Raw genomic sequence first — 63,419 nt, forward strand, 5'->3', positions numbered from 1 at the left:
AACCTTTCTATTGAATGTATATTTTGATTGTTTAGTTTTTGTTGTCTTTGATCATTATCATATTGTAGATGGATGAGATTTTAGATATTACCATTGATATTTTGATGTTTAAAAAGTGCATGAACAATATTTTAAAATTTAAGAAGGGCATATATGATGTTTTGATGTTTAAAAAGGACATATATGATATTTTGAAATTTAATAAAGGGTAAATATGATATTTTGAAATTTTATGAAGGGTAAATATGATATTTAGAAATTACGTTGGGTAAATATGATATTTTGATGTTTAAAAATAGCATATATGAAATTCTTAATTTTTTTAATTCTCAATTTATTCTTTTTCTCAATGAACATAAGATAAATTCTTAAATTAGAAGCTATAGCCATGACATAATTCAAAGCATTCTCAAAACTTTGTTATCGGTAGTCTTTAAAAAAAACTTAATAAGTTCTCACATGCTACTTATTGCCTTATCAATACACATGATTTCATATTGTATTTTTATGCTTAGGTTATTTACTTTATGCAATATACGATATCATGACCATACTAGTGATAAAGTCACATTCGTCAAGTTCATACTCTTCTATACAAGTGGGTTCACTTTTTATCTTTATACATGCCTTTTCATCAACAAGTTTATGTGAAACTTATATAATTTCAAGAGCTTGAGTTACTTTTTCTTTCGCATATTCAATCCTGCTTTCACATTTGCAATCATACTTTCTTCCGAGAGAGACAAAAAATGATTTTCGATGATTCTCCTGACATGTTACCTGGACAATTAGATTTCTTAGGTTTTGATTTATTATTTTTGTTTTCTTTAATTTATGATGGGATTTATTTTAAATTGTTGATAAACCCAATCAGTGTAACACCTGTTTTCCAAGATGGATTTATTTACGGTTTCAAAGAGTCAAAAGGTTGATTTTTGGAGAAAATCGAGTGTTACAACGTGACCATTGGGTGTTCACACTATGACAAGAGTAAATATGAGAAACGCGTTTCAGGACCAATCTCATGACACGAGGCATAAGTTCTCACAACATGAGGCATAAGGTCTCACGACGTGAGAACTACTGTAGCCCAAGTCCATGATCTTTTAGGTTTTCCTTCGTATTTAAGCCCCTCTAAGTCATTTTTAGGGTTCATTACCAGCCTCAAACACCCTTTTTACCTTAGAAAAACCCTAGCCCTAATTCCCATGGTGATTCTTGGCCTTTTGGAGCATTTGTTGGCTTGAAGAAGGAGAGGAATGTGCTCTATTAGTGGAACTTGCAAGGAAACAACATCATCAACGTCTCATATTCTTTCTAGATCTTTGTAAGTGTCAAAGCCTCAAATTTTATTGCTTAAAGTGGTTAGATCTAAGTTGTTATCCCATGTTTTTTTCATGTTCAAGCAAGTTTGAATGGAAGGAACACATAAAGTTGGCAACTTTATGATTTCCAAGGGTCCCTTGAGTATGATAATCTTCAGATCTAGAAGTTGGTTGAGGATTGGATTCATATATATGAGTTTTGGTGCAATCTCTTCATGTTTAACCTAGAATGGATAGAGGAAATGCATAAGGCATGCATATCCATCAAGTAATCATTTTTGTGGACCTTTGGAGACCCCTTTAGCTTCTAGAAAAGTTAGAGTGAAAGGCTTAATGGATTAAGGACTTAAATATTTAGATTTATGCATCATACTATAGCCATGACGTGATACAAGGTGTGTCACTACATGACCATGAAAAGGCCCATAAATTGTTGAATCTTTGGGGCTCACAACGTGACTGAGTGATGCTCACATCGTGATGTCAGCCAAATGAGATATACGTGACTGAGTTGGCTGAATTGGAGTGAGTCGAGTTGGAACTAGGTCGAGTGAACTCTCACAACGTAACCAAGGGCTGATCACGACGTGAGGGCCTTTGGTTGACATTGTCGGCTGTTGACTTTGACTTTGACCATTGAGTTTTGGCATGGATTGACTTTTTGGTCGAAATTCCATTTTTAGAAGTTAGACTTAGGTTTTCCTTGTATTGTTTGTTAGGAGGTGTTTAGCACCCATTTTTTGGCAATAAGTGTTGTAGGATGTGGTTGACGTGGTATTGAGTTGAGTTATAGTCAACTTTGTGTAACATTCGGACTCCCATATATATTATATATTTATTTGTTTTTGAGATCTATTGAGAAACTCGACGAGTTGGTGCCTCAACTCGTCGAGTAGAGACTGATTTGACCACGTGGGTCTAAGAACCAACTTGGCGAGTTAGAGAGCCGACTCGCTGAGTTGGCGCTGTGAGATGAAACCCTAAATCCCTGGGGTTGGGGCCTATTTAAGAGCACTTATGACCTCATTTGCGCCTCACCAGGTGCCCAACTTCCATGTGTGAAACCTTAAACGTGTTTAGTGAGCTAAGAGAGTTCTAAGGCTAATCTTTGAGTAATTTAGTGCATCTTTTGAGGAGAAGAAGAAGGTTATCCATCAAGGATCGAGGAGGAACTGTTGGAATCAGTGATATATTCTCCAAAGCTTCTGTGGTTAGATCTCATGATTATGGAAGTTTAGGGTTCTTATCACCTTTTTATTGGGACACTGAGTGCATTGAGTCTATCATGAGGTCTAGACTTCAGATCTGGACCTTGTGAGGTCCATAGAGTCCAATGGTCCCAGCTTTATTCAGCCATATAAGAGTTATTGAGCATTAACATCTTTCTTAGAGTTGTATTGGCATTGTGGAGCAAAATATGCCATACATGAACATAAAGATCGAAGCTTTACGTGACATTCGAGCCTTGGGAGCCTATATCTAGAGTGTGGAGGGGTAGATCTGCCTTAAAACGTCTGAATGAGAATTCCAAATAAAGGGACTCATTGAGTCAACGAGCTGACTTGACGAGTCGGCTAGGGTTTTCCCCGATAAGTCTGGACACAGGTAACTCGGCGAGTTGATGGGACAACTCGACAAGTTGAGTTGGGTTTTCGCGATGTTCTGAAGAAACAAGGGGGACTCGGAGTCACATAGATGCACCCGGCGAGTCAGGTCAACATGACAGTTGACTCGAGTGTTGACTTCTGTTGACTTTAGGGTTTGGTCAAGGCAGGGAGAATAGGAACCATGGAGGGGTAAAATGGTCTTTTACCAATTCTAAGAGTTAAGAGAGATAATAACCTAGTTTATTTCGTTTCGTGATTTAAGTGTTAATTAGAGATTATTATCTTATGTGTTAGGCGAAGGCAAGTACGAGAGTCGTGTACGAGATTATTACTTGCTAGCTTACTAGGTGAGTCTTCTCACTATACTTTACCTAAAGTGGTAATTGTTTGACCTTGTATTGTGATATCCTGCATTATGTCTTTGTGATTTGTGTTGTGTATTATTCTGAGCTACTGAGTTAGGGCCGGAGGGTCCACTCGAGCTGTGGGACGAGAGGGCTCTGGTCCCATTGAGACAGATTGACCGGAGGGTCTTATTGATTTATAGCCCCGAGTGTCTAATAAGTTGTGTGTGGTATTATGTGTTATGTGTTTCATGTACCTCTCAGGATCACGTGAAGGCACAAGCTTGATTGTACATACACACCCGAGTTGGAGCTATGTTTTTGGAGGATCCTGGATTTGTGATATATTCAGTTTTGGAACATGTGTTTTGATAACTTGATACTTGTGGGATTTTTGTGATTTTGAAATGAGATAATTGTTGTTTTTTTTAAATGAAAATTTTGTTTGAAAACTTACGGTGTTACTCTTTGTAAGTCAGGCGAGTCTCCTCACTGTACTTGTGGGTCGAAGATACCAATATCGACCCATTGGATTATGTTATGTAGGAAGACCAGGCGGTGGCACCTAGCAACTGTACGAAAGACCTGGATATGGCTCCCAACAAATTGTATGCAAGACCAGGTTCTGGACCCTAGTAGCTATATATAGGAAGCTAGTTGTCATTGTGATGCTTGCATGGAAGACCAGGATGTGGCTCTTGACACTTGTTTGTAAGACCTGGGCTTTGACCCCGGCTTGGCAAGGAAAGATGATATAGCCCATGACATGATAGTAAATTGTAAGACTATGGTTGGCACATAACATTATCTATTCTATGTATAGTATTTGGTATTTTGGAGAACTTACTAAGCTTTGTGCTTATAGTTTTATGTTTATGGTTTTAATTAATTCTGGTTCCAAAGGGAAGGGCCCGATGGGACTGCATAACATCCCTTAGAGTTTTCCACATTGACTATTTATGATACTATGATGTTGAAATGATATATTCACTTTGATTGAGTTTTGAACAACTCGTCTGTATAGGTTTAATGTTTTAAAATGATATATTCACATTGTGCAAGACTAGTTGACATGACTATTTTTTAATAATAACGTATAAAAATATTTTTCTTGAAAAAAAATTATACCATAACTATAAATATATGACCTTGAATTTGGAGGCCCTTATGATTGGAGGCCTCGTACAATTGCACCACCCATACACCCCATGGTCGCGGATCGCCACTAGATCCTTTGAAAAATAACATAAATGCATGTACATGATAAAACAAATTACTAATATGATGGGTGAAGATTAGTCACTTAAGAAGCTGAATTTGGTTTTGTATTTGCTCCAAAATGATGGATAAGGAAGGACGGATACACAACTTATAATAGTGTTAAGTTATAGTACTAGTCTAGGACTTGAAAACTTATATGCATGTCATATTTAAGTATTCAAATGTGTTGATGGTTGAAATATCTAACATGTTGGTTCTTGAATATTTGGAATGTGTAATATACGACGTTGAAAATTCAATCGTTGTGAATTTTTTTTATTTATGTACATATTTTTGTTTGTTTGTTAATTTTGTGAATATCAGAGAATTACCAGGGAATGTTGGTGATTTTATTGTCATGAACATATTATGTGATTGTAAATTTACATGATTAATACAAAAAAATTTGAATTATGCGGTCCAAAATGTATACATGCGTAAACTTTAAACACATGCCCCCTTCAGAACGAGGGCAACATATTAGCATTTGATGTTTGTTGATAGTCATCCAAAATTGTTTTTAAACATAAAACTATATCATGATGCTTATGCTTTGTGATGAAACTAGTACTATGAATACTAAGTTTGATTCTTGATTTTACAAAAGACTAATAAACAATTTACATACTAATTGATTCTTGATTTTATGACAAACCGGATAAACCATATGAACACATTAAAAAAAAAGACTCTCTTCTCACATCTCGAATCTTGCACTTTTATCTCCCCAACTTTTATATTCCTTCCATTTAATTTTTATTTCGAATTTCGCTCAAACAAATAAGATAGTAAAAATATTATTTCACCCCATTTATAATTTGATCCGAACATGTCGCCACATGTTGGTCAAGGTCTATTATCGATTCTTAGTATAATACAAACACGACTAACTTCATACAAGTAGAGTTGGGTTTAAATTCAAATCATTCTCTCACATCCAATATTGGCTTTACAAGAAAAAAGGTGAAACTTTATACATTTTACAAAGCTAAACAAAAGTTGGTTGTAGATTTGAACACTCAATCAACTACATTAAACTTGATAATAACAAGACATACATATTCCCATGGCTGCACAAATTACTTGATTGAGCCAATCTTATTAAAAAAAACAACTACTTGATATATATATATATATATATATATATATATATATATATATATATATATATATATATATATATATATATATATATATATATATATATATATATCGGGTGAAAACACTGGTATTCTTTTCTGAAAATTTTCTTTACGTAAACCTAAAAGGAAATGTAGAAAAGATGAAGGAAGATTATGGATATGTTACCTTTATTAAGCCCTTATCAATGTCAACCCAATAGCTGTAACGATAATCGTGGAAGGAACACCAAATTTGAGATGAGCCCAAAACGTAAGATTATACCCAAAATTTTGTGCACGACGAGCTTGTTCACATACAATCAAATTCGCCGCCGATCCCAGTAGAGAAAGGTTTCCGGCAACCGTACTAACCCACGCCAATATTAGCCACGCTTTCTTCTCCTTCTCCGGCGATATACTAGCCGCCGCCGCCGCCACCCTTGCCCCCAGCAACAGCACTGCAAAATTAAGATCCGGTGTAAATTACAAGAATAGTCATTATCGTATCCCAAAGGTTAATGCTTCAATCCAACTTTTATCTTTGTTTTCGATTTGGTCTCGACTAGATTACATTTTTGGTCTTTGAGTAATTGCTATTTTATAAATTTGGTCCCTAATAGTTTTCTCTTGTGATTTTGGTCCGTTGTTAAGTTTTTTGGCCCCTTTTACAATTCAAATATCTATAATAAGTTACATTTTTTTTTGTCTGAATATAGCTGATTTTTGTTTTTAGTTTTGACCCCAAAGAGTTTTCTTTTGCAATTTTGGTCTTTATTTAAGCTTTTGTAATATTTTTTGGACCAAAACTGAATAAGTAAGCTATACTTTAGGACCATAAACAACCTCTTTATTTGTAACATGTACGAAAAAATGTTCTCAAATAAAGACCAAAATTGCAAGGGAAAAGTTGCAAAAATCAGTGACCCAAAATGTAATTTACTCAAATTAAATCATCGTTTGCTAAATTTGCAAAAATTAACCATACCCAGGGACCAAAAAAGTAAAGTCACTTATAATAAAGCTAAAAATGAGTTTTTAAATGTTAAAAGCAAATCCAAGGTAATGATAAAAAAAAAAGAAGACTAGATGGAAAGAGAGAGATAAATAGTGTACCTGTTGGCACATTTGAAGCTAGATTTGATAGAACAACTATCACAACAGCAAGAATTGCTACACCAGAAATATGATCAATTTGTGCATAAGGCTCCATCAAATCCCACATTGCACTTGGGATTCCTGTTCTATTAAACCCATCAACAGTCACAAACATCCCACAAAAGAATACCAAAAGCGAATAAGAAACCTTCTCCAAACATGGCCTTGCATCCTTAAAATCAACAACCACAAGAGCCAAAGCAGCTGTAATTGCAGTCCATGACATGTTTAACCCCACTAGAAACGAAACCAACATTCCGATCGTAATCACATAAACCCCTGTTTTCCATAACATTATCTTCCATTTCGCAGACTTTTCATCCTTTTCCTCCAAACCCAAACAGGAATCGCCATTCCCGATTCCGTTTCCGTTGTCTGTACCTGTAATGTCTTTTGAGGTGTGGATCTCATCACTTAAAGTTATACGGTTCCTGAGAGTGAGATTATCCAATGTTCCGTTGACACCTGGCGGATGACTCATCGCGTCCAAACTAGCACCAAGTTCGTGAGAATTTTGAGATGAAAGATGTGACATTGTAGCTGGTGAAAATCGATGGGAATTCACGTCTTCTTGAGGTGATACTTCAACAGGAGGTTCTTCTTCGTCTTTTTGAACAGATAACACCTTCCAAAACATACATAACAGAATCAGCGCATTTACGAAAACGCCCACCAACATCGCCATCACAATCCCAAACAAGAATTCCCCAAATGGTATCTTGCTTTGAACTGCTATCACAAGGTTTTGAGGGTTGCCTATTGGTGTAGCGGATGACCCGATATTTGCACTTGAAGCAAGTGCTAGTAGAAACGGATGTGGTGGAAGGTTTTGTTGTCTTGCTATTTTGAGTACGAATTCAGTTAACACAACACATGATGTGTCGTTAGTGAAAAAAGCACTGGAAACAGCGGATATTAAGCAGATTCTACAGAGTAAGTCTTTGGATCCTTGACTTTTCCATGCGAGTAACTTACCTAAATATTTGAACATATCTGCTCTTTCCAGATAAACACTTACAACCATTGTACCAAAGAGGAGGCCAAGGATTGGAAGATCAATGGAAGCGTAAGCTTCATCTGGAGTTATTACTTGAAAAAGAACCATGAGCATGGCACCAAGGAGAGACCCTGCTGTTCTTCCGATTGGCATAAAAGGGACAGCAGGAAAAACCGCTAATACCCAAAATACAGCGAACGCGAAAGAGCCTAGAAACACTTTGATGGGAGGAGCCATAGCCATTTTTTTGCAAGAAAGCTTAGATTCTCACCAATTAGTTAACACTCAAGTCTCTTACAAGTAAGCTCAAGCACTTCATGAATGATCCATATCAGTTGGTTTTTTACATGACAGAAGAATCACCCTGAAATAAACAAGAGAATCGTTATCAGATAGTTAGTAAACTGTTCAACTTATTAGATAATTAGAAATTTTTGAAAATGTAACAAACATCAATTAGTTCAAATGCACTAAATAGACGATTTTCATCAAACACCAGGAGTGGAAAGCGCAAGTACTAGAACAGAGTCGATCAATGCACAGAAAACTAGAGCATAAACTAGCACAGAAGACGATAATGATGATCCATGAAGGTTAGGGAGAAAATTTAATCAGCATGACATCATACCTAACTCAAATCTTCTCGCTCGATTCGTCGAAATTCAAAGAAAATACGACTGTGAGACGATATAGACTAAAAACCGGAAACTCGTATTCAAAATCGCGCTCGAATTTTATCAATTAAAAAAACAGCAACTAGATCACTCTAGTAAACTCGATTCACAGAAAGGACAGGCAATGAGATTGGATAAGCTTACGTGATGTAGTAAGAAGCTGAATCTCAATCAAACAAGGAAATCCGGGGTTGATGATTTTATAAAAGAGCCAAATCATGAATTGAACTTCTTCTGCGTCAGAAAAATATAAAAAAATGTTGGGATTTGAATAGGGTGAAATCGAGAAGGCTTGTCATTATGTGATTGTAGGTGAGGGAGAGAGAGACAGGAGATTGACAGCTTTTCATGACTTGACTACGTCATTGAAAAAAGATAAAAACGAACAAAATCTATGAACCACCTTACGACCATCATTAATGTTTTACACCTCTACAGTCAAAACCCGAACAAAAAATCAAATCACATTATTGATAAAGTTGCAATTTTCGTCCCTGTGGTTAGGCTGTTTTTATGGAAACGGTCTAGTTTTTTCATTAAAAAATGATTATCGTCCATGAAAGGTTTATTTATACCGTCTAATTTAACAGTTTAACGGTTAAATCTAAAAGAAAATGATAATTTTACACCTTCATCATCATTCATCAACGCCTATCTTTTTCATCTTCTCTTGTATCATGATATTAGAAAAAAAAAAAAAAAAAACTTGGAAGACTGCTTTAATTCATCTTTTCATTTTCTTCGGCAACAAAAACAACATTACTTAATTTTTTGTTTCTCCTTTTAGTCATTGAAATGAAGCAACATTGATGGATGATTCACCAAAGCTCTAGCATCAACCAAGTGAATTCTAGAATATAAATTTTTTAATTTCTAAACTTGATTAACAAAGAATTCGCCTGCAGAAGTGGAATTACCTGATAGACGATCTTGGTGGTAAAAACCAGTTACCTATCTCTTCCTTGGATCAAGATGAATCAAATATCAAAATTTGAGCATGTTTTTTGTTGGAATTGAATTTTGTTCACCTATCTATGAAATCACCAACATTAATGGGTCGTGGGTTAATTGATAAATACAAATGTAGATCACAAAAGAAATCAAGAAAGTGGAGTTAATGGGGACGAATAAAATATAATGGAGTAAACTTAGTTGTAGATTGGTGGAAGGAGGGGTGATTTGAAGTTTGATTCGTTTTTTTACTCGAGGAAGAAATTGGCAAGAAGGTGATTTGAAGTTTGATTTTATTTCTTTCTTTCTTTTTTTTTTTTTTTTTTTTTTTTTTTGGGTTAAAATTTATAATTTTGAATAAGGAGGGGAGGGGGATGACTCATGTGGATGAAGATGTAAAAAAGTGACTAAAAGGACGTAAGGGATTAGTTGTATTTTCGCATAGGTTTAACCGCCTCCATTGATGTCATTCATCATAAGGACTAAAAGCATTGCAAGTAAAATTCTCAAGGACGATAAAAGTTAAAATTCAAAAAACTGGACCAGATTCATAAAAAACTGGACTAGAAACTGTATTTTAGTAAAAATTATTATTTGATACATTTGTATAAGTGTTCAACTATTCAAAGCATGTAGTTCTCCTTTTTAAACAAACTAATACTTATAAGCGGAATTTTAACAACTGTATTAATAAAAATTAGTTATTGTGGTATTTATTGGTAGATAAATATATAAGGTTGATATCAGTAACTAACTTCAATGTGTACTCTTGTACAAAAAGGTATTCTATGTGATCAAAGACATGTAAACGTAAATAAAAATAAACATGAAAACGTACATAAAATTTATGTCGAAACGTAAAAAAACTTGAACTTGTACTGAAATATAGATAAAAATAAGGAAGCTTTTATTTTTAATCGGATGTTTTAGAATAATTTACATATATTTATATACTTATCATTTTATGTTATTTTTTAGCAGGGCAATACACACTAATCCTATTTCTAATTCTACATCTTTTGTTCACCACGGGATTCGAAATCCCAACCATTTAAAGTAGGGGCACCTTTTAAATACACCTGATACTGCTGAATTACAAGGTTTTTATATTTTCGTACTCATGAGTGATACTGAAACCAAACAATACAATAAGGATCATTGGTACACCATCTCCTTATTGGTACCTTCTTTTTGTGCTAAATAATTTCTAACTAAAAATGAATATACGTGCAATTATGTAAAACTCCATTTGACAAACCAATGCTACACTCATTGGATAGCTAGCAACTCACTTGAAATTATTTCCAAAAAATATATTTTAATCCGGGTTTTTTTTAGAACACCGATTTATACACATTTTAATCTACATGACTTATCTATGTTTTAAATGAGACTTAAACCTTCAACTTATTGAAGTGATGAAATCTTAGTATAATTCTATTCTAGACCAAAGGTCTATTGGTATTTTGGTTTGGTTATTATTCAAACTTTTGGTTTTTTTGAAACTTGTTGAACAGTATGTTTTTTAGAACCGTCAAAACGAGGAAACAAAGTTATTTGACAAGACCGTCTCTCAATTTTATTTTTGGATGTTTAATAGGAGCAATAAATGTAAAACAAATTGAGATGGTTGGCTTTATAATGAGTCTTATCTTCTCTTTGTAACATACTGTTCTTTCTAAAATTTTATTAATATGTTAATAAAATTGTTTGTCTGACAACAAAAAAAAGAGAAAAAGCGGAATTTATTTAAGCACCATGTGAAACTTGAACAGTATGAACATTCTATATCTGAAAGCATACAGAAAACATAAATAATTAAAAGAACTTTGTTGATCGATGAATGTTATAAATTTACATCAATCATACATATCTACAAAACTTATGGCATTGTAACTTTGTAAACAAAATCTTTTGGAATTACTGTAACAATATATAATAGTTTTAGATCTTCCAATGAGAAATTAACATCTATTATGTTATAAATAACTGTGAACGAGATTATAAAAAAAAGGTCTAAGAACGATGTAACATAGACTTATAAAAAAATGCATACCCGGAGAGAATTTCAAAGCACGTTGGATTTGAAAAAGTTATAATTTGATAGCAAAATTGAAGGAATATATATACAATAGTTCCCGAAAGCTAGGTGTATTAAAAAAATGAAAAAGAACAGATAACATAAATGACTTCCTACTCATCTTCTCATTATCAAATAAATTGTTTTTAACTATCAACTAACAAACAGAAGTAACAAAAGTAAAATTAATTAGGGTGGAAGTGGATGGTTTGACATTTAAAAATCTTACAAAATCTACATAACAACATTATTATCTGGATTTTTTCTTGCTTAACCATTCAAGTGCTTACAGCATGAATTTTTGCTTATAATTATTCTTACGATAAAAGTTCTCGAATTTTTCCTAACATCAATAAAATATACAAAATTTATATTCACATAAACTTTACACACATTTTAGTATCCACGTAATCAACCAATATTAACATAATAGTTTATTTACGTTTTCTATTTTATTTCTAAATATATTGAGAAGTATGAATATGAATTCGTAATATGCATAATTGGTTTCGACGTGTTATATTTGTTAACAAGTACTCATGTATACGTGTTTGTAATGTACGTGCATTTGGCCTTTGGCCCATTGTTTGTATTACGCCCTTTTTGTATTATGTACCCTTTATATTGTTTTATGAATGAGAAAATACACAAGATTTCTTTTACCAAATAACAGAGCCAAATAACTATCTCTCCTAAAAATCCACATCTCTTCTTCTATCTTTATCAACAAAGCTTGTAGGAAAAGAATGGCTGTCTTGTTTATAGGACTGTGTTGAGCTAAAACACGATATCTAAAGCCTCTTTTTTTAGTTGAAATTAAACACGTTCTTAAAAACAGAAATAGAATGACTTGCACATTAAAAGAAAAGACATTAACCCATCAGAGTAAATGGCTTTTGGTTCCTAACTATCTCAACTTTTTATATATAACCAATTTCTGGTTTTGGGCTCTCGTCTTATATCTCAACTATCCATAACTTTTTATATATATGTTTTACTTTAGAGTGTTAATTAAGTTTTCATGTAACCCATTGCCTAAAAAAGGTTAGAACATAAAGATAATAGAAAAATATGAATTCATCGATTTATATTACTCACGTAAATATGCAGATCCATAACATAGTTGTGTCCTTAACTTCAGAAAGGTTATCAGTTAACCAATCCACAAATCTCTAATTAAGGTTAGCTACACCTAATTAACACCATTCGTCTTATTAATACTCATAAATCATATATTTTAAGACCATAGGAAGTAACCATTTGTGTTAACTTGTAAAAAAATTTGTAGCACAACCCATTTTTAAATTGGTATCACCAATAAATATAAAATGTTATAAATAAGGTTTAAAGAAATTGTACTCCTTTAATGATCTCAATTTCAGATCTAATTCATGATTAAAGCTTCAATTAAGCTTAACTCACACAAGTGATCGATCACTTTGGACTTTCCTCAATTAAATGAAGAAGTTTATTAGGAATGAGTTCTAACACCATTTACGTACCAGTTAATCAAATAATTTGTTTTAAAGTGATTTCAATGGTGATTGTCACCAAAACACCTCCAAAGTTGGAAATAACAACTTAGAGATGAAGAAGATGTACTTATTTGATTCCTAGAATGAAATTGATGGAAGAACTTGATTGAGTTTCCCAAGTGGGGTTCAAGCCCTAGATCTAAGCTTTTCTAAATGTTTCCCATTCTAATCCGTTTAACCCCTCTACTCATGTTTCATTAAAACTCTATCCTAGCTAGGAATAAGTCTACATTTAAGGTATCCTAGTAACCTTATTATCCCATGACGTTGATATGTAATCAATTAGAAAATCTTAAACCACACTCTTTATTCTCCTTTTGAAAGCCACCAAGGCACCAACTCCTTTTATTACTAGTGGGGCATCAATTTAGCTTTATATAATTTAATAGGAAAGAATAAAGAAACGAGCAGCCAAAAAAACCATTGCCAGTTTGCCACTATATAATGGTAAAAAGTAACAAAAAAAAAGTGTCGCACCAAAAACCAATCATCGTCCATAAATGATCGAATCAAATCTGCATCGTAGAAAAGTATTAAAAAACTAATAATAATAATAATAATAATAATAATAATAATCTACTTTTATTTATTTATCTCTATTCTAATAAAATAATAAGTTAAATCTCATATTGACAAGTGTCATACAATTACCTCATTAATATTATATATCACCTATAATGCCATTTATCAATCTATTAATTATCCATTTTAAATTTCAAATTTCAAATTTTGCTCTAATTATATTAAATTAATAATTGATTCCTCATTTTAAATTTCAAAATTTTAATTTTCTTACTTTAATTATATTAAATTAATAACATTAGATTGTAAAATAAAATAAAACTAATATAGATTATAAGGTGATATAACTTCACATATTTATTTAAATCATTGATTATAATTCCTTTTATATAACTAAAAAAATATTTCTTAAGTAATAATTTTTTAAAATAATTGATTAATAAATTTGATTTTTTAATATAAAAATTTAATTAATTTTATAACCATGGTTATCACGGGTTATAAACTAGTTTACTAATAAAACAACACATGTCATCTCCATAGCCTCTCATGTTAGCAAATGTCACTTCATAAGAGATTTTTTAAACAATTTCGGGTTTCATTTAAAATCAATAACAACAAATTCACTATTCATTTAATGTAATTAATACCGATTATTATGACAATTTCCACCAAAATCGGTATTGTTTCCAATAACACAATTCAAATATTGATTCAAAAAATTACCATATTGTTTCCAATAACAAAATTCAAATATTGATTGCTTTACCGATTTTACAACTTTCAACTTTTATTATCCTTTTATTTTTGGCTTATCAGAATCCTTTTAAAAATTACAAGACTAGAAAATACTAATTTAAATTGAAAGTATTCAATTATCTCATCAAATCAGGTAAAAGAAATCATGTTGTTATATTAGCTCATAAATTAGTTATAATAACTGATGTGTGTCAAACTAACTTGTTTTATCATATTTTTTAAAATATAAATTAGACACACAAGAGGCAGTGAAGATGTCAATTGGTGGTATGGTTTAAGTAAGCAAGGTATCGAACATAGGGAACGAAAATTATAAGACTAATTACTAGGATTGTCTAAATAAAAAGCAAGTGATTAAAAGAAGGTTTTCTCTAATTTTGCAAGACTAGAAATTTAAATACTCAACTAACACTTAAAGAAAACAGTTAACAACTAAGCAATTAAAATGCAACTAAATTCAATGATAAAGAGGACTTCTGTTTATGTTCGAATCATTTGATCCTATGGTGGATTTTATGGTAAATGCATCAGATTAATTTTTCTTTGGCTACCGATTAAGGTGATTAGGTTCACATTTGCTATTACTAATCCTTAGAAAACAGATTAATTCAAGCAGTTGCCAGTTGTCTAAATTAATGAGTTCCCTAGTTTATTAATTCGGGTTAATTAAGACTTGTAATGGTTAATTAAATTGGTCGTTCAATTAACCTATTGTTGATGGTTCGTTACACAAGTCCACACATTAATTTATCTATTTTCTAGTTAACCCTAGTTTCACGTTCGCTATTTCTAGGCATATAACTATGTTTTCACATAAATCATACGATTTTAGCAATTAAGAGATGTCCATGCAACTTAATATGCCGAACATTTAACTGGAAATAGTTGTAATTAACACATAAGGTTCTTTAACAAGCTTAACAAAACAATATCACCAAATTAAATTAATCCTAACCATAAAATCAATCCATATTCACAAAATCATCTACCCTAAACAGAAGACAAATGTTTTAGTTCATAATTACAGTAACAATAAACTCAACAACGAAATTCATAAGTTTAAACATGATTCAATCAAAAGTTTAAGTAAAAATAAACTTGAATTGTCTTCAATCTTCCCAAAATCAAATGCTTAGACTTGATCTTCGAGTTTCTATGGTTCCAGTAGTAACTTCAATCGCAACTTAAACTCCAAGGGTTTCCTGAGAGAGCCTCAATTCGGGAATTTGTCTTATATTTATATATTTTTTAAAACAAGGTTGACTCGTCGAGTTCGAGTATCGACTTGGCGAGTCCTTCATTAAAAATCCGTGTACGGCAAAGACTTTTATGGCTTTGAGAACATTCGATCCGACTCGTCGAGTTGGAGTATTGACTCGCCGAGTTCTTCTTGTTTTTTTACTCTTTTTCTTCTTTCATCCATTTTCGAGTTGACGTCGGATTGACATGTGTTTTTTTTTTCAACTTGTAGTTTATAGTTTGTACATGAGTTTATACTATATAATATTGTTATTTTTGGTTTAATATTCAATGATTTACAGTCCTCCAAATTCGAGATATCAAAACTAAAAATTTTCAATTTTTCAGCTATTTGTTTTTGTACTTTGTATTCTCTGAAAATGTTAACACATGCATATCTCATTCGTTTAAAGTCGAATTGACATACAGTTTTTTCCAGAGTGTATTTTAGAGTTTGTATATGATTTTAGTCTATAATTTAGTTAATTTTGGTTTCATATTCAATGAGTTAAATTCTCCAAAAGTCGGGATATCAATATGAAAATTTTCAAAGTTCAACTCACTAAGTAGTAAATAATTTCCAAAAAATTCCGGTTTTTTCAGGTTTTCCAGTTCTAAACTCACTTTATTCGGTTCCAACCTACCCACTTTTATGTTTCTGAGTTTTCCGATTCTAGAGCCACTTTACTCGTTACCGTGCTCGGAACCGAACCGGAACCGACTCCTATATACCGATCCGATTTATGATTCTATAAAATATCGTTAACCGGTTCTGGGTTTTTCAGGTCCGGGTTTGAACTCACTTTCATCCCTAGTCAGCGTACACATGACTAACACGTCAGCAGGTTGCGCCCACTCAGCACACATGTGGCTTGCCACCTATGTAGGTGACCGGCTTAACCTATAAAAAGGGTAAAACCTAAAAAAAAAACTTGTCACATTATCCCTTTTTGGAAAAGTTTCATTTTAGTTTCAATTTTTTTTGAAAGAAAATCTCGATTATTTGATTTTACATAATAATCTATCACTTCTTATTAAAAGAAAAAAATGATTTTTTTTGTTAATTTGAACCAAAATAAAATAATCGAAACTTTTATGTCTAAAATTTTTTTTTAAGACTAAAGTGAAATTTTTCCGAAAATATTAAGACTTGTTTGACAATTTTGTTATTTTCTAATTCAAAAGTTAACTACTTTTTGTTTATGTTTATATTTATTTATTGTTTTGCTACGTTTTGAATCATGGATATCATCTTCAATTAAAAAAAATTATTAAACATATATGTTATTTTACATTTGCTTTTTTTTTTCTATAAAAATAAAATTAATTGTGGATCCCATTATTACAAATAGCAAAAGTTGTACTTGCAATCTTACAATGTTGATATGTGCAAATTAGGCTTGCTTTAGTGGACATTATAATCGGATATTCAATATATAAACTTTCCTTTAATTAATTCTAGAAACTACATTTTGGAATGACAGCTGCAATCATCCATTAGATGTATTAGTGGTAACATTTATGTAATATATGAATACGTATTAGTGGTAACATTTATGTAATATATGAATACTTTTCATAATTAATTTATGTTGGTGTTTTATGTTTGTGTAATTCAAAAAGAAAATATTAATCATTATAACTTTATACATAAAACTTCTATCTTTGTAATTTAATAATTTTTATAAATCTTCGATTTTTCATTACCATTTTAAATTATTAATATTATTTTTCTTTTTTATCCGTGGTTTCCACGAGTTTTAACCTAGTAAATAAATGAAATGGTGGCATAAAATAGATAAAAGAGAATGAAGTTGATAACCTGAGCCAACTCCTCTTCTGAGCATAACTCATCATACAAATTGGTGTTGTAAAAACTCAACTAGAAGTTGAAGCAGTTTTGACTAGTGATGGAAGATTTGTAGAGGTGGGTATTGGACCACAATTTTCTAAGGGAATTTAGAACTGCACCAATCACCTAGAATAGAAGAGAAAAAAAATATTTTTTAAAACTATTATGGTGTGACATCCTCTAATTTCTCGGCCAGAAAAGACCGATTTAATTTATGCCTTTTAAAATAAAATCAGAGAAATCATTTTAAAAGATGTTGCGAAATTAGTCCCCAAAACAAAATAAGATAAAAGTTTAGCAAAACCTTTCTTTAAGAAATGTATAGTTTCATTTCATATCAAAACCTCGGGATGTCATGTTCCGATACAGATCAAAAGCATAAACAAGACGTTATAAGTCTTTCAACAGTTATTTACAACTACCGGCCTATAATCCAAACATCTCTTGTCGTCCTCCGACTATGCTTGGGGTCCACTACCTGTAACATAAAAAGCTGAGTGGGTCAGGCTTAGGTGCTTGGCGAGCATATAGGGTTTTCAACCCACAATAATAATAAACTTATTAAGTTCATCAATTAACAATAACCCTGATTACCCGTTCATGTTATCCTCACTTTACGTCCTTAAACACTTATCACAAGGGACATAGCCTAAAGAATATCATCGGGATGGACACTACTGCTAAGGGGTTTCCTCAGCCATACATGTCCTAAAGGCAACCATGAGATGGATAGAGTACAACGAATGAACACTCTTAGTTCATTACATCTACAGGTTGCGAACCTGCCAGTGTTCCACTAGACTGTCTAGAAAGTCCGTGGTCGTCATCCAAACTCCGCTAGATGACTGGATCTCAAATCGCACCGAGGCCTCTCATCACTTTTATTTTATCACACATCATTATCTACCCATCTTTTACCCAACATAATTGCAGATAAAAATACATATACAGTTTAAAACTTGTATAAAACATCAACTCAACAGTTGTCTCAAATAAACAATATATATATATATATATAGCACGTATTTATATAAAATACTTCATATCTATGTGTAAGATGAAAGTGACTATACACTCACATGATTTGATGATAATCGGGCAGCAATTCGTTGCTTAAAACGATCGCTTCTAATAAAACCGGGAGTTTTATTGAGAAACCGGGCTCTACAAAGGTCGGGCTTCGAAACCGAAAAGATAAATTTTTCGAGCTTCTCGGGCACTTCGTAGAGTATCTGGGGATTATAATCGATACCGGGGCTTTAGGGGATGTTAAGATGAAAGAAATATGGGATTAGGGGCTAAAAATGACAAGATTCCAAAATATACCCAGGAGGTGTCGCACCCTCCTATTTATAGGGGTGAGCCTTATGATCGGACGGTCAGGAGAGAAGCCATGCGTCGCAGATTCGGAGCTCGCAGGGGGTGGCTCGCACGTGGGTTGCGCATGCGAAGGCCTCGCTGGAGGCTTCTGATTGGACCGTTTCGGAAGGCCCCTCGGTTCGGACACGTCGCTGATGACACACCGAGATCGGACATAGGGGCAGCCCCTTATTGGACCGAACCTTCGGTGCGAGGGGTGCGACACGTCTCGCCAGGTGGCTTCATGACTCAGCAGATCTCAGACACGTATTGGATCCGAAGCAAAGGTGACGTGGCCGAAGTCCACGTGTGCGAAATTCCTCGGTTTTGAGGATTTTTCTTATTTTTCGCACCAAAACTTCTAAAATCCATAACATTCACATATGAGCTCCGTTTTTGACGTTGTTTATATGCACACGTAGGTAAGATTACGCTCTACAACTTTATGTAAAGATATCGGCTTTATCTAATATTTATTTTTGACGCTCATTTTTATTCTTAATTAATTAAACCCTAATAATTAAGCATAAAACACATAAAACACATAGAATTCATATAATTCCTTTTTCAATTCTTCAAAATGAGTTACAAAGGTTAACCTAGACTATAACCTCAGCATAAATGCCTAGGCTAGAAACACGATTGTTACATATGGCCTTTAAAAATCCCACTAAGGGGTTGTTTTTTTTTTTTTTTTTTTTCATTATGTCTTGTATGGGTAACGATGTTTGTCTGAATAAAGTTTTGTATAGACAAGTTTATGTCTTTTTTGGACTGAATAAACTATTTGAATGTGAGTAATGATCATTTTACCTTACACTCAAACGAAAAATTATTACAATATTGGTCAGCTTTAACAAGTGAAAAAAAAAAAAAAAAAAAAATCAATTCTAGCTTCTTGGATCAAAGTGAAACACACATGAGTTATATTTGGATTGTCACCTTCATTCTGATCCCCACCACCAAATGTCCCTAGGACTACATTGTATGAAACAAAAAAGCCACCATTTAATTTAATTTTTTACTTCATTTTATATCTTTACACTATATATTTTTTAGTCTCATATGACACTGTTTTCCCATAATCATAAGATTTTCCTGAAATCATCAATTGGAAAAATGAAGTGCAAACAAACTTGTATTGTTGTTAGTTACAACTATGTCATCTGCATCATGGGAGCCATATAAGACTTGAATATCAGATGGTTGTCTAGACACTAGTTGCAGTGTATGTCCACTTTCAATGTCTATAAATAGTCAAAGGTCGTACTTAAGAACATATGATTTTACAAACACATACATGTAGCCACTAAAAAGCTCAAAAATCTATACAGTAGGAAAGTTTTTTCATCTACTTAATATCTATGGGACACGCCAATTTTATCTATATCAATTTAGTGTTGTTTGTATAAGTTGTCTATTTACAATTGGTTGAAAATCTATAATCTTACCACAATCATTGAAAAAGCTCATGGTAAAAGCTTTGTTGTTATTTACAAACTATTTGAAAAAGACTTGAGATGAATAAGCTCTCACAATAGCTTTTTCGAATTTAAGAGCTCACTTGACCTAATAAGATCTTGAAAATTTTCATATTGTTACAAGGTTCAATATTGGGTAAAAGGTATAAAAGGGATGATTTTAGTGGACCAGTGGTTCGTAGGGTGTTGCATGGGCCCATGTTTACTTTCCAGCTGGCGGGGTTCCCCAATACCAAAAAAAAAAAAAACAAAACAAAACAGAGAACATGATATGACATTCAGAAAGAAGATCCTTATCTTTCATGCCTCTAAATTTTTGTTGGAAAAAACATACATTTAAATCCAAGCAAACAAATGAAACGATCAATTGTGTAATAAAATTGACAAAAACACAAAGAAGTAGATAAGACCGTAGGGTATGGTCACTAACGCCACATCATTTTCCCTACATTCCTACTACCGGACCATAAACCTTTAGAAGTGGTCGTAACTCTACATCACTATTATTTTATTTTATTTTATTTTATTTACTCCAAAATATATAATTAATATTATACAACTTAAAATTAAATTAATTAGTTAATTATACAAATTAATTTGATTTAACCTGATTATTACCCCCAACAAACTTTTTTCTTAGCCCAACTTTAATTAAGTTTGGCCACCAATTTTTTTTAGCCCAACTTTAACTAAGCTTTAGACTTAGAGCCCACGTTTTTGATCTTTGTGCCCTAATGGTATACTCTTTGCAGCAGAAGCACGTCTCCTTTCTTACTCTTTGTTCTGCATTTTAAGGTGGTGGTGGTGGTTTATTGTTTCCGGCAAAGCAGGAGGGTGGACTCGTGGAGGCTAACGGCGGATAAAGGTGAAGTCAGATAACGGTCAATCATCTTCTTCGTAATCGTGGGGCGGTGCTCACGCGTGGACATCGCCTCCAGATAGATCCTTACGCGCAGAAACATCCCCCCATACCCCATGGCCTAAGGGAAAGAGATACATTTCTGTTGACATGAAAGTTGTGTAACTGTGAATCTAGCGTCTTGATATTAATCTCCACTGTTGATCCAGAATTTTCAACATTAACATTACTTGTGGTTGCACCTTCATCATCTGAATGCTTATCTGTTTTTGATTTCATCGGCAATACTCACACCTTCATCAGAATGTTGATCTGCCAAACCTTTCAATTTCAGACTTTTAACTTGATCACTAGTTGTACTCAAACCTTTATCGGAATGTTGATTTAACAGCAACATTAGTTGCATTCACATGTTCTTCAGAACGATGATCTGCTAGGCCTAATTTGTCGGAACTTTCACCAACGACATTACCTTTATCAGATGGTTTGATCTGCCATTAACAAAAATCTCGAACTAGGATAACTGGATTAATAATCCATTATTCAAACTGGGATGATAATAAAAAACACAGAGATAAAATAGCGATACCAATGAACACGCATTATTCAGACAACGCAATCACAGGGTCTACACTTAGGGAAGAAAGGACGACAATCGTGGATTTTAAATTCATTCCCTCAAATTCAAATTTAAGACTATAAACCGAACATGAAGCTTTTGATTCAATAAACATATTAGAAAGTTGTGATTTATATAATCGTCAACAAAATACAGGACCACTTATTTGAACGTACTACTACTTATACAGAAACACGAAGGAAGCCTGAGTGTCTTGAACCTTTAAATAACCAAGTGGCGCAGGTAAATATACTAATAAGCTTTCTGGTTTGCTACGTGAAGTCAAGATTTGCATTTTGGGATCACCATTAAAGGCTTTTTCCTCTGTGAAATTATCCCAAAGTTTTCAGTCATGTCTAGTTTGGAAAGATCTTGAATGTTGTTTGGAAGAAACCAATCAAAGTTTTGGACCAAAGAAGCCAACATAAGGTGGATTTGCTTAATCGCATAGGGATACCCTGGACACATCCTCTTTCCTACGCCAAAAGGCAAGAACTTGAAATCTTGACCTTTGAAATCCACATTAGAGTCGCAAAATCTTTCGGGTTTAAACGTCAACGGGTCTTCCCAAAGAGTCGGGTCTCGACCCATAGCCCAAACATTAATTATTAGCTGAGAGTTCTTGGGAACTGTGTACTTCATAATTTCACACCCTTCTAGGATGGCTTGTGGATGTAACAGTGGTGCAGGTGGGTGTAATCTCAGTGTCTCTTTAACACAAGCATGTAGATAAGGAAGATGGGAGACCTGTGATTCCTTGATGTAATTTGTCAAACCGATTTCTTTTTTGAGCTCTTCTCGGAGAGCGAACATGGCGTCTTTGTTCTTGAGCAACTCGGCTAATGCCCACTCGATCGTTGAAGCTGTACTGTGTGTCCCCCCTGAGAATAATTCCTATAACAAAAATCTGAATATACAAATCCGGATTTGAAAACTAGATGATCGTTAATTAAAAACCACTTACCACAGTTAGTTGGTTAATCTGGAGATCTGAAAACCCAGATCTGAGCATGGTGTCCAAGAAATCTTGTTCATCGGAAGAATCTATATCTTTTTGGGTTTCTCTGGAAGCTCTTCTTTCCTTGATTATATGTTCCCATGCGCCAAAGGCTTCAATCATAGCCTCTGATGTCTTCCTCTTTAGACCCTGAGGGTCTTCAAATCTAGGATAAAAATCGGCTATATTTGGGGTAGTTCCCAGCTTCATTAACCTATAAAGAGCTCGTTTCAATCCTCTTCTTTCCTTATGATCATCGTCCAAATCAATAAAGTCTTCGGAGAAACAAATGTTACCAAGTATGTTAACAGTCGAAGCAAACACAAGTTCACGAATATTCACAAGGCTTCCTTGTTTGCTTCTCAAGAATCCCACCATTTTATCCACGTTTTTCTCCCTTAACGAAGACTGTAAATCCAAACCTTTCGCCGAGAACAATTCATTCCGGCATAAGGACCTCAAAAGCTTCCAGTGATCGGTGCATTGAGTGGCCCAGATAAGAGAGTAGTCTTGTAAACCATCTTGACCTGCTTTAGGCACCCATCGGTAGGTAGGTAGTTTATCATGAGCTCTCATGATCTCAGTTGCAGCCATGGGAGAAGATCCGACGACAAACAAATGGGTGCCAAGCTTCACCGAGCATAAAGGACCATAAGAACGGGCTAACTGGGTGAGGTAGATATGAGGGCCTTTAAGCATGTGAGGAAGGTTTCCGATGATCGGCCATGAATATGGACCTGGTGGAAGCTTTTGACTCCCCTGTTGAACATCCACCACCTTGGTTGTTGTACGGACGGCGATGATCAGAGCCAAGAGCGGTGGCAATAGGAGGAGGGGGAGGATTATAACCATCGGAAACGTCATGCATTAGGATGTTAACCGCTTGTACCACTGATGAAAGATAGAGGTTAAATGCAGTGTTCGATAAAACTACCTGTGAACGCCGCTTGTGATTGGTGGCTGAATCGATTTAATATTATCTGACATTGACATTTAATATAGCAAATTAACTTTTTTATATCAAAATTTTATTTCATACGCCAGCTATAGGTGATGGGGTCTTGATTTTAAAGATATAATAAATGATCAATATCTTTACTGTGAGTATGGACGTTATATACTAGTATAATAAGAATTTAAGTCTTCAATATAACAAGTAGAGGTTTGCAATTATTATAGTAAAGATACGAGTATAGTATATTTTTAGTTTTTTGACTTTTTAAATAAATTATAAAAATTATCCAATATAATAAAAAACAATGAGCCTATAAATACTATATTTTTTTGGTTTTAGACTTTCGCCGCAATAGTTTATAGGTTTGGTCCTTAGAAAATAAATTATAAAAAAAATGTCATTTTAACTTTAATTTATAGAAAAGATATATGTGCATTTCTTTATGTCAGAGTTTTAGATTTTAGCCACAATACTTTCGAACGTTGGCAAATTTGATACGTGTGTATAGAAAATAAATTACAGAAACCCTTCCTATAACTTATGGAAAAGGTCCTTATGTCTTTTTTATTTTACCGAAATGACTCATGTGTTTCAAATAGTATACTATTTGCTTCTTGTGTTTAAAAAGTTTAAAAAAAATATCTATACATAATAGAAAGTTAACAAATCAACCGCAAAAATACTTTAAGTTGCATCCCCCACAAAGCAGGATGGGGAAATTTCTGTTTATATTTAAAAAAAAAAAACATTTGATTTTGATCGCTTGAATCTTAAATATAAAATAATTAAAAGACTCATTGATAAATAAATTATAAATGCGTCGAAATTTATACATAGTCTTTTTTAAGCAAAATGCAAATTTCATTAAAATCAAACTAGTAAGAAGCTAAGACTAGGGCTATAAAAAAAACTAAAAAGAATACGGTGAAAATACATAAAGCGTTTTTTATATTTATCAGGTCACAACATCAAACGTTTCATCTTAAATTGATGTCGGTTTACTTGCCACACTTATCCAAAAATGTAATAATACTTGCATCTTATTTAAGGAGTTTAACTTATTTTGACCATCGAATGCTCAAATTTAACTCGATTTACTAACTAAAGATCTAATCACGTTAAGTTAGACCTAAAGTTTGAGTTTGGTTTATTTTCCCCCTTAAAACCCCCGGAAGTTGGTTCCCCTAACAACTTGGCATCCTTATTAAACTTGAACTTCTGATCATACTAAATTAAACCCCGATTTCGAAACTTTTTGATTTTTTTTAGTAAAATTAAACTTGGTTTTTAAGTTATTTTATTTTATTTTTTTATTTTTTTAGTCAAACTAGACTCGATTTTTTTTTAAAATAATTTTTTGTATTTTTGTAACTTTTTGTATTTTTATTTTTTATTTATTCATGTTTATATTAAGTTAACACCAAAAATAAAAATTATGTAAGTATTTATATATAAATCTATTTATTATAATTTTATAACAAACAATATATACAACTTGAAAGTTTGAGTTATTATTATCTATAACCATAATGTCAGTATAACCAATAAACTATTAGGTTTTATTTTAAAGGGTCCCTTGTATATTAATTTTAGTAGTTTGGTCCTTAAACTTTAACTTAACACGCTAAAAAGAGTATTGATGCGTTTTTTTTCTAGGATTTACCGGTTAACTTTGAAAGTCTTTCATTAGAATGACATTTTTTCTTAATTATTCATGCTACAAGCTTTTCTTGAAGATGACCATCATATACCTCACCCCATCACATGTGATTATATATATATATATATATATATATATATATATATATATATATATATATATAATCACATGATTTATGTGTATAATATTCATTTTTTGTTTGTTATTGATTCGATAGTTGTTCTTTAGCAATTTTAATCATATGTGATTAAATACATTTAATACATGTAATTATATGTATCTAAACACATATGATTTATATGGATAAAATCAAATTGTGTCTATATAAATTATATATGATTAGATGCACATAATCATATATGATTATACAGACAAGAACAAGTATTAAATTAGGAACACGAAAACAAGTATTTCCGATATAAATCATATGTGATTAAATACATGTAATCACTTATAATTAAATACATGAGACGATCTATTGAACTGAAAAAGGGAAAATGAACACATAAATCATATATGATTATATGTAATAATAAGTATCCAATCACATATCATTATTTGGGCAAGATTTATTTTTTTCTCTTTCGATTCAATAATTTTTCTTTTGTATTAAATCAAATATGATTATATGTATCTAGTCACATATGAGTTATATCGACAAAAATGAATTTTTTTCAATACAAATAATATGTGATGAAATATGTATATAATCACATGTGGTGGTGGTGGGTCTTGAGTGATAGTTGGTTCATGGTGGTTGTGGGTGGTGATAGTGGTAGTGGTAAATGGTGCTAGGGGGTGACGGGTGGGGTGGTGGTTGGTGATGGGGGTGGTGTGTAACACTCTAAAAATTCAAGTCAATTTAAACTTTTCAAAAACAACCCAATTTCATTAAGTTATTACAAAAAGGTTTTCAATACATTTATTATCAGAGTATTCCCAGAACCATATCATAAAACAAGAACATGAGGAGCGATATGATCACGCCTTTGCCTTGCCACAGTCTCCTGAAGTACCTGAAACATTTAAACCACAACTGTAAGCCTGAAAGCTTAGTGAGATACCTCCAAAATACCAACCACATATTCCATACGCATAACATATCATAACAGAACATAACAACCATGCTCTTCGGGTCTACTATGTGACTGGTCCGTCGCACCGGGCCTTCAGTCCACCTGGTCCACCCTCCGAGTCTAGCCATATACATCGAGTCTACATTGTGATTGGTCTTCCCGCACCGGGCCTTCAATCCACCTGGTCCACTCTCTGAGTCTACAGTATGATTGGTCCGCCCGCACCGGGCCTTCAGTCGGCCTGGTCCACTCTCCGAGCCTCGGCACATCTGGTCCGACCTCGTGGGGCCTACAGCCTATCCGGACCGCTCGCTGGGCCTTCGGAATATCTGGTCCGCCCTGGGTATGTTGGCCTACAGCACAAAGCAAGACCCGCCTTAATCCAACCCCAGTCAACCAACCATGTGCACATAAACATATAACCACATAACAATTAATCATCAATCAACCGATCTAGCAGATCACATACATAGCATACTCTAAACAGGATACCGACCTAACCGGTCACTAATATAGCATCATCCTATGTACCAAGATACCGACCATAACCAGGTCTCTAACATATACCATCCTAACTACCAGGATACACACATAGCAAAGCAATAACATAACAACAATACCCGGATTACAATCCGATAAAGGGCCGACCTTGGTGCCTTAGACCCTATCGATATAGTGAGGATAACTCACCTCACAACTGCTTACTGAAAAGATAAGATCACGCTGATCCAACCTCCGACACGAACTCCATCACTGATAATACCAAAAGACTGAACTCAATAAATACCAATAATTACCAAATTACCCTTGGAAGTCAACTAGTCAACTCTTTGTCAAAGTCAAAGTCCTCAGTCAAAGTCAACCTGCCTAACTGACTCTACTCGCCGAGTCAGCCCGCTGACTCGTCGAGTCCCTATGCTCTGAAAACTCCCATATCACGACCCAACTCGTCGAGTCGCCCCAAGACTCGCCGAGTCCCACAAACTCTGAGTCACTTCCTGCTCAACTCATCGAGTTGTCCCTCGACTCACCGATTCATAGCTCAACCAAAAGGGTTAGGACTTCGCGACCAGACTTGCTGAGTCCAAGGCAATCTTCAACAGACTCGCCGAGTTGTTCTTCCAACTCGTCGAGTTCCTGCCTTTCTTCATCTAACTCGCCGAGTACCTCTAGTTCTTAATCCATACAATGGATTTTAAGCCATGCAGGGACTCCAATCCATAAATCCAACCTCCTACAACCTTCCCTACACGTAAAGGTGCAAACTTTACGTGAAACCATGGGGAAATAAGCCCAAAATACTCTAGGGCTAAGGCTTAAGGCAAAGGGACTTCATCAACCACTCTAGGACAACACCTTTACAACAAATAGGATCATTACAAGCTTGGATTTGAAGTTTCAACTTTAAATCTAGCTTCTAAACTCGAAATTGATTCCACTCAAGCCATAATCCCCAAAATAGAAACCAAGAATGAATCTACAAGAAGGAAACTCAAGGTAACAGATTGTTACCTCAAAAATGATCCAAAGGAGGAGTAGATCCCTGATCTACAATGATATCCAGATGCTAGCCTCTTGATCTTCAACCTTCTTCTTCTCAATTTCTCTTCCCAAGCTCTAATTCTTCATCAATGGAGGTTATACACGATTGTAGGGTTTTATGGGTACTGGAAGGTAACAAAGAGGCTGAGAGTGGGTTATAATGTCCTTTATATAGGGCACAACCCCGAAAATTAGGGTTCTCTCCACCCATCACCAACTCGCCGAGTCACTCCTCCGACTCGCCGAGTTGGTCACTTAACACATGACCAGATTCGCAACCCGACTCGCCAAGTCTACCCATTGACTCGTCGAGTCGGTCTTCCATATTTACACTAAGAACCCTGAACTTTGCTCTTCTGAACTCGGGGTGTTACATGTTGGTTATGGTGTGTGGTGGGTGGGTTGGTGTTTGTGGTGTTGATTAGTAGGTGATGACGGGTGGTGGTGACGTGTGGTGATGTTTAGGCTGGTGTTGGTGACATGTGGTGATGTTTAGTGGTGAATGGTGGTGGTGATATGTGATGGGTGGTGATGGTGGTAGGTGGTGATGATGTTGGTGGATAGTATGATGGGTTTTATAGGTTAGAAAAAAATATGTGGCGAAAAAACTTAACCCTAAGTTCATATTCAACCTATTGGATCTAAGTTTTCTTTATTGATTGCAACAAAAATTGAACATCAAGAACCTTAGGAATACCCTTTAGTTTTTGAAATTCATAAAGAGATTATGGTTTAAATACCATTTGATTATTTTTGTAAATAATCAATAAAATCCTTCCTAGACAAGCTCTAGAAAGAAAGCACCAGAAATCTCGTGCCTCTGATGGCTCACACCTACAACCCTAGAAACCCTAGAAGAAGAGGAAAAGGAGGGAGGAGAAAGAAATTTCGTTCCTAATACTCTTAGGAATGCCATGAATGAAGTTTGATGGCCTTGGGTCTTATTTATAGTTTACGTAACTTGCAAGCAAAGCATAATCTGAATTGATTAAATAATAGATTTAATCATAATTAAAATCATTTCCTTTTATGTAACCAGGAGGCTTTTGGAAACCCTATAAAGACTCACAATTTCGTTCACCCATTGGATGATTCTAGAATTGTTTCTTTTGTTCAACTATTAAACAATTACAACTCACCTCTTACACCTTTAATTAATTCCAATTAAATCTAATTAATAATTAATTAGAATTCTAATTGAATTCTAATTAACTTATTAACAATATAAATTAACAAATAAATTATTTAACTATTGATCTCATGTTAATTTATTAATCACATAACAAATTAACATATCAATTATATATTCCCAATTAATATTTTAATCATATGATATATTAACAAAGCATTTCTCTTTTTCTCTCGTAATATAATTCCTATCTATTTCTGGTTATGAGGGCAACCAAAAAGCGTTTTTCTTTTAATTCAAGTATATAACAATTTAGTTATTGGCTTAGACACCTAAGTCAACAATCTCCCACTTGGATAAGTCTATAACTATAATTGCAAGTATAACTTCTAAATTAAACAACAAAAAGTGTTTTCCAATGCTACTGTTGATCTCTAATTTAATTAAACATTATCCCTAAGATAAGTGATCAGATATTCCTTCGTTCTACAAGATATCATATGAACATGAGACACATATTAGAATCAATCTCATAGTCCAAGATTTTGTTTATCGATTTCCTGATTTATGACGATTGAATTCAAACTACAAATTGAAAACATCAATTTAGTATGGGGTTGGCCAAGCACTTCAGATATCGACAACAAATCATCGATGGGCCCAAATATATCGCTTTTCCCGTTAAGAAAAAGGGAATGAATAAACTTCGACGTATATGCTTGTATCTTTTACTCATCAAATCATGCATGGCGCTATGTTTTATAACATCACGTTACTGATGCGTTTTTGTAATGCCAATGCACACCGACTTGTAATTTACAACTCATATATAAGATATTATCGTCTCACAATTACTCGTGTTATAATTCATGAAGTAATTCTATGAGCGTGGGTTTATCCCATGCTCCAAATCTCCATTTTCTATGTACACATGAATATTGTGTTGGATTAGGTGTCTAAGTTCATAACTATTCATGGAATGTACTTGACCTGGTTACCATGGTCCATTTGGGTTGCATGACATTGCAACACTTGGATACACCAAATGAGAGAAATAAAAATTATGGTTTATTAATATATTATAAGTTCTAATATATTAATAATATTATTTAATTAGTATTGATCAAGAATTAATTTAGAATTAATTAAGTGATAAAAAAAAGACTGATTAAATATATGGGGTTGATTGTGTAAGTCATCTATTCTTGTATACCTGGGCTTATGATCCATGGTTTGTATGGATTGGGTTAAAACCCATAAGGTGCTTCATGGATAGTCCATGGAGGTTACAAACCCATGGATCATGGAATATGAAAATCCATGACAATTAGGGTTTACATGGTGTAACCCTACGTGTTTCACAACTATATAAAGACCCCTATGCAACCAAAACCGGCCACTACTTGTATAATAAAGAGGGCTAGCCGATTATAGAGTGTAAGTGTACTTCTCTCAAGGTTATTCCAAGTATTGTGGTGTTGTGTGAGACATTCGAGGCATCACACTTGAGGTGCTAGGCCCACAAGGTTCTTAAGGAATCCAAACAACAAAAGGTATGTATTTCAACTAGCTATTATGTTTAAAATTTCCCCATGCCATGCTAGTTAGGATAATAACCTTGGAAATCAAATTTGCATGTATCTTTGTAAAACATAGATCTAAGGTTTCTAGGGTTGCATGTACACCTTAGGAGTGTTAGAATGCTCAAAACCCTTCAGTGATATCAGAGCTTAGGCTTGTTTATTTGATACTTGATGCAAACTTGTTGAAAACCTCAAGAAAACTGCTATCTGCTGAGTGAACTCGTCGGGTCCATGGGGGGACTCAATGAGTCCATGTGATAATTCATCCTACTCGTCGAGTAGGTTCGTGAACTCGATGAGTAGGAGCCCCTCATTGCAGATTTTCGAGTTTTGCTGCTGGAAATGGACTAGAAACATTACCCAAAACTGTTTTGGTCTTGTAAAACTTGTTTTAGATGGTGTAATGCTTATGCTAATCCATTTTCAATGGCTAATATCATAATTTCAAGTTTTATATGGTTTATTTATGATTCTTGAAATTGTTGATATGCATGTTGATGAACTTATGCGTTTAGAAGATCATGAGCTCATTCATCAGTTACACAAAAGTAACCAAAAGTAAAATTCCATAAGGCCACACCACTTGATCTGATAGTTGACTTATTGTTACTGTTTCCCTGAGAATACAAGTCGTTTTGAAAGCGTCAAGTAAAAAGTTAGTGAGTTCATAAGCATGTTTGTATAAAAATGGTTTTGCACTTGATTAGAATAGTTCTCGTAGTACTTTCAGAAAATCCGATATTTTCTATGAAAATGATTTATAAGTCTCGTTCTGAAACCGTGAATATACATGCATGTATGTCCTTTCTTTTCTTTTGTTTATATGTGTAAAGAGTGTGTTCCCAGAAAATCAAATATTTCCATTAGTATGAACTGAAAATGAAGGTAATTCTATCGTATCTCTTCCTTGTAAAGTAATAATGTATAACTCCAGAAAATGCAATATTTTCTTAAAGGTGAACTGTGGTTTTAAAACCCTAACGCCATGATGGAAGTGAAATATCGTATAGAAAATAGTTTATAGTTTCTGAAAACCTTTGTTTTTCTTTTGTTTACTGTTGTAGGGAGTGTAATCCCAGAAAATATTATATTTTATGATGCATGAAAAATTGTAGTCTGAAACCCTAAGACCAGAAGTGTAAGAGACTGAATACTTGAAAAATGATTTGCAATGAAGTGTAAGCTTCCTGTAAACTGAAATAGTATGTTATCCATGTGTGAGTTCTTATAACCATACCAATGTGATTGATATGCCTGAACATGATGTTCTTCAAGCGTCGGAGCCGGGGGAACCTTTGTCTAACTATAGCGAACAACTAAGGTGTGGCTTGTCAATCCCGTATAGATCTATACACAACGGTCTTGCTCACCCCCCAGGAGACTCTGGTTATAACGCAAGACTTATGGTGTATGCTAGGTAGGTACGCGAACTTCGACTCCACTCGTTAAATAATGTAAATGAAATTACTAGTGTTAATTTATGACTGAAGTTTTATGACACGCGTTTTATAGATTTATGACATATAACTCTTGTACTTTTAAAAGCTTTATGATGGACATATTATGACACACAAATTTTTTTGTCGTAAAAAGTCTGTTTTAGATATATTGTTTTAGTTGAATTATTTATAACACTTTTTATAAAAAATCATTAATGGACTTGTCTACTTGTAATATATGTTAGGTAAATAGCATAAAACTCTAAGTTTTTAAACCATTAAAATGATTACAACATATTACGACTATTTTACTATAAAAATCATTTTAAACAAAATAAACTAATTTTGTAGTTTGCTCAACACACCAAAGTTTAGTTTAGGAGTTTTGTAACATAAATTACTTTATTTTGTTTTAACTCCAATAAGTCAACATTTTTGACAAAAACACAAATATGTTATCAACATATATTCTATGATTTTTTTAGCACACATTAAGAACCTTTTTAGTTGAGAACTTGTTCCCTCTTCAACTCAAGATTATGATGCAAGAAATTTTCCAAAGTATAAATTAATCTAGCAACATAAACCTTATAAATCTCGAGTTTATGGTGGATTAGCATGAAGTAATCAACATTTCAACCACAATATGTAAGATGCATGCTATTATCCAAGGGTTAAACACATTAAACACCTGTACATACAATTATTCAATGGTTAAACAAGATTTTGATTTGTATCCCCCCCTCCCCCCAAAAAAGTATGAAAAACACAAAAAGGAGTGGGGTATGAAGCTCACCTTGGAGTTTTCGAGTGGTAGAAGAAGAAAAAGGAAATTTTGAGCCTAGCTTGAGTTCTTGGTGAGATTCTCGAAATGGTGATGTTTCTAAGAGTTTAACACACAACAAAAGTGTGTAAACAAGAAGTTCTTGACTTAGATATGTATAGAAATCACTTAATTTAACTAGAACTTACCAAGTTTTTGAGTGTTCCTTAAAGAAAGTCTTTAGAATGGTACCACCACCGACAAATTTTTGAGAGAAATGAAGAAATATTCTTGAGACTAAGTGAGGGAGAATGAATTTTTTTGGAGGTGTGTTGGAGGGTGAGGGTTTGGCTGAGAGTATAAGAGAGAGGAGGGAAGAGGATTGACCTTTCTAGAGTTTTGATGGGATAAGCATGGGTACATGGTCGTTAAACATATTGATATATGTTGTGTAAAAATGAGGTGTCACCCGCTTAATCCATTCCTTTTCCCTTTTCTTTTTCTCTTTTTTTTTGTTCTTCACAAGCTCTAGCTGAAAACCTTTAGGGTTTTCGGCCTTAAGAGCTCCTCAAATGGTTTTCGGGTTTCATTTGCTTTATTAGAAAGGTTTTCGGCCCAATGGAAGGCCCAAAAGGGGTTTTCGGTTCATTAAAGCCCAAAGGTAGGAGTTTTCGGCCCAATGAGGCGTAAGGAAGGGTCTTCGGCTCAATGGAAAGACCAATTGATGTTTTCGGCCTAATGGGCTCAACGAAATGTTTTTAGTCCAATAAGGCCCAATGAAGGAGTCTTGGTCCGATAGGGGTTTTGGGCCGAGAATTTTTGGGCTAAGGCTCAAAATTGATTGGTCTTAGCTATTGGATCAAGTTTTTGGGCTTGTACGAGGCAGTTTCAGCTTGATTTGCAATGTACGTACGTATGAACTTAAATAACATTGTGTTTGGATTTCACTAAATGCGGTGTTGCAAGGTTACATGGAGGAAATTGTTGTGAATAAGCTTCACATCTTAAACCCTAAATTGCTAGTTGTGACACACAATTCCAAATTCTTATCAATATCCAATATGTGATGTAATTTCAACTTAACATGCATTAATCACCTGTGATATAATGATTTCATAGTCTCAAAGACCGAGTCTATGATATGACAAAGTATCCCATTGGAATTTTGTTACTATAAACATTTACATGGTAATGAAAGTTCAAATTCAAGACACACTCATTGAACACTTTTCTTGCATTAAAGTTTCCAACTCACATGTAGAGTTTAAACCATCTCCCATTATGAAAACATTTCCATATTTCCATATAAACATCAATTCTGATCAAGAACCATCTCAATCCAAAATCATGTCACTATGGATCATCCAAATTAATATCATACTTCTAACTCTCCACAAACAACCAGTCTTTTGTTATAACCTTCAAACGTTCTTGACAGTTGTTTAACAACTTTAGTCACACAAAATTCTAGTCCTTTTTCCTCACAATGCCCTGAGCATTTGAAAATTTAGAATAGGTGGATATTATAGAATATATAACAACTCGTGTATTCGAAGCATATGAGACTCGATTCATTATGTCTCACATAAGGATTTGATATTTGTTCAGTCTCTTGCTATAATATATTCATATATTGAATTTTGTATGTTGCACCATTTCAATGTGATTTTCATATATATATCTATGACTAAGTTCTATTAAACTATACAATCTAAACCTTTAGATTTGAAAAAAAGTATGAGTGCCCTCTCTCTTAAGTCTCCTATAGTGAAACAATTCTCAAACTTTGCAATTTGCAAATTTGAAACATTGTTCCCTACAAATAATATTGTCAACATGCAATACTAGAATGACAGTTATGCTCCCACTAGCTTTGACATGTACCTAGAAATCAACTGAACTTCTAGAAATGAATACTCTTGACTTTCTTACTGAAGTACAAATTTTTGTTACCGATGCTTCGATAAGTCTCCAACTAGACTTCTTAAGCTTATAAACCATAATTGGATAGCATATATGTGTTTAAACCCTTCAAGACTGATTGATATATCTCTCGAAAGTTCAAACAATTCCTTATCATTCCTCACAATTCGAAATATGAAGAGGGATGTTGTAGTCATATTGTGAATTTGAGAATGCAATTAACACAACCAACATCCATATTGATCTTTATCAGATCTTATAATCTATTAGCGGAAGAATTTCCTCAAAATCATTCTCATGAACTAGAGCGAAATCTTTGTCACCTAGATTTTTTGGTGCATATGTTCCCATCCATGTGAATGTATCATTTCCAACCTACAATCATAAGACAAGGTTTATGACAAAACCAAATTGAAATTTAGCTTTCCTTCATGGACCGAACTTCACTATTTCTAAATTTCTTGTCCTCTGTTAGCACAAAGGACTACCAGTGCTTCCATCACCTTTTTAGCTCTCATTTTTCTTTATACAAACTCAAAATCTTCTAGTAATTTGGCTTACGCATTTTGTGCCTAGATACGTAAGTGTCCCCTTGTTTCTTGTAAACCGGACATAAGGTAGAAATATCAGTTCAGAAAGTGTTTACATGATCCAAGGGGTATCCAGATTTCCACCATAAACCTTAACCAATTTCTAACACTATGGCCCCCACATCCTCACCTTAACATCACTTGCATTTGGTTTGTCTTTGGAAGCCACTCAAGGTCTTAGTCTACGTACACATGAAAATCTCTCATATCTACTTCTACATTAGTAACTAAATTGGTTAAGTTTACAATGTCGTTACCATCCTCACTCTTATTAATATGCTCATTGTTATCATATGCTCAAAATCTTCTTCTTCCATATATTTATTCATACCATACTCTACATCAAATTCCCCCATATTTTGGTAATCATTGTCATATGTACCAAAAATGGATCAAATTCATCATGGTTTGATGACGATGAGCTGATCGGGATTTCTTAGGAAGGGGACGAAAGAAAAGACATACTTTGCAACTTCTCTTAACATCGACCTTATAATTACACTTCAACATAGCTGAAATTCCAAAATGCCCTCATGTGCAAGGCACAAGGGGCTAGTTAGCAAGCCTCTTAAACGGCCGTTACCTATAAGGACATGTGAAGTTATAAAATTCATAGTTAGAGACCATTCATGCAAGAAAAAACTCATAAGGATGGTTTGAGGATCAGGAAATTTTTAAAACCACAAGGACTATTCTTGAAATTTAGTCTAATTTTTAACTTCATTTAAGTTAATAGGATCCATCGAATTTAACTGAATTGTATTTGCAGTTTAATTAAAATTCCGCGTTTTGTCCATATCCTTTTTTCTTCACCCGAACAATCCATATGTATAATAGACAAATGCATAGGCGGATCCACATTAGAGCATGGGGTATCCCAGGATACTCCTAAAAAAAATTTCAGTACTATATTTGGTTTATGTTGAGCTTGAAGTGTCTTCTTCCCCACTAAATCCCTTGCCGACCTCACTCATTTTTCAGTCTTTTTCTCTCGGGTTTGGTAGCTAAGAGGGAGGGAAAAGCGATTCAAATGGTCCAAGGGAAGGTTACTAAGGGTAAGGGTTAAAAGGCTTTCAAAAATTCGAGCACTTCTATGTTTAAATCGAGCAAAAAAGCCATGGATACGCAGCTGCATTGGCTGTTATCAAACAGAAGAATATATTACATTTTTGACACAATTGACCACTTGGGTTTAAGCATATAAACAAAATCTACCCTTAAGCCAATATATCTAATTAAAACAGTTTCCGAAAATTGCTATTTACCCCCTTGATATATATATATATATATATATATATATATATATATATATATATATATATATATATATATATAATGTTTATTCAAAGAATAATGATTTAATTCTATTAATACTATGAATATTACTATTATGATTATTATTATTATCTTTTATAACAATTAATAGATTTAATTACCAGAATCGAAATGGACGTTACAAATATCGAAGATGTGAACTTTAAAACATAACTTTGTTATGGAAGTTGAACTTTTTATCTAATGTAATTCCGGTTTTTATTGTTTTCTTATTGTATATTACATTATCTTTTTTTTTTTTTTTTTTTTCGGGGATACTCTTTTACTTTGAACTTGGCTCCGCTCCTCTACATATGATTAGATATTAAAAATAAAAGTCCATAAAGAATAAAATAGTCGTTTTATATTTAGAAAGAAAGATAATCCCAACAAAATAAATCTCACAACAGTTTTAAAATAGAAAAGATAAAAGACGAAAAACATAATTTTAAGTTTTAACTAACCCAATTCCTATAGTGTAGTTTTTTTATGAAAGTAGGGAGGATGGTATTTAAATTTGGACCTTTTTGAAATGACAATGAATATGATGTAGGTGGGTTGTGTCGTGTGCATGAAACACTGAAATGAAATAAAACGAAAGTGTATGTGTGCTGTCTCGGCATTAAGGTGAGTTGTTTAGGTGCCGCCCATCCTCCAAATACATTGGGCGGTGAAAAACAAAGCATATGAATCCATGTCTTTTTATCTTTTCCATTCCTTTGATTCTTTGAAAATGAAACATGCTTTTGCGGTTCTAATTAATTCCTGCTTCCTCCCATCACATCCCTCCATCACATTTCAACTATTTCTATTTATTTTTACATATATTTTCTTTTAACATATTTTAAGATCAATTATGCCTAAAATGTGATGATAGCCTACTATGTGATGATACACTTCTCTAATATAACATTGATAAGATGTAAGTGTTCAAAGACGTTGCCTAATTATAAAATTGAGTTCTTTGATATCATATCAACGTCAAAAATAAAAAGATAAATATACTTTTAAATGTGATTTGAGAATTAAAGACCTTAAAAAATCTAATACATAATTTCAGCGAGACAAGTATTTGGAGTAGGCTGTGAGGGTACCAGAATTTGTAGATGCCAAATATTTATCTCATGGGGTGCGGGAAGCAAATCCATGGGCGGATCTATGGGTTGATCTACAACACAATAAGGATATGCAATTGGATACCCTTAGTTTTTTTCTAGATATGCTTAATTTCTTTTAATAAAACTATAAATCTATATTAAATATAAATACTCGTACCCTCAGAATTTGCATTTGACATCCCTAAAATTTTTCAAAGCCTTCTAATACTAAAGTTTTAAAATATACACGTGTATTCTTTATATACGAAGGGAACGTAGAAGATACAAAATTAAAATATTCAAACACACAATAACAATAAACCAAATCTCAACAAGCTAGATATTAAAAATCTTTATACTTACCTACTCAAACAAAAATATAAGTTTTTGATACTAAGGTTATGTTTGGCGTAGTAGCTGAAAAGCTAGCTGTTAAATTAAAAACTAGCTAATAGCTGAAAAGCTAGGTGATTAAAAATATCGTTTGATTAAAATGGCTGAAAAACTACCTAGAAAATATAAAATAACATAAAAAAACATATAAAATAATACGTTTCTACAATTAATTAAGCGGTATATTTAGAAAATTATATAAAAACTCTTAAAAAGCTAGTCTAATGTTGTGTTTGGTGCACCACCACTAGCTGATAAACTAGTTTATTTTTTTGAGATTTTTTAAGTTGTCATGTTTCGCAAGCCAAAAAATAGATTATAAGCCAACTTTTTAAAAAGCTACTTAGACTAGTTTTTTAGGAGTTTTTTTAAAAAAATTACAAGTATACCCCTTAATTAATTATGAAAACACATTCCCTTAAATGTCATTTTATATCTTTCAGTTAACTTTTAAATTAGTTTTACCAAACATTATTTTTTATCAGCTACCTTGTTAAATACCAACTAGTTTTTTATTTAACAACTAGTTTTTTAGCAATTTACTAGCTTTTTAACTAACAACTAGCTTTTCAGCTAGCGTGCCAAATATAGTCTAATAGTTTTTTAAAAAGCTAGCTTATAAACTAGTAGATAAACTATTTTTTGGATTCCCAAACATGATTGTTTTAGTTAAAAAATGATGCAAGTGAAACTCAACCAAATTATATGAGAGGTTGTGATGTTTAGGGTAAAGCAAGTACAAGATGATGATCAAAGTGATACAAGTAATTTACCAGGAAAACCTTTGATCCTTGATAGGATCTCCGACATAAAACCTTGGGAGGTGATAATGATCACCTGCCTTGATGATTTTATTAATGTAAAATGTTGATTACAGAGATGAATTTGTAAATATAAGTACAAATATCGTAAATGAGCTAAGTGTGTGTCTAGTATGTGTAGTACAAGTGTTATTTATAGTCTAATACTAATAACTAGAAGTCTGATAATTCTAGGATCCTCCGAGAATCAGCATATGAACGTTGTTTGACTTGGTATTCCGTATCTTTTGCCTGGTTGAGACAATTCTCCTTTGAGAATAAGTCTTTAGTTGACTATTTTTGCACACGTGTCAATAAGAAATGAGATTATAAATGTTATAGGTGTTAGTAATATTAACGACAATAATCAGGATCCTGAGCCTGTAGTAATATTAAGGATCATGAATATGATTTAAGGATCCTGACCCTAACAATTGCCCCCAAATTATTCCTACGAAATATTGATGTTAGTTATCCATTATTTAAAGGGATAATTTAGGTATATTAAAATTAAAAATAATTAAGAGAAAGAGATAGGAAATTTGAATTTCAAATCTTAATTGGATTGATTTATCCGATCAAGAGTAATCATTGCTCCGTCAAATCATATCTTTTTTCTTATGCGCCTAAGTTAAGTAGGGTGAGGAACCATCATTTTCTTTCACATTCTTTACCATTCCCTCCGATCATCCATAATCACCTTCAGAAGTATTTCCCTTCTTCCTTGTTTTCCTTTGTTTTTTTAGTAGTCGTCCTTAGGAAAAAGGATGACTCGTTCGCGTGCCAACATTATTTCTTTGTTGGAGAACGATTTCGTCAATCTTGGGAGCCTAACCAACAATGAGGCTTGTTCCTTTGATGACAAGGACATGCAATACCTTAAGTGTGACATCCCCAATTTCACGGCCAGAAAAGACCGATTTGTTTATGCTTTGTTTTATAAAATCTGAATAATCCTTTGATTAAAAGAGTTGCGGAATTTGTTCCCAAAATAAAATATGATAAAATAAAATTTATCAAAGCATTTCTTAAATAAATGTATCTTCATTAAATAACAAAATCTCGGGATGTCATGTTCCGATACAGACCAAAAGCATAAACAATATAAAATAGACCTTACAACAGTTATTTATAACTACTGATCTATAATCCAAAATCTTTCGACAAGTCCACCAACTTATACCTTTGTGCCATTACTTGTAATGCAAAGAAAACTGAGTGGGTCAGGCTTGGGAGCCTGGTGAGCATATAGGGTTTTCAACCCACAATAATATAATTATTATATTTAATCATCAAATAATCAACCCAATTACCTATCCACATTATCTTCTTTACTTTTAAGGTCTTACCCTAAGAATCGACTATCCTTCATTTATTCATTCCTAAGGATTGACCTAAGGAACTGGCACGAAGTCCATTGCTGCCAAAGTTTATCTATCAGGTACTAAGTCCATAGTAACCAACAATTTATCTGTCAAGTACTAATTCCATAGCTATCAGGCGCTAACTCTGTAGGAAATTCAACATATGTAAGATCTCGTGCTTCACTATTAATTGCATTACACTCCATCCATGATGTGAACCTTAAAGCAGCAACAAAAGGTTTGTCCAGAACATCGTCGATATCATCGTCTTTGCCATATACAATCTGTTGTTGATTAGGAAGATGAAAAGGTAGTCTAACCACAGAAGGATACCTGCAGTGAACATCATAATTAAATAAGGAAGATGAAAAGGTAGTCTAAACACAAAAGGATACCTGCAATGAACATCATATTTAAATATTCTCCATGATGCTTCACATGCAGATAAATATCTACAATCGTAATTTTCAGTTATTTCATCGACCGCATCATTAATTTCACATTCATTGCTTGTTGGTAGAACAGCAACTGTAGCTCTATCAGGACCCTTGTTTATGTATTTAAACAGATACTTTATAGAAGATCCGTGATTGCACCATTCAACATTAATATGTGTCTGATATCTTTTTAATAGATATTTGTTGTATGGAACAACATTTCTATTATCCAACTTGACACCCGACTTTTCTACAAAATGACCATCATCGATTCTCCTATATAACGAAAAACCATTCTGATCAACAGACGAATGATTACAGAATTGTTTTGGAAAGTTTTTAGAGCACTTCTTATCCACCTTGCATGGACAATTCATATTTTGAGCTCCACATGGACCATGAATCATGAACTCATTGATAAGTGAATATAATTTTGGCTCTTCAACTTTGTCTGGTATCTCGGCGGAAATTATCAAATCGATAAATTCAACAGTGGGTAACTTGTTGTCAGAATGCATAAACAAACAAATATGATTATGCGGCAAACCTCTCTTTTGAAATTCAATGGTATAAACATCTACAAAATATTTGGCAAAAAAACAAAATATGATTAGACAATAAAAACATATAAGAAATATACTATAATAAGAGTAATGTTTTATCAATAATGAAAAAATATAATCTTGATTACATGCTTGAACTGTGCCGAAAATTTTATTCTCCCTTAAGTCTTTAATAAATGCATCGAGCTTGATCTTGAACAACCTACATAATATATTAGGCCTATCTTCTGGTTGAAGTGAAGTATCTCTAAGAAACCTTTTAATCTCTGGCCATTTAGGATTACACGTAAAGGTTATGAAAAAAATCTGGATATCCAAACCATTTACAAAGTGACATGGCATCCAAATAGTTTTGCAACATATATCGTGCACCACCAGTAAATGACAAAGGTAATATCGCACGCTGACCGACATTGGAGATATTAGTGGTTCCTTGAGCTTTCTGGTTACGTAAATTCTCATAAGACTCGCATCTAAGAACATGTTGTTGCCTACGTATGGAATGCAATCTCTATGTTTCCATCATAGTATATGCATCTACTGAAACCTGTTGAAACAACCTTTTTGAATTAAGAATGAGCGAGAACGAATGATGTTTATCTTGAATTCTAAAAGCAAAATATTCTCTCATCGTACATTTCGCCCGCTTGCTGATGGTTGTAAACGTCACACCTCTATGAAGAATGTCAACACTGTAACCATCATCCCCATATGGAAATAGCAGTGGATATTGAAGAGAAATGTATGAAGGATGCAATTCACTGATATGCTATAAAAATTCAGATTTTGTTTTAACAACAATATCCCTATTTTCAGTTGATTCACAACTGTCACAGATAATTAAGGCGGCAACCTCAAAAGCAGTTAGTAGGTTATATGTTCTTCCATCTCGCTCCCTTCTCCCGATAAGTCGTAATTTCATATCGACTTGAGGATTTTTCTGAAAAGTATCTCTTACCATTCTATAAGATTTAACCAACACATTATTTGAATCCAACATCACCTTAATATCTTCAATAATATCGGTGTCAATTGATGTTGATTGATCCTTTTCCCCACTAAAATAAATAAATTTTTACAGAATATTAGTACTTAGTCTATATATATATATATATATATATATATATATATATATATATATATATATATATATATATATATATATATATATAAGGACTTTGAAAAAATACCCAAAGCATCTCTGTCTATTTGAAATTTCGTTCTCAGTATCATAAATGTATAACTGAGAGAATTTTGGTTTCGACTCTTTTGCTGGTAAAAGGCTTCCAATACTATGATAATTTTGACCACCTAATCTAAAAATGTATGGAGTGTTTCCTCTATTGATTGAAGTATCAATTTTACCACCCATCGATGTAAAAGAAAACATTGAGTTGTAACGTCGAATGTTTTTCATGAAGTGTTTGCTTTTAGAATCCATATTTTGAAACATTCTTTCATAACTCGAGGGTGCTCTCTTTAATTCCGGAAGTTGAACTTTTCCGTAAACACAACATAATGAATAATATGTGTTCCCTTTTTCTTTACCTCTAATGGATTCATTTCTCCATAACTTTGCATGACATGTTTGACATACAACATTTGATCACCATGATCCAAATATTCTGTAAAAGAAAAGGCAAAGAAAAAAATATTTCTGAATTTTATAAGTATATACAACGCACTATTTAAAATGTAAAAAAATGAAAATGGATATTATTTTTTGATTACCATTTGAGATACCAACCATAAAGTTTTCATTTATGAGTTGATGTATATTTTCTACATCTTCTCTCAAATCAATCAATGGGATATGGGATAAATTTGTTGTCTTCCTTTTTAATTTATGACATCCTGGATTTAACTTGATTGATTATGAAGAATTAGTTAATGTAGATGCATTTTTGGGTGTCATGTCATTTGAAAGTACATAACTCTGTCTTTTGTTTGCTACGTTCGAAGTGGAATATTTATCGAAACTGATGTTATCCGACCAAAATAAAAAAAAATAAGTATATATATGCAGATTATATATAATATGGATAATAGTACATTTTAAAAAACAATAAATTATTACCATTTGTAATGTTAGATAACAGACTTCTAACATCTATAAAGGAAGAAGAGTATTGTACATTTCTATTTTGGATTGCAGGTGAAGTAAATGAACTGACATTTTCAATTTGCCCAATAATGTTGCTTGATTGATCTGGAAAAAAAAACTTTTAAAATATGAAGATATATGTATAAAATAAAGTAATGACATGAAATCATTTAATATTACAGGATTTGAAAAAAAAAAATATTAGAGATCATTTATTGTATATAAATGTAAAATAAATTTAAAACAAAGAATAAAAAAAATACTATTAGGGTTAAAATTAATTTTATTTTTTAAGAGATGCATTATTGATGTACTTGGAATGTTGGATCTTGTATTCATTTTCTTCGATCTTTTATTTTCCAAATATATTTTTCTTTATCTTTTTTTCTCTCTGGCTTGCAACTGGTCCATGTTATTGTTGTTTTCTTCATAATAAATAATACGACAGGAAATGAAATGTATAATTAGGTAAATAATATTATTATATAATAATATGAAAGTAATAAACGTACCTTTATAAGCATCAGTTAAAAATTTCGAAGAAAATTGACTTGCATCGGAGGAAGAATTTGAGAATTTATCTATGTTTTTAGGTTAATAAATATTATCTTATTAAAAAAAATTATGTCTTTTAAAAAACACGAAAATAACTATAATAAACAATTTATATGAAAAACTTACCTTTGTAAATCGAAGTGTTAACATTTGTACTTGTTGAAGATACATGTGTTGAGTTAGTACCCAAATTGATAATTTTTTGTATTATCTAAATAAAAACTATTTAGTTTTCTAGTGTTTTTAGAAGGAAACGGATGCATCGTATGGCTGTAACAATTAAAAAATATTTCAAAATAGTTTATAAATTAATATGTTGATATAATATTTATCCAACAAACAAATGAGTAGAAAATTAAAATTGAATTTAAAAATTATTTTTTTAATAAAATAATATTTCATTAATTTTGATAACTTATGAGTTGCAGTGAATTTGTAGTATGTGTAAGTGTTTTTTTTGTTAAGGATTGACAAAAAAAATAAAATAAGATTATGTAATTTTTTTAAACTCATTTTTTTAGAATGTTTTATATAAATAAGAAATAATTGAGTCATGTATTATTATTATTATTATTTAAATAAGTAAATTGAAATTTTATAAATTATTAAATACTAAAAAATCAAAATTTGATGTTTTTTTTTAATATTGTGTAAATGTGAATTTAATTAAAAATATTAAATTTTATAATTTAAAATGAATCCTTTTAATGAATAATACACACTATGAAATCGGAAACATATTTTATCCTTACGCAATTGAAGAAATCAAAGTTACAGGATGCAAAGAATAAACCGTAACCCTACCTCTCATTTCAGGAAAAACAGAGAAATCGAAGAGGAATGAATCAAATTGAGTTTTTTTTTGTTGTGTGTATACAGATTCTATCATCCCTAATGTACGTCGATGAAAGACGCGATTTCCGTTGTTGCTTAGCATGAATGTAAACCATTCAAAAGCTCGATTCAATTGCTATGGGTTAGTGTTCTTTCCCTTTTTCAATTTCAATCGGTGGTAACGTAAACCCTAGAATATTAAATTCCATACAACTATGTTCTTCTTTCTGAAATTGATATCTTCATTCTCTTGTGTTGGAATAAAGGGGTTTATTTTATTACAGAGGAATTTGTTGCTCAAATTTTATTCTATATAAGTTCATAAACGTTTTCTATAGAGTATTTGAATTGACAAAGTATTTAACAACTTCAACTACTTATGTTCATTCAGGGATAATCAGCTGCAAGTATAACAAAAATGGGTTGATGTGGTTGTTTTGTGTTTTCATTTGCAAACAAAATCAGAGACCATGGATAGAGTTCGAAAATAAGAAGATAGTAGGTCTTATTAAATAAAGAGGTGGAAGAAACAGATGAGGTAAAAAATGACAACATGACATATAATGAAGAAGTTATAAACATTGGTAAAACCTTTCAACATATTCTAAGGTAATTTTTATTTTTATTTTATTAAACCTACGATCCACATAATAATATATTTTTTGGCAATTAATTATATATTAATTTCTATTCATTAAAGTTACATGTTCTAAAGAAAACATTCAAGTTTATAGTGTGTCAATTACAATTTTTCATTAAAACATTGGTTATAATATTGAGTTGAAAGACTTTCTGCATATTCAAATGTTTCTTAACAACCAGACTTATCATGTTTTAAAGGGAAAGGGTTCGACATGTTTCATGAAAAATTAAAAACAAAAACCCAAGGTACCATTAGTCAAAGCATTAAGTCATTGTTAAGCAAATTCCGAAAGACACTTTTATTTTTAAAGTGGTCACTGAAATCTTAACAAATAAATGATCCGTGTGTAAAAACGTAGCCATATAACCTTTAAAATCAGTTCAATATGCTTTATAAAATATAATTGAAAAACATAAATCTGACAAATGCAAAGGGATAGGAGGGCTTTCTGTTTGTTGCATTTAATTTTATTTGGGTAAAATTGTAATAGTATTCCATTCTGGTTTTTGTTTGTGTATATTCAAATAATCATTTGTCTAATGGATTTCAACATTAAATCTTAGAAGTAACGAAATAGCCGTTTTTATTAACATGGCAACTTGTATATTTGTATTGAATGTTAAATGAGAGCAATTGAATGCACAATATCAAAAGTAGAAAGATAATATGCGTAGATTCTGAAACTGTAATGGTTTGAAACATAAGTGTAAGAAAAGAAATATGTTATTTGTCAGGAAACTCATGAAAAAACGATCATGGAGTGTATGTCAAATAATAGTAGTTTAGGGTTATTGTATAAAATAAAGGGTGTTTGTTTTTATACATAAGTTGTACTAAAAGAAAATACAGAAACTGATGAAAAGAATACTACCAATTAGTCTGAAAAAACTTACCTGATATGTGATTATGGATGTTTTGCAGGATTAATAGGAGAAAGAATTCAATGGTAGTTGATGTGTGAACAGAATAGATGAATAGAAAGTTTACGAAGCAGATTGAAGTAACAAAGGTGATATAAGTATTGCAAATGCTTTTGAAAGACGAAGAAGACAGATTTTGGAATTTAAAGAAGAAGTATTTCACGTATAGAGGTATATTTATACATATAAAAGTTATTATTATATTACTTTCATAATTTAACTCCGGATTTTATGCATATATTGTTATTTAAATTGTATTGGATATTTTTTTGCACCTGATTCTATGGGATTTAATAAACTCTGGATCAATTCAAAATAAATATAAGATTTGCATTTAATAAGGGATTACATAAAATCACAAATAAATGTGTTATATGGACGAAATTATAAAATTATTTATGGTATTGATATATTTAACTTGAACATGCATTGTATAGTTTATTTTATTAACAGATTTTTGCATATTTTTTGAAAATCAATTTATTTATTCAAATTTTATTAATGCATCTTTTGGTTACATATTTTTCGGGATTGTATGTATGAATTACATGAAAGGACTTGAAGATGGAGATGAAGAAAAGAAGCGGGAAAAAACAAATTTGGGGGTCTGGAAGATTGACACGTGACATTCTTCTACTTATTTTTTTCAGCTGCGACTCTAATGGAGGTAATGCCATCTAGTTTGCATATTTTTTTAGAATAAATTTAATAATACTTGGGAGTATCATTTGTCATTTGCAACATATCTGACCTTAAGCTTATTATCCATGGTTAGAAAATTTAATTTCTCTTCGGCTTTATTAGTTTGATAAATTGTATATACAAATGAAGTAAAATTTATTCTCCATGTTTTAATCTAGAAACATTAATAAAAGTTTATTGTCTAGATTTTAATGTAGAAATAATATTTTAAATTTGTAATCGTAATAAGTAATAAAAAAAATTGAAAAAAAGTTATTATTTTTAAAAAATTTAAGTTATATCAATAACTGTTTTATGTTGGTTTAAAATGAATATATCAATGGACTCGAATTAACATTGTTATAAATATTTTTTGTAATATATTTTTTTAGAATAATTTTAATAATATTTGGGAGTATCATTTATTATTTACAACATGCCTGACCTTAAGCTTATTATCCATGGTTAGAAAATTTGAATACTTGACTTTGACATTAAAACTAAAACAGTAAGTAAGTATAAATTTTAGTCTATCACAACTTTAAAAAAGAAGGCAATAAAACGATTAGGAAAAAAAAGATAATAAATAATTCATGAAATCTCAATTAGAATGGATTTAATGAACATGTCACATAGAAGAACATGTACAATTTGTTACAAGTTCACATACAAAAAAAATCAACAATGTAATATAATTCGAAAAGAAGAGATAGACCAACCTTTGCAGATTTGCTGCAGTAAGAACAATTTTCCCATAAAAAAAGTAAGTAAAACTTGGTTGAAGAAAAATAGGAGAGTGTGAATGAGGAACACAAATAAAGACATGTTGGAATTGATATTTCATCTAAGTCATCTTGGACGACACCTTTTCATGAACATGTCATACATATTTACACTTTTCTGTCTATCTAATGCAAATATGTAATAACAGTAATGTAGTCTTTCAAGATTTTGTAATGAATGGTGCATCAGGTCATGTAGCTACCTGCTAGTTGGTGTTTCATAAACTGTTTATATAGAAACACATTGAGTCTGAGATTTAATCAACATAGTTATAATAATATGTCATTGAAATCATCCAAAAAATACATTCCAACGATGATAGTAATAATAATAAAAAAAGGAAAACCAAAATGAAATAAATTTAAATGAACCATTGTCTTAAAATTTGTCCCATAACAAACTTATTTCGACCAATCATTGTACCAAATAACTAAAACAACTTTAAAAACCAAAGCAACCCATCTCAAAAATTCTAATTTGTTTCTAAAAACATAAAACAACTAACTTTTCCACTTTAGGAACTAAAAGTACATTTCCCTCTCCGATTGATTTTCTTTTAGATTTTGCCGAACTCAAATCACCTCCAGAATCAACGTCATAAATGTCATGGAGGTTGCGCTTCAAATCAGTTGATATTTTCAGGGAACTAGTTGCAGATGATTTATCAACCATTGATGGAGTAAAACTCTCATCTGTTTGTGATATGATATCCTAAATTAAAAAAAAAAAAAAATAAGTTGTCATTTGGAATATATAAATATTAATGAAAGTTAATATGGGAATATAAAATACCTTTTGAACATTCTGAACAACATCATCTGATTCGAGATGTACTTCATTTAAGGACATTGATTGAGTAGTCTAGAAAATAAAATTGACATATACAAAACATTATGTATATAAATAAAAAAAACTAATATAAAGGGTGATCATTAAAACGTTATGTACCAAAATTTCTAGTTTACTTTCCAAATGGGAAACAATGTCCACATCCTCTGTAATTTTGACAACGCTGTAGATATTATTATAGTTGTTGATGTTGTAGGATGTAATATCTACAAGAAACGCAAATTTGCGTCTTCCAATACGTTCATTTGGTTTGGAAAAAATTGCATACTATCTCCAGCCTGTAAGAAATCGTTTAAAATATTAAAACAAAAAATGTTATTTGATAAAAAAAAATAGAATAAAATAGTATACATCTTCATGTAATTTTTTCAACTCATATACACTTATATCCAACAATCCTTTTGCTTCCCTATCAAAAAAAGTAAATCCAATGGTGTCAGTATGATCTTGCACGTTGATTGGAATTATATACCTAAACAAAATAGTATTAGATTAATATTAATTTTGTTGAAATAGTGAAAAGATTAATTAATATTAATATAAGTAGATATGTGTTTACTTTAAAACAACATGAAAATTCTCGTCATTGCAAACTGGATCTGTACACTGTACACTGAATAACAACACTTTCTGAGATGTTGTCGGGGGCAGTATAAGACAAATTTGGTTTGGGCACTTTTTTTATTTTTTTTTCTCACATTTGTAGCACGCTTCATAACACCAAGGTAGATTCTATCTTATATTGGCAATCTTATCAACTAATAGAAATTTCATTGTCTGTATAAAATAAAATGTAAAATTAACAGAAAAAACACAAAAAATGTAAATAAAACTAAAGGATATAAAATAAAGAAACATACTTTGAGTGGTTCTGTGATCTCAGAAATGGTTTTTAAAGGGAAATCCCCTTTAAAATCATCTATGTACGTAGAAGCGTAACTTGGCAGCGTAGTTATGCTTTTTTCCGGCGTACCTCCATTAACATTAGCTTTCAATCTGTAATGTTTTAAGTTATATTATTAATTAGAATAGACTGAATTGTTATAATTTTAAACTCAATATAAAATTTCTTAAACATTTTAAATATATATTAATATAGACTAACTCTTTTTTGAAGTCATTAATCTCATCAATTTCAGAATTAATGAACATTTTTGTTACATCATAGTGACTTTTTGCTTGACCTATTCCTGTAAAAACAAATTAGTCAATAAAAGTAGATTCATAAAAATAGTTAAATATATATAGTTTCACTACAAACCATCCCAAATGTTAAGTATAACAAACTGCATCACTATAACAACACAAGTAACCGTGGGGTTACTTTTCAAGTATTGTAACAATTGGTGTGCTTGACTTCCAAATATAATGACCTACAAGTGTACAAACCTAAATAAAAAAATAATTTAATTAGTAATTTGGATTGGTTGTTATATTAGTAAAAAATATGAATAAAAATAAGATAAAAAATTTATGTTAGCATAATCTCACTCTAAGTTGCTTAGTGTAATCTTCATGTAATGCCTTAGTGTGTTAGGATCGGATGCTTCAAGGGGACGAAATGAGACAATTTGTCCAATAACATCTACACAAGTTTAATAAAATAGAAGTAGATATTATTAGTTAAATACTAACATAGTAGCATGGATAATAAAATACACAAATTATAAAACCGAATGGAATAAAATTTAACAACTAACCAAAGAATGACTATCTTGGGCAAGTTTGTTCAATGATAGAATTAAAATCAACAACCACAAAACCATTAACTGGACCTGAAAAATCCTCACATCTTTTTATAATAGTTTTCCAATCCAAAGTAATGGTTTGTCTCTAACCGGTAACACTAAAACCATTTTTCACAGCAGCCATACTAGGTTTTAAAATGATGTAACTTTGATCTTCCTTTAACAGATTACCAAATCTGGAAAAAATTTAGTTAAATACACGAGACTGGTATTTTGTTCCCTGTTCACCAAAATAAAAAAAAAATTATATTGATGGAAACATATGTAATATTTAGTAGTTTTAAAAAAATATAACAAAACTCTTCGTCCATGACAATCATTTCAATGGATAAAACGATATTATTCCTTATGAAATTCCACATCTTTAAAACCCGTAGTTTGAGATGTGAATCATCAGCCAAACTTTCAATGTCTTTTAGGTATACTTTATTACCTATATTCATTTCCTACAAAGAATTGATAGCATAAGAAATAAAAAAAATAAGAAAATAGCAACATACTATAAAAGTAAAACAGAATCTGTTTAAACCATATACACACAATAAAAAATTAAATCAATTATGTTGAACATAGCAATAGGAAATTTGCAAATTTTATTGATAGCATAAGAAATAAGAAATAAGAAGATAGCAATATATTATAATATCAAAGAAGAAAGTGATTAAACTGTTTTAACCATATTATAATTACACATCTTTACAATTATGTTGTTTATCAATAATGTTTTTTTTATCTACATACACTAACATTTTGATATCCATATTATAACTGCATTTGAAACTTTATTGATATATGATTTTATATATATACGGTAACAGATACATACACAAAGAAATCAATAAAAAGAGCAGTGAAGATGAATGAAACAGATATATTAAAAAAAATGAAACAACTTAGTGAACTGTAACAACCCGTTATTTCAGGTCAGTAAAGCTCGAGTCATGTAATCTTCTTTTGAAAGGAAATAGAAAATGAAGTATTCAAAAACTCTATTTAGAGTACATTATGTGGTAGCTATTCTCATAAGGTTTCCAAACATATAAATAACACAAAAATCCGAGTTATAACGAAGAAGTTATGCTCATTATAAGTTTTTCCGACCAAAAACCGGCAATCCGAAGTTACGTAAAAACGCAAAGTTTCAATAAAACACTTTACGACCTTAAGTGTCTAAATGAAAGTCATAGATATCGTTAAACTACAAACATACATGAAAAGAACGCTCAAGTCGGACATCATTTGAAGTCAATTGGGTTAATATTCGCATATGGGTTCAACATATGAATTTTTGATTTCGCAAGTTTAGAGTTCAAGAACTAAACTGTGTTCGCATCTGGAAATGAAAATTTTGTGAATCGCATTCGATTAAGTAGATAAAATGCGAAAGAGATAAATGCGAAGGGATGCGAAGGGTGTAAGAATGAAAATGCGAAGTATTTCACAGTAGATAAAATGCGAAAGAGATAAATGCGAAGGGATGCGAAGGGTGTAAGAATGAAAATGCGAAGTATTTCACAGTAGATAAAATGCGAAAGAGATAAATGCGAAGGGATGCGAAGGGTGTAAGAATGAAGATGCGAAGTATTTCACATTAGATAAAATACGAAAGAGATAAATGCGAAGGGATGCGAAGGGTGTAAGAATGAAAATGCGAAGTATTTCACAGTAGATAAAATGCGAAAGAGATAAATGCGAAGGGATGCGAAGGGTGTAAGAATGAAGATGCGAAGTATTTCACATTAGATAAAATACGAAAGAGATAAATGCGAAGGGATGCGAAGGGTGTAAGAATGAAAATGCGAAGTATTTCACAGTAGATAAAATGCGAAAGAGATAAATGCGAAGGGATGCGAAGGGTGTAAGAATGAAGATGCGAAGTATTTCACAGTAGAATGCGAATTGGGGAAGAAAACAGAAGGTTTCAAACATTGTCCCTGGAGTTTCGCATTTTTGGAAATCAATACTCAACTTCGCAAATGGGGGTCATAAATGATGAAATTGTAGAATTTCTAAAGAGATAAATGCGAAGGGATGCGAAGGGTGTAAGAATGAAGATGCGAAGTGCACGAACTAAAGACCCGACCCGACGTCCCATTCGACCCGCGTGCCAGCGACACGTCCCATCCGACCCGCGTGCCAGCGACACGTCCCATCCGACTCGCGAACCCAGGAACCCATCCCATCCGACCCGCGTACCAAGGCTGACCAGCCTCCCTATAAAAGGGCATGCGAAGGCTTCCGAAAAAGGGGCTCATTTTCTCTCATTTCTCTTGCGTTTTTCCTCGTTTTCTGTGCTCGTACTACCCCGAAGCCCTGGTCACTTCGTGCAAGATCCGAAGGTCGATTTTCTCCCGAGAAATCCCGAGATTTCCGAGGAAAAATCCATTTCCCGAGACGAAACTCTGCCGTTTTTCCATCTCGCTATCTTCAAGTTGTCAAGTGAGTTCATACCCCTTTTTAACACACTTTAAATACATCTTTAAATACTTTTACAACTCTTTTAGGGGGGGAATACAAGTAAACATACGGTTATTATCGTGCATTAGACTTATACGAGGAGTATAATGATCTTCGTTGTTAAAACATTTTATACATTCTAAAAACTTATGATTTCGGTTTATCAAATCATTGTGAGAAAGGTTAAACTTTGCATACAAAACTATCATGTTAATATATACTAAATTGAGAATCCATGAGACGCGCACATCTTCCAACTTTACTTTTCTTTATTAGAAAGTACTGCAGTAAGGCCTGTTTATAACCAGAATCTCCCGCGACGAGAACGTGTCAAATGTGTATAGATCTATACGGGAAGTCATGATCCCGCACCCTGACTGTTAGCTACAGTCCGTCTTTTGGGGTGACAGTTGTCATAGCAATGCGACGCCTGAAGAACGTCGTTACAGGCATATTATGTTTAGTATGGTTATAAAAACTCATCGGATATACAATTATTATGATATTAAGTTATGATGAACGAGTGGTTATTAAAACTATTCTTCATCCAACCGGTTCGATCTTCACGTAGTTTTGTTATATATAAAACTATGACACATTTACGAGAAACGTGGTTTCTTACAATTTTCGGTCTTAGAGACTGGTATTATGTGCGAGGAAAAATAAAAGTGTTTCCTGCATACAAACAAAATAGGAAAAGAAGGGATTTTTCCGGTGCAATCATTTACAACTTATAAACATATATGGGATTTTCTGGAACTAATGCATTCATTTTCAACACCACAAATCACAACTCTTTACATGTTGAAGCACTACGTTTACTGGAAAACATACACCTAATTTGGAATGGCATCCAATTTTTCTAAACAACTTATGGACTCACCAACTTAATTGTTGACACTTTTTCTTTGAAATAACTTGTATTCTCAGGAAATCGCTAAGCAGGTTGGGATTCAACTTTTGGGATTAACGCGCTGGCGTTAATTACTTCATTCTAATTGAAGTTTATGTACCTTTATTTTTAACATGTAATGAATACAACTATGTAAACATTTAGCAACCTATTATATATGGTGGTGTGTACTTTCCTTTCTATGAACTGTTATGATATTGAACATGACGTCCTCCGCCCCCGAACGTTTCCGCCGTTCTGGTTTGGGGGTGTGACATGAACTGAATATGTAGATACAGTAACAGTTACATACAAAGTTGGATATTACGATTATGAAGCCTGCAAATTGATTAAAAAAAAAAAAAACAGATACTCAATTATAATATCAGAGAAAAAACTGATTAAACTGTTTTAACCATATTATAATTACACATCTTTACAATTCTGTTGTTTATTAATAGTGTTTTTATCTACATACACTAACATTTTGATATCCATATTATAACTGCATTTGAAACTTTATTGATATATGATTTTATCATATTAAATCATGTTTATCATTTGTTTAAATTATCAATTGTTTATCTTGTTTAATTTAAAAACACTAACCTGATATGTGAATTCTGAAATCTTGCAGGAAGAGTTATATGTGGAATATTCACAGATGCAATTGAAAGTCACAGAACATGATTAAGAGATTTTAAAAACATGGAGTACACGTTTTGAGGTAATATTTATATACACAAATGCCTTTTGGTTAGTTTTGTCTTTTAATGTTTTCATAATCCTTTCAAAACGAATGCATCTTTCTTTGAACTCAGAAACATGCGAACAAATAACAATAGAGTGTATTGATTAAAAAAATAAAAAAGTTTCAGACACAAACATGTACATATATACATACGGTAACAGATACATACACAAAGAAATCAATAAAAAGAGCAATGAAGATGAATGAAAGAGATACATTAAAAAAATGAGACAGCTTAGTGAACTGAATAAGTAGATACTGTAACAGTTACATACAAAGCTTGATATTACGATTATGAAGCCTTCAAATTGATATATATATATATATATATATATATATATATATATATATATATAAAACAGATACATACACAAAGAAATTGATAAAAACAACAATAGAAGGAATCATCAGATGGATGAAATAGTTACCTTAAAGCAAAACAGAAGACGAATTGAGATGGTTTCCTGCAATTGATATCTCTTTTGCTCTTGAAATTAGAATCGTTGTGAATGAAGAAACCGTGATATTGTATTTAAAAAACAAAGATTAGGTAAGTTGCGGTATTTAAGGAATTGATAAGCATTTACCTTTTGACAGATTCAATTATCGTATTTAATCAAATTATGATTATTTACCTTCCTTTTTTTATTTCGAATGCAGGAAACAGACGTCCTTAATGAAGGGCAGAACCGGAACTTCACTTTGTGTAAAATAGTGGGAAAATTCGATGGGGGGAAGGCTCTATGACTGTCACGTGTACAAAATCTTCCTATTTATTAGAATATGGATATATATATATATATATATATATATATATATATATATATATATATATATATATATATATATATATATATAGGTAGAGGCTCATTTGAGACCAATATTATTTCGTGAGACAAGGGGACCACATTTCATCCTTTAATGAAAACTGATCCTATGGTTCTTAAAAAAACGTGATTAAGGCTAATTAATGTGTCTGATTAGTTAATTAGGGACAGATTAGTCATTGTTAGGTTAAAGATATCATAACCGGTCCTTGTACCAAAATTACTACCTTAGTTAACGAAATCAGATCTTCATTGCACTCAATCTTCAAATCTTCGACCAAGTATCCAGGATCTTATCGCATATATCAAAATCGCTGCTATGAGATCGAATTTTTTCCCTGATCGATCAGTTATCATCTGTTATCAAAACTGCAATTATGAAAATCACGTTTTAGTGTTTTGCGACTTCATATTTACATTCTTCAACCATTTTCATCGTCATCTGGAAATGATCATCAGATATATGTCGATTTTCAACACATATGCTTCATCAAATCACATATATCAACATCAACAAGTTATCACAAAATTATGATCGAATTTTAGCATCTTGATCATCAATTTTCAACAAATAGAGTTAGTTTTTGTTCTCTGATATTCAATTTCAGCAATTCTTCATAACATCACATTTATTTAGCTGTTTGAGATCTAGCACTTACAAGATTTAAATTCTATTTAATAGATTTGTGATTTCTGTAATATGCCAAGGTTTGACTTTGAGCACTTTCAAGGTTTGATTTTCAGCACTTTTCAAGTATATGTTATGTAAAATTGACAAGGTATGTATAAAGTAATTATTATTATTCAATTAATTCTCTTAAACCATACATGCACTCTACCTGTTTGATGAAAGTCCTGAATGAAAAAAAAGAGTCATATGTATCACTCCTTCCTTCATATCACTAAATTCATCTTTAAGAATAGAATTATCCTTCTAAAATATGAGTCACAGTTAGTGTAAATAATGTCATATTGACTATTGTTATTAAATTTACCATAGTTTTGTTAAACATATGTTTTTTTCTTCAAAAATATAATGTTGGTGGTCTTTTTAGCATAGTTTTTTTTTTTAAATATACTCTTGTTAACTTTCAGGATAAGAGTTGCACCAAAGAAAATATCAGTTTCTCTTAGATCTGTTTCTAAAATATTATCACCACCACATGTGTGTTAAAAATTATTCAAACGTAAAAGTTAGAGACATATCATTTAACAATATGGACTGCTCTTATTGATGTGTAGTAAGGGTTGTACTTCATAAAATATTATTAGACTGAGAGTATTTTTTGCTTATAAATGTTTTTATTGTTTGTTTTATGATCGATTATATTACTACATTATTTTGTTGTATCATCAATTATATTACTATAACATGTTGACTTGAATTTCAAATATTTGTATAATCCATACTTGATTCTAACAATTCTTTCATTGTTTGTTGCAGGTACTTTTAGCTAATGAATCCCAACTTAAAAGAAACTTGAAAATTTCAAACTATAAATTCTCAGCAACACGTGTTGAGATTAATGAATATTTAATAGATCTTATACGTTACAAACATGTAATAGATTTTTATGGATTATGGTGCAATGTTATCTGATTATAACTTTATATGGCCCTTTTGAAATTCATCATCCCTCTTTTTATCTAACACTGTAAGCTTCTAATAGATTTTTTATGGTAAAACTTGAAATGTAGTTTTCAAACTATCAGGTTTCTAGAATACATTTCTACTTTTAAAGACGATTTTGATACTTTTCCTAAAAATATTTGTTTCATTCTAAAAACTTATGTGGTTCTCAGTGGTTGAAAAGTTTGTTATTTGAATTTCCTAAACAGTTGAAGGGACGGGTCAGATTAGAATATTATACCTTGTACTTGAATATTACACCTTATAATATCATGATAGATATTTTATGGTACAAACTTGAAATGTGGTTTTCAAATCATTCGGATTAGAATATTACACCTTATAGTAGAAAATAACACTTTATAACACAATTTTAGAATATCACACATTAATATAATAATAATAATAATAATAATAATAATAATAATATACCTATTTCGTAATATTACATAATAACATAAGAAAAGTCTTTTTCTATAAATTGTTTTGTTTTCTTATAAATTATTTTAGATATTCTTGTAACACTATAAATCATATACTCGGAATATTACATATAATATTAGAATCATACTAGTATAAGTTCATTTTACAAATTACAACACAATTTTAGAATAATACACACAATTTCATAATATTACAGATTAACAACACAATATTAATATTTCAAGTTTAGAATAACTAAACTAATAACATATCAGTGAGTATTAGAAAAGTCTAAATTTAATTAGACATTGTTTTGTTAGAATATTCTATATATACACATTATTTTCATCCAAGAAATCAAATTATTTAACAAAAACCCAAAAGAATTATTTTATTGAATTACCAACATCATATACACAACCCATAATACTATTCTAATAAAATATTATACATCTACTTATTATATAAAAGACATAGAATATTATTCTAAAAGAATATTTTACATGCAAACTTAATTTTAAACTCATATAATATGTGAAAGAAATTCATAATTCAACAATATTGAGAAAATTATACCTTACTAAACCATCATTAATCATTAAACCGATAACATTCTTCTAACATTAATTTGTAATTTTACAATATTACATATTCTAAAATCAGAACATGACTTAAAATTTTAGAATATTTCACATCACTTCATTGTTAATAAAATACTATCACAATAGTTAATAAAAGGTTTAAAAACAAGTTGTTTCAAACAAAAGAAGAATGTATAAAATCATATACTGCATAGTATTTAATTAAAATATTTGAAGCAATTTGTTTCCAACAAAATTAGAAAGTCTAAAATGATAATAAGGCACATAAATTAAAAATATTTCATATTACTTCACATATGTCAAATGCTATTAGAATATCACACATTTCATGAACAAAATGATTAAAGCAAGTAGTTTGTGAAACAAGAACATCTAAAAAAGCAACATTCGACTCGTCAAATTAGAATACGTATAATATCAAGTTTTCACAAATTTATAATATTAGAATCTTACATAATATATTTTCAATTTACAAATTACAAAATATTAGAATATTACACTTTAATATTGGAATATTACACACAATTTCAGAATATTAAATCTTAACACAATATTAAATATTGAGCAATTAGAATAACCAGAATAATAACATATCAATGAGTATTACACAAGTCTAAATCTAATTAGGTATTATTCTGATAGGATAGTCTACATATAACTTAAAATATCCTACAACATTATTTTTTTAGAGTATTTTACAAATAACTTTTGGGAAACGAATAACATATAATATTTATTCTAGTAGAATATTCTATTTATACATATTATTTTCAAATAATAAATCAACTTTTTCAATTGAAAACCTTGAACATTATGCTATTAGAATATTATAAATATGCACTGAAAACATACAACATATAATATTATTGTATTAGACTATTATACATATACTTATTATAACATAAAACACATAATATTACTCTAACAAAATATTATACACACAAACTTTAGGTTTAAACTCATGTGATATATAAAAGATATTACTAACATTACATTAAATAAACTATAACATTAGATATATTATTCTTTAAAATACATAACACAAATTGAATATCAACATTATACATGTTATATTCTAAAATTACAACTATATTGTCATATATATTTGTTTCATATTTTGTTGGTGTGTCTTCGATCAGTTGACGAACTATCAGACGAGGTACCATGAACCACACATTTTTTGTCTTGATATATTTTCGATGATAGACCTTGTTGTACATTCTTTTCCTTTAGGATAAAAAACTCATTTTCCCTAGATTAGGTAATTTCGTCATTTCATCTGCATAAAAAAAAACCATGCTTTTGTTAAAACAATAAAACTAGGATACAAACAAGAAATTAAAAAATGTTCAAAACATGTTGTTTCCAACAAAATTATAATGTCTAAAATCATATATTACACTTTACATAACAAAAATGTTCAAAACAAGTTGTTTCCAACAAAATCACAATGTCTAAAATAATATATTATGTATTACTTAACAAAAAGGTTGAAAACAAGTTGTTTCTAACAAAATCAAAATGTCTGAAACTAGAATATGACACGTAAATTTACAATATTTCACATAACTTCATAGTATATCAAATGCTCTCAGAATATTACACATTACTTTGCCAAAATGTTCATATCAAGTAGTTTAGACAAAATGAGAATATTTAGATAGAAAAACTTATATCACTCTATTTGTATTGCATCGTCCAATTAAATAATGCAATAACATTTCAATTTAGATTATACTAATAAGAATACATAGAATATCAAAATTGAAAAAACATTTTTACTAAATTTATACTAGAAGACAATTAATTAACATAACATAGGAAATAACTAATATACAGCCTTCAATGGAATCATAATTTTCCTTTGTTTGAGAACTTTCTTTGAATATTTTATCCTCAAATCATTTGTATTGAATTAAAGTTATGAAGTAACATATGACATCATATTAGAATAACTATAAAATCAATTATGAAACAACAATTTGTTAAACTTTTCTTAAATATCCAACTAATCAACAAAATAACAATAACATCTAAGATTATATTATAGTTCAAATACATGTAACATCTTAGAAAATTCTAAAATTCATAGCTAAAACTGCATACAATAAATCTATATCATAAACTCTAAAGAAATCATAAACAATTAAACTTAAATGTTATAAAACACTACATCATATAATAAAATAAAGTTACGAACTAACATATGAAATCATATCAGAATATCTAGAATATCAACTCTTGAAACATCAGTTTGTTATACATTTTATAGAATATTCCACTAATACGCAAAATAACATTAAAATATGAGATTTAATTTTAGTTTAAACACCTGTAACATCTTAAAAATCTAGAAAAAAAATTTTATATGATATTATAAATTCATTGCAAAACCTAGCTACATAACAAAAATTGTTTCATAAATCATAATCTTTGAATAACTAGAATCAAAATCAAGGATAATTAAAGAGCATGAATAATAAAACCTGTTGAATTGTTGTTGATTTATACATCACAATAACTATATCATAAAGTCTAACTACATAAATTAGAATTAGTTTATTACCAAGTTATAGATGAAATATGGACAAAATCGATACCTATTTTGTGATGTGGAGAATGATCAGGTGTATAATACTAATATGAATCTATAGAATGAGGTATTTATATGACCTTTTAGTGTTTTATTGTGATAGAATCGTAAACAAATTATAATCAAGAAAATCATGTTGATTCAGAAATAGATGAAAATCGAGCTTGATGATTTTGTTTTCTAGTGTTTTGAATTTTCACAATAACACATAATAACAAGCATAATATATAGAATTTTATATTAAAACACACATTTCAATTCATAGAATAACAAGAATATCATGTAATAACATTTCAGAATATATAGAATATTCTACTAGAACATACATTATAATAATTAGAATAGTTAAAATATCGCACAGTAACAAAAAATAGTATATAAAATAAATATCAATCCAAAATATACAGCGTATTCAACTAAAACATACATTGCAATTCAGAATATATCAAAAATTATACTAAAACATACATTATACGTCATAGGATAATTAGAAGATCATATAAAACATTCTAGAATATGTAGACTTTAGTGGTTTAATCAAGTTCATGTTTTGCAAAGTGGAGATTGATGATGTATATAATCATAATCTGATTGTGTAAATGAGCCTTTTTTGTGACCATATTAGTGTTTTGTTGTGATGAATATGAAACAAACTGCCTTACATTAACTACAAACGTCAAATATTAGTAACATTCTAAAGCTTTCAACATACAAGAGATTCGATTGAATACCAAATCAAGAAATTAAACTTATAATACACAGATTTATATAAATCAAAATCATATACAAATCAAAATCATATAAACATACATAGGATACTAACATATCAACCCATATTATGCTAATTTAGTATTAGATCATGTCATTAATCACTAAATCAACTTTTAAAATTAAATCTATAATTCACCAAATAAGCAAATCAAATATTATTAAGACATTACCCAAAATAAAAAATGATTTATCAATTATTGAAACCTAAAATACCTGTAATAGATGTAATTTCCTCAGCATCTGGATCTTTTAAGTCATCATGGGAAGTTTTATGTTTGAAAACTTAGATTCGAAGCCTTTAATTGAGAATCAGCTACTTTTAGCAAATCACACACAAATGAGAGCTAGAATTTGAGTCGATTTTAGTAGAGTGAGCCATGATTGATGCTCGATTAGAAGAAAAAACCTTCAAATTGTTGTACTGGAGCTTGAAATCTCTGACTATTGCGATTTTTAAGGTTTTTGATGCCTTCCTATCGAACAAGAAGCTAGGGTTTTATTGATGGGTTTTTCTAGATTATTGCATCTAATTACACCTTTTGATAAGTAGGAAAATGCGAAGTGGAGATTGACTGGGTGTTTAATTGGATTTTGCTTGTGTAGAATGAGCCATTTTTGTGATTGTTCTAGTGGTTTTTCGTGATGAAATCTGAAACAAATGAAAATTGGAAACAAGATGCCAAAGTAGAAAGAGATGAAAATTGAGCATGATGAATATGTTTTCTAGGGTTTAGAATGAAAGAAATATCTATGCAATGGCGTAGAAATATGGAACGAGTTTAGGTAGGATTTTACATGAATGAGAGGTTTTTGGTGTGGAGAAGAATGAGAAGCATTTTTGTTTGAATCATGATTGCAGAATGTTAATTAAAAAGTTACAATATTACCCCTCTGTGTCTAAGAGTTAATCCCAAAGTTCCATCTATTTACAAAAACACCACCGCCTCCAAGTTATTTGATCGAAGTTTTTTATAACAATAGATGAATGGTTCAAATCTTGTTCTTCTGTCTCACAAAATTGTCTTTGTCTTACATGAACCTAACTATATATATATATATATATATATATATATATATATATATATATATATATATATATATATATATATATATATATATATATTTTTTTTTTTTTTTCTTCGTTTATTCCTAACATACTTTTTGATACTCCATCTATTTAAAAACGTATAACGTTTTTATCTTTGGAAAATGATTAGAAATAATATTTTGGTAAATTTCCAATCGAAATTCTCTTATAACTTATAAGATGCACGGTATATTTTGTTTAGTCGTTATATAAAACAATCAGATATTAAGTCTATAAAAAGAAGAGTTTAATAAATGGTATGGCAAGTAAGCGTCAAATTCTCTATAATATTGATAAGACATAATTAGGGGTTACATGCGTAATTCTTTTGCATATATATGCCAAAATAGAACAGATGAGTCCACTTAAGAATAATATGTGGCTCAAAGCAAACCATGTAATATTTATTTTGATAATCTTTTGATAAATAGATAAGTCCAGCTAATTGGTTCGTCATTATTCTATGATTAATATAATTATAATGGTGATGTTTAAAACAAAACTTCTATTAATTTTGTACTGAAATAAGGACGGTGCTAAATAAAACCACAATATATGTGTAGTGCCGTCTAGGGGGTTCACTTCCATGGGAGTAAATTACATGTCTGGTCCCGGATGTTTGTGAAAAATATCACATCTAGTTCAATGGTTTCAATTCTTGCAAAGATAGTCCCTAATCGAAACTTAAATAGCGTTGTTGGTACCTCATCCTAACAGCCGGAAGAACTAAATTATGCCGATAGGTTTTATGGAGGAAAGAAAGATAAAATTCTAAAATACAAAAGTGTTTTTTTTTTATGTTTAACTTTGGAAAATAATGAAATTTGACAATTTTAAGATATTTATTGTTAATTACTAGTGATTTAATGTTTTTAAGATATTATTCGTTTATAATTTAAGCTAAT

At 31.3% G+C, this 63,419-nt stretch overlaps 2 protein-coding genes across 2 annotated transcripts; both read right to left on the bottom strand.

Annotated features, from left to right (window-relative positions):
* Positions 1 to 5,729: 5,729 nt before the first annotated feature.
* On the bottom strand, positions 5,730 to 8,052 carry LOC145010941 (Divalent ion symporter). Its single transcript, XM_078969533.1, has 2 exons — positions 6,771 to 8,052; positions 5,730 to 6,115 (listed from the first exon to the last, which is right to left on the bottom strand). The coding sequence occupies exons 1-2, from the start codon at positions 8,050 to 8,052 to the stop codon at positions 5,850 to 5,852; spliced, it is 1,548 nt and encodes a 515-aa protein (XP_078825659.1). The 3' UTR covers positions 5,730 to 5,849.
* A 13,767-nt stretch (positions 8,053 to 21,819) lies between these two features.
* On the bottom strand, positions 21,820 to 23,710 carry LOC145010969 (putative (S)-N-methylcoclaurine 3'-hydroxylase isozyme 2). The gene is made up of 2 exons (XM_078969567.1): positions 22,704 to 23,710; positions 21,820 to 22,633 (listed from the first exon to the last, which is right to left on the bottom strand). The coding sequence occupies exons 1-2, from the start codon at positions 23,598 to 23,600 to the stop codon at positions 22,022 to 22,024; spliced, it is 1,509 nt and encodes a 502-aa protein (XP_078825693.1). The 5' UTR covers positions 23,601 to 23,710; the 3' UTR covers positions 21,820 to 22,021.
* Positions 23,711 to 63,419: the final 39,709 nt, after the last annotated feature.

Source organism: Lactuca saligna, chromosome 8 (genome assembly GCF_052625555.1).
Source record: "Lactuca saligna cultivar CGN05327 chromosome 8, ASM5262555v1, whole genome shotgun sequence".
NCBI lineage: Eukaryota > Viridiplantae > Streptophyta > Magnoliopsida > Asterales > Asteraceae > Lactuca > Lactuca saligna.

Coding starts and splice junctions, on each gene's coding strand:
- LOC145010941 (XM_078969533.1), bottom strand. CDS start 8,052: ATGGCTATGGCTCCTCCCATCAAAGTGTTTCTAGGCTCTTTCGCGTTC. Junction 6,116..6,770: donor AGCTTCAAATGTGCCAACAG/GTACACTATTTA, acceptor TTAATTTTGCAG/TGCTGTTGCTGGGGGCAAGG.
- LOC145010969 (XM_078969567.1), bottom strand. CDS start 23,600: ATGACGTTTCCGATGGTTATAATCCTCCCCCTCCTCCTATTGCCACCG. Junction 22,634..22,703: donor AGATTAACCAACTAACTGTG/GTAAGTGGTTTT, acceptor TTTTTGTTATAG/GAATTATTCTCAGGGGGGAC.